Source organism: Budorcas taxicolor, chromosome 4, assembly GCF_023091745.1.
Source record: "Budorcas taxicolor isolate Tak-1 chromosome 4, Takin1.1, whole genome shotgun sequence".
NCBI classification, from domain to species: Eukaryota; Metazoa; Chordata; class Mammalia; order Artiodactyla; family Bovidae; genus Budorcas; species Budorcas taxicolor.
In genome coordinates, this window is record NC_068913.1 from 36,157,931 (window position 1) to 36,230,019 (window position 72,089).

Below are 72,089 nucleotides of genomic sequence, written 5' to 3' on the forward strand. Positions count from 1 at the left end.
CAGGTTCCCACTAGTTAAGTGGGAATTTAATAATCTCTTTCAATATTACAACATATTGTCAACTTTTTAAAGTCTCTCACTTGCCTAAAAAAAAGATAGATAGATAGACAAGTAGAAATGGATATGTCTGCCTGTGACTGGATCTGAAGCCTAAGCCAGTGCCCATGCATCAGATTCCATCTCTTCTCTCCTCCTTAAAAATGCAGTTCCAGTAATTGTGCTCTCTGTCCTAAATCCAAGTTTAACCTCCTAAACCCTCTACTGGATCATTCCAGTGAGAATTTAAAGTGGCAAAATTTTTCCAACCTAAAAAAAATTCTCTTAATCCTTAATTCTTATCCAGCTAACATTCAATTTCTCTGCAAAATTCCTGAAATTTCCTCAGTATACTTATTTGTCTCCAATCTCCCTCTTCAAAGTTTCACTTAAACTGGTTCAAGCCAGCCTTTCCTTCAAAAGAGCACTTGTACATGTGCAATGAGGCTAAAACTAATACTTGTTTTTTTTTAAATTTAAATTTATTTTAATTTTATTTTAATTGGAGGCTAATTACTTTACAATATTGTATTGGTTTTGCCATACATCAACATGAATCCGCCACAGGTATACACATGTTCCCCATTCTGAACCCCCCTCCCACCTCCCTCCCTGTACCATCCCTCTGGGTCATCCCAGTGCACCAGCCTCAAGCCTCCTGTATCCTGCATCAAACCTGGACTGGTGATTCATTTCTTATGTGATATTATACATGTTTCAATGCCCTTCTCCCAAATCATTCCACCCCCTCCCTCTCCCACAGAGTTCAAAACACTGTTCTATACATCTGTGTCTCTTTTGCTGTCTCGCATACAGGGATTTTACATTTTTAGACCTTCTGTTTTGAAATTACTGTAGACTCGGGTAAAAGTTACAAAAATAGCAGAGGGAGTTCTCCTGTACTTTTTAACCGGATTCCTTCATCATAGTATCTATCTAAACAGTACAATGATCAAAGTCTGGAATTCCCATTAGTACAAAGCCATTAACTTCACCATAGATCTTACTTGCGTTTTGTCAGTTTTTATATGCACTCATTTTGGGGGGGGGGGGTTGCATAATGCCGTTAAGATTGTATCACAGGTACAGATCCATATAACCATTACAATAAAGAAACAGTGCTGCTCCATCACCCCCAGGAAGCTACATCACATTACCTCTTTTTGGTCTGAACTGATTCATAGATTTGCCTCTTTGACTTGGACTTAGCATCTCTTAACGGTTCAATAGATGATTTGAATAAATACATTCAAAACTGTAAAAAGCCTCATCTTTCTCCTCAAACTTACTGTACCTCTTCATTCCAAATTATAAGCAAAAACAACCTTATCCTTCAAGTTGCTAAAGTGAAAAACTTTGAAATCGACTTTGATTCTCCTCATTCTCACTTACCCCATGTCCACCACCCCCACCCCAGATAATCCTGTCAACTCCATCTTTAAGGTACATCCATAATTGGACCTTTCTTGCTATTTCCAGTATCAATGTTAGGTCCAAAACATCATCACTTTGGTTCAATTATTTATCTAATCTAATTAGTTACCCAATTATCTTCTGATATTGTTCTTCTCTTTGGTCTACCCACAACTTAGTAACTAGTATGAATCCTTTAAAACAGAAGTCAAATAATATCATCCCTTTGTTCAAACTTTTCATGTCTTTCTAGGCAGCTCTAAAGTCAAAAAAAGTCCTCCAATTGCTTAGATGACTTTGCATGATCTAACTCCCTATGACTTCTTTATCTTCACCTCTACTAACTTTCCCTTACTCAGTCCTATCCAGGTATACTACATTTGGGCTAACTAGTACCTGTTGTTCAAGCTGTCCAGCATACTTTTGACCCAATCCTCACTTATTCTATTATCTTTTAAATTTATTTTAACTGTACTTACAGTAAAGTTTATAGTAAAGATTTACATAAAAATTTTTGAATAAAATTCATGCTTGTAGTAAAACAAAAATTCAATGGATTTCCTTATTTATGTCTTTGATTAAATATCACCTAATCAATAAGTCAAGCCTTCCTGACCACCTTTTATGAAACAAACCCATCTATAATGAATACATACTACTTGTCCTTTTAAAATCAGTATTACTATTTTTGTGGCATTTAAAACCATTGACAGGTCATGAGTTTATAATTTATTCCTTTTAAAACTCTTTTTTTTTTAGAATGTAAGCTCCGTATAGGCAGGTTCTTTTTTTTTTTTTTTTGCTCCTCTTCCTGTTTTCCCCCAGGAACTAGAACAATGTTTTTCGTATTATAAATTAACAGTAACTAGATAAATAACATATGTACTAAATCTTAAAGCTATTTTTCCCAGCCCTCACTTACATACTTTCCAAACTAATTCTTGTTCCTATGTCTATCTTAAAGATAAATGATGTCGAAGATGTTATGAAAATTTTATTTTCCAGGTATATTTAAAAATAATTGACATCATATATCACTCATAAGTTTGAGGCTTACAGCATGATGACATGTATAGTGAAAAGATTACCACAATAGGTTCAGCTGATAAACCATCCTCTTATATATATTCAATTAAAAAAAGAGAAGAAGAAAAGTTGGGGTGGGGTGGGGGGATCTCCTTGTGAGGAGACTTTAGATAGCAGTGTTATATGATAGATATCTATCATATATACATATATCATATATAGATACCTATTATATAACATATGACATCATATCTCTCTACCATATAGCAGTGTTAGCTATACTCATCATGTTGCATGGTATATTGCTAGTACTTATTTATCTTATACCTGGGAGTTTGTAGACCATCTTTCTCTAATTCCCCTTCCCACTACCCTTTGTCTTTGATACCCACAAGTCTGACCTTTTTTCTATGAATCTTTTTTTCCCCCTCCAGGTTCTACATATAAGTGAGTTCATACAGTATTTGTCTTTCTCTTTCTCTGACTTATTTTAATTGGCGCGGTACCATCAAGGTCCACCCATCTTGCTGCAAATGATAGGATATGTTTATTTTTTTATAACTAATTATATTCCTTGGATGTGTGTGTGTGTATCACAAGTTCTTTATCCATTCACCCATCAACAAATATTCAGGTTGTTTTCATGTCTTGGCTACTATAAATAATGCTGTTATGAACATGGGGGTGCATATATCTTTTTGAATTAGTGTTTTCATTTCATTTGGATATTCCCAGAAGTTAAATTGCTAGATCATATGACAGTTTTAATTTTAATTGTTTGAGGAATCTTCTCACTATTTTCCATAGTGGTTGCACCAATTTATAAGTGTACAAGAGTTCCCTTTTTTCCACATCCACATTTGTTGTTACCTTTTGTCTTTGATGATGGCCACTCTACAAGCATGAGATGGTATCTCATTATGGTTTTCATTTGCAATCCCCTATTGACTAGTGATGTTGACCATCTCTTCATGTATCTGTTAGCCTTTCCTATATCTTCTTTGGAAAAATGTCTATTGAAGTCCTTTACTCATTTTTTTATTGGGTTCTTTTTTTCTTAATTTATTTATTTTTAATTGAAGGGTAATTATGATATTGTGTGGGTTTCTGCCATATACCAACATGGCTCAGCTGTAAGTATACATATGACCCCTCCCTCTTGAGCTTCCCTCCCAATATATGAATTCTTTCTATATTATAATTATTAACTGTTTATCAGATATTTGGTTTGCAAATATTTTGCTCCCATTCTGTAGGTTTTCTTTTCGCTTTGTTGATGGTTTTTTTAACTGTGGAGAATTGACTACCATAAATCTAGTAGCCATCCATCACCTTATAAAGTTATTGCAATATTGTTGATTATATTATCAATGTTGTACTTATTTATTATTACATAACATGTATTTTACAACTGGAAGTATGCACAACTTAATCCCAGTTGCAACCCCTTATACAAATTTTGTCAGTAGGATTTACATATGAATAGAAAGAAGAGTACATTTTCCAACAGAGCATCTTACTTATATTCACTGTCCTTTACTTATCTCCTTGTACAGTATTCTCTGATTTCTGCTAAGCATTTGCCAGCCGGAGCATTTGGTCTCTGCCACATCGATTAGTCCATATGGAGATTGATATGTTGGTATCATTTTCATTTTTAATGACAAGGCAAAGTAATTTCCTTTTTAGTCTTAAATAAATCCTTGGTTTTCATAATCATTGCCTTTGATCATCACTGTCATTGCCAGTAGCTGTTTGATTTGAATACTCAATTTTGAATAAGAATGCCAATTGGGATAATCTTATTTTGCTTGGGGCTAAAAATCAGTTGAGATTTTATTTTTTTTTCCCTTTAGCCAAGAAGAAATGTTTTCAAAGACACCACATTCTTAAAAATATTGCAAATGAGTTAACAAGCCATAGAGAAAGAAAACCTTTTGATTGTGGTGCTGGTTTTTCTTTCAGAGTTCTGAGAAAGCAGAGGACTGTGCTATGGTCCTAGCTACAACATATAAATTTAGAAGTTTTATTTATTAAATAGGGATTAAAGGTAAGCTGTCAGTTTTTAAAGTCTTTATCTGCTCTTTGATTGGGCTGAGAATATAATTTCATGGCTATTAGGTAGCTTGCAAACAGCACTTTCTTACAGTGATGGATGTTTCCTTTCACACAATGTTTCAGCGTGCAATGAATAAATCATATTTGCCCTAGAAATCCATGCTATTCCTGCATAACTGATATTATATTTGATGTTCCCATTTTAGATGCTGACCAAGTGTCATGCTCTATTCATTTGATTCCTTGAACTTTTTCAACCTCTTGCTATATTTTCCCCTATACAAATCTATTTATCTTGAAGGCTTGAGTTTTAGCATAGCCTTACTTGGTGAAGATGTATGACTGTTAAGATGAAATTTGTGTCAATAAAATACTATGAAACTGAGCCAAATACCTCCAAGTCACTTTTACAGGCATATAGTGAATAGAGGCAGACAGAGGTTAAATTTCCTAGGATTGAATATGTTGCCAGCGCTCAAGCAAAAGACATCAGCATATTTCTTTATTTCATTTTTTTAGTATTTATAGTATTGGAAAATAGGTAATACTAGAACTGAAGCTTTTTGTGAGTTAAAAGAAGCAAAACACTAAAGGCCTAAGGATCTAGGTACCTTCTTATAAAACTATTGTATATCAAAGATCTCTTATATAATTACAACATTTGAATGATAGGTTTTTTTTTTTTAATTCTTAACTTATTCATAGCTGCAAAATCCCTTCTGCCATATAAGGTATATATTCACATATTCTGGGGATTGAGACTAGGAATACTTTGGAAGCCACTGTTCAGGCTACTGCAATCTACTTCTGGTGCTCAAAGATTCATATCCATCTCTTACACAAAATACGTTCACCCAATTGCAACATCTCTAAAAGTCTCAATGTATTACAACATCAATGGATTCCAAAATTTCATCTAAATAGAATGACAGGTATTTTTCACAATGATTAAACTAATTTAACTACTCATATGTGAGCCATTATTCTACTTTTCATTCTTATAGCACATTTTGCAATATTTATTGATATATATAAACTTATATGCTAATTCTGCACTCAAGAGACATTTTCCTTTTAGATACTTTCCCTGAAATCAAACACTACCACTAAATATGTGGTAGATAGATGCCCAGATTCTGTATCTCTCAAACTTAATGTGAGATATTGTATGAATCATTCTATTTCTTTGTCCCTAGGGAGGAAGGAAAACTGTGGGCCTTCCCATATTTCCTGCAATAATTTTACCTATGGAATATTTTATATTACTAATTTATTACAGTTGTAAACATATAGGGTTTTTCATTAAGAAATCCAAAAATTTTTATTAATGCAGGTTGAAAATCAGTCAGCTTTTTAAAATTACTAACAGATAGCAGACATACAGATAAGTGAAACAATCACCAGCAATACAATCAAGTTTTACAAAGTGAACATTCCATTTATGAGCTTCCAGATTCAGAAACAGAACATTGACAATATCCCCAAAAGTGCCAAAACGTCTCCCAAAAAGTAACCATGATGGTAACTTCTATTTATGCTTGTTTTTCAACTCTAAGCATAATCACTGTCCTTCGTTTTCTAAACATTATGTTTGTAAAATGTACTCATCCTATTGCACGTAGTACCTTTATTATATCATTATGGAATGCCTTTGTATAAACATATCAAAATAGAATTATTCATTTTATAATTAATGAACATTTGGCTTATCTCCATTTTCTCTATATTAGTGCAGCAATAAACATCTTATACATTGATTTTAGTGAGTAAACGTACACACTGAGTTGGGTCAAGGACAAAGAATGGAATTGCCAGCAGTTCTGCAAGTTTCTTCACTTCTGCCCAGGCCTTCTATCTAGAATCTCAGATACTCTCATGAAGTATGGAAAATAAATCCATTTTATCTTTTTAAAAAAATAATTTCAGATCTCCTACAATACTTGTTACAAACATCCATTTCTTCCAATAATTTCAAATTGAACACTGTCATATGGTAAACTTTTATTTGCTATTTGTTGGCCTTCAAGTTTTATTATTCATTCCATTTTTCTTTGTGCCTTTTAACTTGCCAGCATCAAACAATTTAATGATAAACTTATAGTTTGTTTTAATATCTGTATGCTAGAATATCATCAGCTACTCATTTCTGCCCAACACACACATACTTCTTTGTCAGAGATTATGGAGTATTTTGATTTTTGTTCTTGCAAATAAATCTTAGAATCAATTTGACTAGCTCTGGAAAAGTATTTGTACTGGGATTGCATTACATTTTAAGAACTAATATATAACATCTTTAGGATGTTTAGACTTCCTATTTAAGGCCATGATATGATTTTTATTTTTTTCCAAATCTATTTCTAAATCTTTCAGGACTCTAGAGTTTTCCTCATTTAAGAGTTGGATGTTTCCTGTTAATTTCATGAGTGTGAAGTTTCATCTTTTATTGCTGAGATAAATATATGTTCTCATCCATTATGTATTTTTTACCTGATGTTTGTTTGTTCTTAGGAAAGTTTTAGATTTCTTGTTTTATTTTCTGCCATTTTACTAAGTTCTCTTAACATTTGTATTACTTTTCCCATTGATACTCTTCTGTTTTCCTGATATAAAATTATTTAAGCTGAATTTTAATCATGTTAATGTAATATTCAACAACCCCTCAAGTTTAGGGTGTAATCGTGAATAGTTATTTTCTTTCAAATGCCATTTATTCTCAATGGAGATGTTCATATGATCAATTTGTTTGAATAAACCTGTATGCAGGATTTTAATAATTGATTCCCTAATATCAAACTGGGCTTCCCAGGTGGTTCAGTGGTAAAGAATCCACCTGCCAATACAGTAGATCCCTGGGTCTGGTTCGATTCCTGGGTCAGGAAGATCCCCTGAATAAGGAAATGGCAACCCACTCCAGTGTTCTTGACTGGGAAATCCCATGGACAGAGGAGCCTGGTAGGCTATACTGCATCAAGTTGCAAACAGTTGGACACACCTTAGGACTAAATAACAGCAACGGTATTAAACTACCTTGATCTCTTGGAAATAATTAACTTGGTCATGATAGGATATTCTTTCAATATATTCCAATTTTTTTTATGACTACTCATAAGTAAGTGGTGTGGTTTGCAGTTTTGGGTGCAATTTTTGGGGTTAGGTTTTGGTATCTATGCTGCACTGATGTCAAATAAATTTCAAAACCTTTTTTTATGCTCTATCATAATTCATATAGTTTGGGATGATCTGTTTCTTAAAGAATTGGCTTAGTTCCCTGTGAAACCCTATGGTGTCTTCTGTGGAATTCTCTCTATCTTTTTCTCTTGTTTTTTCTTTAGCATTGTTTTGTTGGAAATTTCTGCCTCTATTGGGATGGATTTTGATGAGGACTATTTCGGGGGGGGGGGGGGCAGGGGGAAATACTATACATGTGTTAACTTACTGAGAAAAAAATTTAAAATTAGTGATTATGTATTTCATCTAGGTTTTCGAATTTATTTGCATAAAATTCTGCAAATTATACCTTAGACTAGACTGACCTTTTTCACAAAATTCTGCACAACTGAAAGAGCCAGATTTGGTAGATGTTCTGTCAGATACTGAGTTAGGCAGAACAGGCTGTGTGGCCAGAAATAACAGTTCTCCTCACCTATCAACCTTTGAGTGAATCCTGTTAAAGACCACCATCTAATCATAGTCCTACACCAGCGACCTAGGGAGGAGAGTAACCTTTTCCATATGACAAGATGGGTAGCAATCTTAAGTGCAGGACAGCTATGCCGACTCATGTGTTGGCAGAAGATGAGATACATGTTCCAGATCAATTATCAATAAATTGCTATTTGTTTGAAGATGAACCACAAAAGAGTCACGAGGAGAGAACTAGGATGAAACTCAACTAAATCTTAATTGTGTTTTATTTCCTTGAGTAAAGAATAGGATGACAGTAAATGATACTGCTGTAGCCTGAATCGTTCCAATACCACAAAGTTTCTGAAAAGGTCAATCGGTAATATTCCACATCTTCAACAGAGAAAATATACTGATGCAATGCTTGTAAGAGCACAGAGGATCATAAAAATCCAGAATTAAATGATTTTTTCAAGGCTAGCAAAATATTTATACTTTGTCAGAAATCTGTGATTAGGTGAGTTGCGTGTATGAGGTGGCAAAAATATTAAAATTGGTGTCAAAGAGTTTAGTAGGAAAAAAAAAAGCATCTAATTCTTCTAGTTTGACTATTTACTTAGGCAGAAATGGAATACAACCTTACAACACTATAGATATAAAAGACATTGGCCATCTCTTGGATTAGTAGTTCTTAAAGCCTTTCTAGAAACTTTGAAAGTGAAAGTCACTCAGTCGAGTCCAGCTCTTTGTGACCCCATGAACTGTAGCCTGCCAGGCTCTTCTGTCCATGGAATTCTCCAGGCCAGAATACTGGAGTGGGTAACCATTACTTTATCCAGGGCATCTTCCCAATCCAGAGATTGAACCCAGGTCTCCTGCATTGCAGGCAGATTCTTTACCATCTGAACCACCAGGGAAGCCCAAGAATACTTCAGTGGGTATCCTATCCCTTCTCCAGAGGATCTTCCTGACCAAGGAATCGAATGGGGGTCTCCTGCATTACAGGCGAATTTTTACCAGCTGAAGTATCAGGGGCGCTCATTCTAAAAACTCTCCATTATATTAAAGTCCAAATAGAAAACAGCTGAAAGCAAAGCTGTCCTATTAAAATAGGGATCCCACCGCTCTCATCTTTCTCCCACTGTGCCCCTCACCCTGAATCACATCATTAGAGGTATTTCCACTAATGCCCAAAGAATCTCTGTGGGTTTGAAAATGTATGCTCTGGTGCAAGGGTTCATCTTAGACACAGGAATGCATCTCAAGGCTGCTTTGTGGAGCAGGCATGAACATGGCGTTGTAACTTCTGCTTCAGTTCTTAGCCACCCCAGTGGACTCCAAAGCTTCCTATCCCCTGCTGCTCCATAGCTTTCATTCAATACAAGAACTTCCACTCTATCAAGGTAAAAGATCTCATAAGAAAATCCAATGAAGAACTTTTACTTTGCAAAAATGAGAGTAAAGAGAGAAGGGAGAAACTTTATCCATTATTTCTGTGCACAGTCTAAGTATAATTTGGTTTATAATGGAGATGCTGCCTGGGTATACCCAGCACCTCAGGTTATCAAGTCATGGTTTTGTTGTTTTCAGTGCATAAATATATGAAACTGTTATTGACATAGCCTACATAACAATTTTTCTTTCTCTGAATTTCCTAGAATGAGGAAATAATTTCAGTCTTCAAACTACTATGTATGCTAATCAGCATTCCTTTAGTATTAAAAACAGTTATTTTCTCTGAAATAGAGTTTACTTTTTGATCTTGTCATTTAACATTGAGAGTTATTTATGATTAAAACAAAACAAAACAAAACTGTGTAGTGAGAAAAACAGGAATGTATCCTCAAACTCTAATATCTACTTTGGGTAGGTCAAAATTGCTAAAAGCCTAAGTTTTTTGTGTATGTATTGACACATGTAAATGTCCAGGAACACTCCATCCACACATATCTAGGCAAAGTGTTTTGGCCCTTCAAAATCAATAGAACTGTTGAAGTGTTTTAAAAGACTGCTGTTAGCAATGCATCTGTACAGAACAGTAAACAAAGCAAACTCATTAGAGACAAACAGATAATTTCTTTGGCTACAGATTAGTAGTCAAAGAAAACTACAGATTTATACTGCTTGTCAGAATTTAGATAAATGCCATTAATGTGTCCTAATGGTTTTTCCAAGTGTAGGAAGGGCTAAATGAATAAATACTTCCATCTATAATATGCCACAAATAGGCTGTAAAATAATTTTATGCTATATTTAAGACAGTGTATCTTGTATACAAAGGTAGGTGATTCAGTGGTAAAAGAATTCGCCTGCCAACGCAGGAGATGCAGGAGACCCGGGTTTGATCCCCGGGTTGGGAAGATCCTCTGGAGGAGGAAATGGCAATCCACTCTATTATTCTGAAATATCCCATGGGCAGAAGAGCCTGGCATGATGCAGTCCATGGGCTTACAAAGAGCACACACGCATACACACAATACTAGCCTCATAGAATGTATTGAGTACCAAGCATGAAGGGAAGCTGGAAATGTAAGCTTTGGTGAGGGCATATATCAATCAAAAATGACCTCTAACTAATGGAGACATAAGTTATCAGAGAGGACATTAAGCTAATTATTATAACTTAAGAATATGTACTCAAAAACACTGTACCCGACCTTCTAGGAATCCTGAGGTTTTCTAGTATTGTTGACGAGAAGTGACACTATTCCCAGCTCTGTATAAACATCAACCACTATTCCTTCTATTCCTTCAGGTGTTTTTAGCATTCTTCTGACCTTGATCAGTTTCCCCAGACACAAATTGGTAAGTATGCAGCTGAATATTCTAGGGAAACTTCTACCTGTCCAGAATGGTCTCTCCGTGGAACTCTTTCCTCTGTGCTGTGAACTCGCACTGCTTTCATCCTGGAGAGTCTTCACTTGTGTTACTAGTGTAGGGATGTGCAGGACTGTACCTGGGTTTGTCCTCCTTATGCCCCAGCCTGAAAACTATATTAGTGCAAGAAGCTTGGGTCGTCTTAGGGCACATTTTTTTTTTTTATTCCTAAGGGATGCTTTCCCTTTGTTTTGCAATGTTCACTGTCCTAAAATCTTTTTTTAAAAATAGTTTCAATTGGGAGCTTAAATCTTGTTCCTCTTAATCCATCTCAGCCAGAGCAGGATTTCTTCATTTATGATTTTATTTTGTTTCTTATTGATACCTCTTGTATTTTTTTTTCATCAAAGTCATTATTCATTTTGTTGATGTCAGATTTCAAGTAATATTTTCCCTTAGTACTGAAAAAAGCTTTCATTTTGCTCTTGTGCTTAATGTGTTCCTAAGCTAAATACAGACAACAAGATTGATAACTTTTTTACTCTAAGAAAATCAAAGATTTATTTACATAGACTCTTGAGCTTTGATTTATTGCTCTACTGCATTTAAGTTTTGTTCCTTTGGGTTTTCATCATTATATTTCTTGATGTTTTATCTGCTTATGTCTTATGATTCTTCAGTTGTGCATTTGGGTCTTTATTTTGGTTCTTGAAGTCAATAAAGTTCCAGTTCACTCTTTTTTGCTGTTATCTTTTCCATACTCTGTCTATTCTCCCATCTGAAAAATATCATTATAGATGTGTTGTAATTCTTTGTGTGTCTTTCTCCTTCCTATTTTCTGTATGTTTATCTTTTTATGACTTATTAATGCATATATGCTTATGTTTAACTATTCTCCATGTTTCTTCAGTTGTTTTTAATCTTCTCGTGATATTTATTTAAAATCACTGTCTATACTTTTTATTTCTAGATATCCATTTTGTTCTTTAAATAAAGTTTTAAAGCTTTTTTTTTTTTTCTCTTACAGAATTTCTTCTCATTTTAGGTCAAAGACTCAGGTTCAAAGTTTTCACAGATCTTTTTATTTTCCTCATCCACAGTATAAAGAAAAACTTCACTGTATAGTTTTTCTCCTTCCTTTTCAAAGACTACACATCATGTCAAGCACCCTGGCTTTATCAGCAGCCTTATATATACTTTCCAGCTTGCCTGTACTCAAGGCCTGATCACTTTTCTGTTTATTCCAGACAAAAACCAACCTCTCAGTTTGATTAGTATCTTTGTCTGTTGCTTAACAAAGGTCACCAGCATCAATTCGAGCTCTCTAATCTGAGATCTTTTTTTTTTTTTTTTTTTTTTTAATATGAGGCAGAGCTATCCTTGGCCATTTAAAAAAGTTAGATATATAATGGATTTTTGGTCATATTTTATACAGAGTTCTTATGAATTTCTGCCATGGAGAGTGATCTATATTAGAACCATGTGTTAAGTTGGTCAGAAAACTTCATGTAACCTTTTATATATCATATTTAATATATTCCTACAATGATTCAATAAATATAAGTTAATAGAGAAAACAACTGAGGTATAGCCATTTTCAATGACATGACCAGAACCAAATACTTAGTAAACATTTTAACTAGGATTCAAATCCAAGTCAATGGCCTCTCTTGATTTTGCATTTAGCCATTAATCTATATAGTAATAGCTTCAAGAAACAGGATATTTGGACAGCTTACAGATTTTTTTTTTCCAAAAAGAGAAAGGACTGCAATTATATGACCTATACCTTACAGCTGAGTCTGAGTATATCCTGTGTTCCAAGGAATTTAAGTATCTTACAAAACCTGATCAAGTTATTGGGTTTGGAGACAAAGTAAAAAGAAAGAAGAAAAATGCTATCATGTTAGATATTGGCAGGTGGATCAAACATATCTTTTTGTTTGCTTAAAAGTTACAGCATTTTAAACTCCAGAGATGGCTATGGAGAAATTTCTATCATGAAAATTCTTTAAATTTAACTTAATTTGTGGTGTGCTAAAATAAGACTATTTGAAGTTATCCATGGTTAGTCCTTGATTCTGATTGTGATTTACCTATTAATCCTGAGTTATATAACCTTTGACATTTATTTTCTTCTTAACTCAGTCTGCTGTCTCAGTACCACTTCTGTCTCTTGCATTTAAAATAATGAATCTTACATTGACATGAATCCACCACAGGTGTACATGCATTCCCAAATGTATGGCAAAACCAATACAGTATTGTAAAGTAAAGTAAAGTAAAAATAAAATTTAAAAAAAAATAAAAAATGAATCTTAAAGCCCTCATGAGCTTATTCTTTTAACAGCAAAGGGTCTATTCCTCAATGCATAAGGTTAAGTAGTACATGTTAATGTTCATTGTTATTACTTTTTATAACATCCTTATACAAAAATACAAATTTCAAATTAACTTTGTTCAGTATGATACTGCCTCTGTAGTATTTCTCTGTAGTATTCTTTGTAGTATTCTCTGTAGTATTTCTCTGAAAATTCTGTAGAATTTTCCAAAGAGCTTCTCAAAATCACACACATTTCAGAGACACGAACTGAAGCTACATTGCCTAAACATGCATGGCTCTGATTTACTCACTGATTGCTATTCATCTGAAGTTCTAAGCCAGATAAATAGTCTGATTCTAGCACACAACAAATTAAGTTAAATTTAAAGAATCATCTTGACAGAAAGTTTTCCATTAGCCATCTCTGGAATTTAAAAAGCTGTAATTTTTATGCAAACAAAAGTAACAGTACTATTCTTACTTTCTCATCTCTTCCCAATTAATTTAGAAGATAGCACTCGTCATTTTATTAAAAAAAAAATCCCTTAATAAAGACAGAAATCTCTATCCTAAAAAGCTTATTCTAAGTATTTTCCAGTTTTCTTACAACTGCTAGCGTTGCATGGTGCATTGCCTGCCTGATTACCAAGAAGGATGACTAAAACATTGACAGAAAGATGCTGAAGCACACAGGAATGAAGGGTTTTATTTGTGATAGAAGTTATGGAAAGTTACTTAGACCAGTATATAAAACACGAATTTTTCTAGAAATCAACTTCTAGTTCCCCAAAATATCTCACTTCAGGTATATGAGGTGTTACTTGTATGTGAAAGATAAGTGATTACACTTATACATGAAGAAAACTTGGCCAAATGTTAGACACTTGCCTTTAATATTCCTCAGTAATTCCTGACTCCGTCTTAACTACTCTAGAGACCTGGATTATATGTCTGTCTGTTTTACTAGGTGCTGTGTATAAGCCAAACAAAAACAATACTGAAATATTCCCTTTGAGACAAAACAAGTGAAAGGCAATTATCTAAAAGTACTGCTCAGTGGGTCCCAGCTCTAGACCTTTCTTAGGTTCATTTTTGTACTGTCGTTGGAAATGTCAAAACAATAACTAATCAATTCCAATCATAGGCCTGAGTGTCATACTAACTGCCAACATGATATTGACTACTTTTCAAATCTAACAATACATTAAAAGGACCATACACCATGATCAAGTGGAATTTATTTCAGGGACACAAATGATTCAGCATTTGCATATAAATCAATGCAATACATTATATTCATATTAACAAAGTGAAAGATAAAAATCATATAATCATCTCAGTACAAGAAGAAAAAACATTGGAGAAAATTCATCATTCCTAGAGCAACTAGAGAAAGGAGAATAAACAAAATCCAAAGTTAGTAGAAGAAATAATAAATACTAGAACAGAAATAAATAAAAATGAAGACCAAAAATCATAGAAAAGATCAATGAAATTATAAGCTGACTCTTTGAAAAAATAAGACTGATTAAGCTTTAGCCATATTCATCAAGAAAAAAAAGGGAGAGGGTCCAAACCAATAAAATTAAAAATGAAATAGGAGAAGTTACAACTGACACCACAGAAATACAAAGGATCACAAGAAACTACTGCAAGCAATAATATGCCAATAAAATGGACAACCCAGAAGAAATGTTCAAGCACTTTAAAAGGCTCAATCTTCCCGGTCTGAACCAGTAATAAATAGAAAATATGAACAGACCAGTTACAAGTACTGAAGTTGCATCTGTGACTTAAAAACTGCAAATAAGCAAAAGTCCAGGACTGGATGACTTCACAGGCAAGTTTTACCAAATGTTTAGAGAAGAGTTAATACTTATCCCTCTAAAGCTAGAGGAGGGAACACTACTGAACTCATTCTATAAGGCCACCATCACCCTGATACCCAAAACAGACAAATAAACCACAAGAAGAGAAAACTACAGTCCAATAATAGTAATGAATATAGATACAAAAGTCCTAACAAAATACTAGTGAGCCAAATCCAACAATGCATTAAAAGGATCATATACTTTCCCTGGTAGCTCAGCTAGTAAAGAATCCACCTGCAATGCAGGAGATTCCTGGGTCTGGAAGAGCCCCTAGAGAAGGGATGAATACCCACTGCAGTATTCATGGGCTTCGCTGGTGGCTCAAATGGTAAAGAAACCATCTGCAATGTAGGAGACCTAGGTTTGATCACTGGATTGGAAAGATCCTCTGGAGGAGGGCATGGCAACCCATTCCAGTATTCTTGCCTAGAGAATTCCCATGGACAGAGGAAATTAGTGGGCTACAGTCCATGGGGTCGCAAAGTGTCAGATGTGACTGAACGACGAAGTACATATCATGGTCAAGTGGGATTTATCTCAGGGATGCAAGGATTTTTCTATATCCACATATCAATTAGTCTGATACACCATATTAACAAACTGAAGAATAAAGGACATGTCATTATATCAATAGATGCAGGAAATGCTTTTGCTATAATTCAATATCCATTTATAATCATTTAAAAAATTCTCCAGAAAGTGAGCCTAGAGGGAAACTACCACACATAATAAAGGCCATTGATGATTAACCCATGACTAATATCATACTCAACAATAAAAAGCTGAAAGAATTTCCTCTAAGATCAGGAATAAGAAAAGGATGCCCTTTCTTACAAGTTTTATTCAAAAAAGTTTTGGAAGTCCTAGCTACGGAGAAGGCAATGGCACCCCACTCCAGTACTCTTGCCTGGAAAATCCCATGGACGGAGGAGCCTAGTAGGCTGCAGTCCATGGGGTTGCTAAGAGTCGGACACGACTGAGCGACTTCACTTTCACTTTTCACTTTCATGCATTGGAGAAGGAAATGGCAACCGACTCCAGTGTTCTTGACTGGAGAATCCCAGGGACTGTGGAGCCTGATTGGCTGCCGTCTATAGGGTCGGACAGAGTTGGACACGACTGAAGTGACTTAGCAGCAGCAGTAGCAGCAGCAGCCACAGCAAATCAGAGAGGTAAAAGAAATAAAAGAATACTGAATTAAGTCAGACAGAGAAAGAGAAATACTGTATGAGATCACTTATGTGCAAAATATTTTTTAAAAAGAGGTACAAATGAATTTACTTACAAAACAGACACAGACTCACTGACTTAGGAATGAACTTATGGTTATAAGCGGGGAAGGGTTGGGGGAAGGATATTAGGGAGTTTGGGACTGACATGACACACTGCCGTGTTTACAATGGATAACCAACAAGGACCTACTGTATAGCACAGGAAACTTTGCTCAATATTATGTAATGACCTAAATGGGAAAATAATTTGGAAAAGGAAAGATACATGTATACACATAACTGAATCACTTTGCTGTACAACTGAAACTAACATATCATTAACCAACTATATTACAATATAAATACATGTTTTTAATAAAAAGAAAGAAATAAAAGAAATTCAAATTAGAGGAGAAGCAAAACTATTATGTTTGGAGGTGACACACAATACATAGAAAATCTTAAAGATGCTACCAGAACACTACTAGAGCTCAACAACGGTAAAGTTGCAGGATACAAAATTAATACACACAAATCTGCTGCATTTCTATACGTTAACAACAAAAGACCCAAAAGAGAAATTAAGGAAACAGTCCCATTTACTATGACATCAAAAAGAATAAAATACCCAGGAATAAAACTACCTAAAGAGGCAAAAGACCTGTACTCTAAAAACTGTAAGACATTGATGAAAGAAATTCAAGATGACACAAAAAGATGGAGAGTTACACCAGGTTCTTGAATTAGAAAAATCAATAGTGTTAAAATAACTATATTACTAAAGGCAATCTAAGGATTCAATGAAATCACTGTTAAATTACCAATAACCTTTTTCACAAAACTAGGACAATTTTAAATTTATATGGAAACACAGAAGACCTTGAATAACCAAAGTGATCTCGAGAAAGAAGAACAGAGCTGGCAGAATCATACTCTCTGACTTCAGACTATTCTAGGAAGCTGTCATTAAGACAGCATGGTACAAGCACAAAGAGAAACATGTATCAGTGGAAGATAATAAAGATCTCAGGAATAAATCCATTCATTTATGATCAATTAATCTATGACAAAGAGGAAGAATACACAATGGAGAAAAAACAATCTTTTGAATAAGTTGTGCTGGGAAAACAAGATAGTTGCATTTCAAAAAATAAAATTACAATATTCTCTAACATCACATGTAAAAATAAACTCAAAATGGATTAAAAACCCAAATGTAAGATTGGATATTATAAAACTCCTAGAGGAAAACACAGGCAGAACACTCTTTAACCTAAACCTCAGCAGTATCTTTTTTGGATTTGCCTTCTAGGATAATGGAAATAAAAATAAAAATTAAAAAAATTAGACCTAATTAAACTTAAAAGCTTTTACACAGCAAAGGAAACAAAATGAGACAGCCCACAGAATGGGACAAAATATTTGCAAACCAACAAGAGACTGAGTTCCAAAATGTACAAGCAGCTTTGACAGTTCTGTATTGAAAAAACAAACAACCCAGTCAAAAAAATGGGCATGAAATCTGACTAACATATATAATTATTAGAGAAATGTAAATCAAAACTGCAATAAGGTATCATGTCACACTGGTCAGAATGGCCATCATAAAAAGTCTACAAATAATAAATGTTGGAGACATTTTAGAGAAAAAGGAACCCTTCTATGCTACTGGTGAGGAGGTACATTGGTGAATCCACTGTGGAGAACAATATGGGGGGTTTATTAAAAACATAAAAATAGTTACCTTATGGTTCTGCACTCCCACTGCTGGGCATATATCCACAGAAAACTATAATTTGAAAAAATACATACAACCCCAATATTCACTGAAGCACTGTTTACAATAGCCAAGACAAGGAAGCAACCTAAATGTCCATCAACAGATCAATGGGTAAAGATGTGGTATGTGTATCTACCATGGAATATTACTCAGCCATAAATAAATAATGAAATGTCATCTGCAGCAACATGGATGGGCCTTGAGATTATCATACTAAGTGAAACAAATCGGACAAAAACAAATACACAATATTGCTTATATGTGGAACCTTAAAAAAATACATATGAATTTTTTTACAAACAGAAACAGACTCAAACAGAAAACAAATTTATGGTTTCCCAAGGTAAATATAGGGGGATAAATTTGGAGTTTGGGATTAACGTATACACACTACAATATATAAGATAGGTAACCAACAAGGACCTACTATATAGTACAAGGACCTATACTCAGTATTTTGTAATAACCTATAAAGGAAAAGAAAAAAGGTAACATTCAGTTATGATAAAATCTCTAAAAGAAGTGGGTGTACACAGAATATACCTCAACATAATAAAGGCCATAAAGAACAAACTCTAATAATAACTGAGAAATTAAGAAATCAATCCTACTTACAATAGCATCAAAAAGAATAAAAGACCTAGAAATAAATGTAACTAAGGATGTGAAAGAAAAGAATTCCACATTCATTGACTGAAGGAATAAATACTGTTATAATGTTAATACTACCCAAAGCAATCTAAAGATTGAATGAAATCTCCAAACTTCCAATGGCATAATTCATAGAATTAGAACAAATAATTCCACAGTTTAAATGAAACCACAAAAGACCCTGAATAGCCAAAGAAATCTTGACAAAGAACAGATGGCAGAAGCATGATCCCTGACTGCAGACTGTACTACAAAGCTAAGTCATTGAGACAGAATGGTACTAGCACAAAAACAGAAACATAGATCAATGGACACAACAGAGACCCCAGAAATGAACCCACCACACTTATGGTCAATTAATCTATGACAAAGGAGGTAAGAATATACAAGGGAGAAAAGAGTCTCTTCAATAAGTGGTGCTGGGAAAAGTGGAATGCTACATTTCAAAGAATGAAATTTAGAACATTCTCTAATACCCTATACAAAAATAAACTCAGACTGGATTAAAGACCTAAATGTAAGACTGGGAACTATAAAATTCCTAGAAGTAAACATAGATATAAAAACTCATTGACATCAGTCTTAGTGAAATTTTTGTAGATCTGACTCCAGAGGCAAGGGAAAGGAAAGCAAAAATTGAGAATTGGGACTACATCAAATTAAAAAGCTTCTGCATAGTGAAGGAAATCATCATCAAAAAGCAGCCTACTGGATGGGAGAAGATATTTATAATATATATGATAAACTGTTAAAATATTCAAAATATGTAAAGAATATATACAACTTTTTAAAAATGGGCAGAGGATCTGAATAGATCATTAATCCAAAGATGACATGCAGATAATCAACAGGAACATGCAAAGATATTCAACACCACTGATTATCAGGGAAATGCAATTTAAAACCACAAAAAGATACCACCTCATATTTGTTAGAATGGCCATTAATGAAAAGGCAAGAAATAACAAATATTGGAGAGCATGTAAAGAAAAGGGAACCTTCATACACTGTTGGTAGGAATATAAATTGGTGCACTGTGGAAAACAGTATGGAAATTCCATTTGAAATTATTGCAGATTTCTCAAAAAAAAATAAGAATAGAACTATCATATTATTTAGCTATTCTACTTTTAGGTATTTACCTCAAGAATACAAAAATACTAATTTGAAAAGATATATGCACCCATATATTCACTGCAGCATTGTTTACAACAGTCAAGCAATGGAAGCAACCTAAGTATCTATCATAGGATGAATGGATAAAGAAGATAGACACACACACACATACACAGTGGAATACTTCTCAGACCCTACCGTTTGTGATAATATGGCTGGACCTTGAAGGTACTGTGCTAAGTGAAATAAGTCTGAGAAGGACAAATATCATATGATTTCACTCATAGGTGGATATAAAAACAAATGAACAAACAAATACAACAAAAACACACTCCTAGATACAGAGAATAGATTAGTGATTGTAAGTGGTTACCTAAAAGGAATGGGGTTGGTGGGTGGGCAAAATGGATGAAGGGAATCAACTGTATGGTGATAGATGATAACTATACTTGTGGTGATGATCACTTTTTAGAGTGTATAGATATCAAATTATGATAGTATATCTGAAACAATAAAAATATATATATTGACCACATTTTCAGAGATTTAAATAAATCTTAATTAGTCTAACCAATCACTGAAACAGCATAATTATTTCTAATAGTTTACTTGCAGACAAAAGCCAATAGTCCAAGAATGAGAATTAAATCTGAGGCTGCTGCGGCTAAGTCACGTCAGTCGTGTCCGACTCTGTGAGACCCCATAGACGGCGGCCCATCAGACTCCTGTCCCTGGGATTCTCCAGGCAAGAACACTGGAGTGGGTTGGCATGTCCTTCTCCAGTGCATGAAAGTGAAAAGTGAAAGTGAAGTCGCTCAGTCACGTCCGACTCTTCGCGACCCCATGGACTGTAGCCTACTAGGCTCCTCCGTCCATGGGATTTCCTAGGCAAGAGTACTGGAGTGGGTTGCCATTGCTTTCTCTGAATTAAATCTGAATTCTTAATAAAATTATTGAGCCTACTGTAATATATTTAACTTGAAATATTAAGTCATTCTATTAATTCAGGAACTTTGCAGTGAATCATCCATTACTTGCACCTAAGTATAACTTAATCTATTTCCCCAATATTTACCTTCAGTTATCCTATTCTTGAATATGCTTTTGCTGGTATTTTTAATGTTATTCTTGTAATTTCCTAATTTCTGGAAGTAAGCATATGTCATTTGTGGTTAGGTGATTTTCATGTTTAAAAGCTTTTGGTATTTACTAAACAAATGCCCTTCAGAAAGTTTCTATTAATATATCCAACAGTGTTCTATAATCACTAACACTGGGGTGATAATGATGTTAATGATGATCATTACCACTATTACTTTTTAATCTTGGTCATGGGTAACACTCCATGTCCCCTATAAAAAGTTTTTGCCTCTGAATTTCAACAATAAAGGTCTATAGTAGATTTTTTTATGAACACACTGGATCTAGAAATATAACTTAACAAAATTATTTTAAAAATTAAAATTTAAATCAAGTAGAAGCCTTAAAAAATTAACTAAAAATATTGCAGGATGTCAACATAAAAAATTGAGAACGGAAATTAAAGGATTTTACTGAGAATCCAACATAGTATATATAAAAAGAATCACATAGAAGTATTAGAATAAATCAAAGAATGTAAAAACAGAATGTAAAAAAAGACAAAAAACACAAACAAAAAAATGTACAAATTGTTTGTATGTATATAAACAGTACTCTCAACGAATAATATCAATTACTTTAGAACTCTGTTAAAAATTATTTACATATATTTCCATATGCTGTCAAACTCATTAACCATTTAGGTAGCAGAATAAAAATACTTTCAAACAAACAAAAAACGATTCTGGAAATGTATCTGTTTTTTAGCTTTTTCTTAGGATGTTGCTCGAAGCTGTGCTCTAGCAAATTAAAAAGAAGTAATAAGGCATGACATCTAAAAGACACAGGTTTTAGGAAATGGTCGACCTAACCTAAAAAACAAGAAGAGAAATTCCAATTATTAAGTCATAAATTAGTAGTGCAGGATACACATAGATGTATGGCTGAGTTCCTTTGCTGTCCACCTGAAGCCATCACAACACTGTTAACTGGCTATACTACAACAGCAAATAAAAGTTAAAAAAAAAAAAAATCTTAGGTAGCTGCCTGCCTCCTCAAAAGGAGCAAGAGATACCAAGGGATTTAAGTCATATCACGTGAAGTAGCAAGTTCCATTAAGTTGAAGATTTTAAAAACTGTTTACTTAATTTTGTAACTATATTTAGTTGAATCAAAAAGTAATTTGGAATTGAAAAAAAAAAAAAAAACCTGACGTGCACACCAATATGCCCTAAAGCTAGACTGTCTGATAAGGAAAGGTAAAAAGGCAGTTCCTAAAAGGACACGTATAGGAGAAGGGGAGGTTTAATGTTGCTTTTCTGTTGTTGCTGTTGTTCTTTTGTTAGGAAAAATACTGAATAAAATTAACATTTCCTCAATATTTTAATAAAAATACACATTTTATTTATAAAAAAGAGATTAGTAGAGTAAGCATGTTATTTTGAGACATGATGGTGACTGCCAAGGGGGAAAAGAAAAAAAATGAACCATGTGATCTAATCAAAAAGAGTTACAGGGCTTCCCTAGTGGCTCAGTGGTAAAGAATGTGCCTGCCAATGCAGGAGACATGGGTTCGACTCCTGATCTGGGAAGATCCCACATGCCGTGGAACGACTAAATCTGTGTGTCATAACTATTGAATCTGTGCTCTAGAGCCCAGGAGCCACAACTACTGAAATCCATGCCCCCTAGAGCCTGTGCTCTACAAGAGAAGGCACGGCAATAAGAAGCCACACACCACAGATAGAGAGTAGCCCCTGCTCACTGCAACAAGAGAAAAGCATGCACAGCAACGAAGGCCCAGCACAACCGGAAAAAAAAAGTTAGTTATAAGTTGACTTTGTAGCTAGTGTCTGAGGACCAGGAGGGGCAGAGTGAGAGGTGGCTCTTTTTTCATTAATCTTCCAGCACAAAATTTTTGTTTAACTAGATGCACACATTACTTCTATGTGACTAAAATAAATTTCAGATATAAAACCTATTTTATTACAAATTATATTTATTAATACAATGTGTTCAGTAATGGAATACTGCACATCATTAAAAATGTCTGCATCCTAAATCATGGGCATATATATATATATACATATATATTTACAGAAGACTTACTGTCTTATTCATCGATAAATATAATAGAACCTCAAACAGTTGGCATGATTGAATAAATCCCCTCTTTCACTGATAACATTGTGAGTTTTTGCCATAATGAATTTCAATATTTCTGAACCATTCTGGGTCGGAGAACAACTTCTTAGTCAAAAATCCGTGAGAACATCATGATCTGAGGAAAGCAGTACGCAGTGTCATCACAGATCCTTACTATGGCCCTGGAAACTATACTTTAGAGTTTCAGATAAGAGTCTGTCTTAATAAGGCTCAGATGGCGACTCTTCATCTTCCCAAACTCTCTTCTGCTCTTATTGACTTGTCTTTTCATTAGCCTTTTGAATAGCAGACCAAAAATTCAGAAATTCCCTCATCATGAGACAAAGATGGTGGATGTATCCATACAGTAACTTAAATTATGGCAGAAGGTCCTGTCTGCTTCTAAATATCTGCTCCAATCAGTCCTATCCAAGTTAATATTATAGGAGAAGAATATTATTAAAGTGAATATCCCTTTTTAGAAAGGCACCTTAGTCACTCCACTTTATCTCAAATGCAAACACTTATTTCCTCGTTTAGAGTAATCAGAGAGTAGTCTTATTTGAACTGAAATACATACACACACATATATATATATATATATATATATGGAGTGATCACGGTAGTTTTTCTCCTGCCCACAAAGGATGTTGACAAGAGCATCCAGTCAAGGCTGGTAGTGGTGGGACAGAGAAGTGCAGAAATCTTCACATTTATCTATCTTAAAAAAATAATTTTGTAAGAACAGAGAAGAAAGGGACATAAACACAATTAATGTGTAATTTCAATTTCTCCAGGGCTCTAGCACTTATCCAGGGACCTGAAGTGGAAAATTAAAAAGAAAATATGAAAGGAACAGCAATAACTAAATTCCCTAGAAACCTTTGGAGAAAAGTAGTCCAGGGATTGACTTTTGGAAAGGATTCATTGATTTGAATTAAAATCAGAAACCCTCAGGTCTTGTTTTACTGGTATAGTGTTTCTTCAAAAGGGACATAAATATAAGTAAATAAAAGCTCTTCCCACATGTAACTACATGGCTTAAATATTCACCTTGCTTTGATGAAACAACTCTGTGGGAGATCAGACTGTAAGGGCATTAGGTGCCAAAAGGAGCTATCTGGGGAGTTCTTTATCATTTAACTAGAAAATTAAACTAGATGGAAATGTTACATTTCTTAGTAGGGGAAAAACACTCAACATTATTTTGCCAGTTAAAATAATACGTGCTAAGTCGCTTCAGTTGTGTCCCACTCTTTGCGACCCTATGGAGTGTAATCCTTCAGGCTCCTCTGTCCATGGGATTTTCCAGGCAAGAATATTGGGGTGGGTTGCCCTACCTTCCTCCAGGGGATCTTTCCAACCCGGGGAATCAAAGCCACGTCTCTTACACCTCATGCATTGGCAGCCAGGTTCCTTACCACTAGTGCCACATGGGAAGCCCACATTTCTCAATAAAACAAACATTTTCTACTAAAAGAAAATTAGTATTTAAATCAGAAAATAAGCTGCCAAAGCATTTTGCAAAGACATGCATGGTATCTTCTCCTAACTGCTTGTTTCTTCTGAGCTTGTGTTAACCATTTTCACTTTTGCCAGAGGTATTATTCTTCTCTTCCTATTTAGTCACAGTGGAGTATGATTCCAAAGAATCAGAAACAAGGAAAATTCATTTTGTTCTCCACATAATCATTCTGTTTAGTGATACTGCATTGTGTATTTTTACAAAGGAAACCTCACAGATCAATCTGTTTCAAGTAATCTGATAAACTACCTGTCTTCGAGTTTTTGTTTTCGTTTTTTTTTTTTTTTTTTACAGACCAGTTTAGCAATCTTCCAACAGATGTGCACTTGGTACCAATAAAAATGCTTGTTTTTTGCCTTTCTGAGTTTGGCAGTCCTGCACACTCATACTTCCACTGGGATATTTCATCATTTGTAATGAATTAACATCAAACAGCATGAGGGGTGATATAGAGAAAATTGGCTGGAGTAAACAAGTCAATAAACATTTATTATTAGAACCATGTTAAAAATATGACATGAGAGAGTCTATCCCATAAAAGCTATAAAGGAGATGTTTACAGGCCTGGGAGACATTTGAAGTTTGCTGTTATTTCTTTTTTTATACTTTCCTATATACCAAAGAAGAATGAGAGTCATATGAAATTATTTGGGATTATTGGCAAACAAATACAGAGAAGGGGAATGCAATATTTCTCTATAGATTTTCAATATGTATCTGAGAATTTATTTTCTAAAGATAGTTCATTTTAGGGAGATGTAAAAAATAATCTACAGTATTTTGACCAATTTGGACATTTAAAAAATTCCAAACAATGAAATTAGTAGCTTTCAGGGAGAAACTGCACTGTAAAATTTTCTAAGAATCTAAGAAATAGCAACTATCCTTATATATAGCAGTCATCAATAGAAAATCATAAAATTTTTGAAATAGAAAGTAATTCAGAGATCATAAAATTCAACATTCTACTCTATTCCATGCTGTTTTACTCACTCAGCAGGGACATCTGATAATCCACTAAAGGCAAAACCCCAGAGACATATCTTTTTTTTTCATGATAACCTCTCCGTTCTTATAGCATCTAATGGCTATGTGATGATGTAAAGCCCGGTAAAACCCCAGAGACATATCTTTTTTTTCATGATAACCTCTCCGTTCTTATAGCATCTAATGGCTATGTGATGATGTGAAGCCCATTACTTATTAACCAGTATTTGTAGACTACAAAAAAAAATTTAATACTACTATATTAAATATTGTCTTTTTTGCTGAAAAATAATACACTTCTATTCATATAATTATATGCCAAGTATTTCAGTGCTACAAAGGCTTTCATTTAAGCTTTATTCATATTTAGCCTAAATATACATTTGAATCACTTTTGGCCATTGGTAATTTATTATGGCATCACCATGAATGGTTGATATAGATGGTCCATATGAGTGATCAATAAAATTTTAATCACCTTTTGTAGTAAAATTAAAATATTGAGGCATATTGAAAAAAGTCCCAAGGTTTCATTTTTCTTTCTTATTTGACTACAATTGCAATTTTTTCTCCATCTTGATCTGCTTTCCCTTGAGTAAATTTATATGTCATTTTATCACTGCACCTTAAAAGCACCTTAAAAGCCAGAAGCAAATTTTGTCTATTAATTCACTCATCAAAAATCCATTTAGTACCTACTGTGTGTCAGGTACTTTCCTTGCCCTGGGCATTTAGTGGAGACAGGCTCATTTCTCTTGAGATTTACATCTTGTCAATCTGCATATTCAGTTTTCTTTAGCTCAAAGAAATTATCTTTTGTCTAATGATTGATTGTGCATATCCAGTTCTTTTCTCTTTTGGAAAATCCTAACATGAGGGTCAGACACGACTGAGCGACCTCACTTTCACTTTTCACTTTCATGCACTGGAGAAGGAAATGGCAACCCACTCCAGTGTTCTTGGCTGGAGAATCCCAGGGACGGGGGAGCCTGGTGGGCTGCCGTCTCTGGGGCTGCACAGAGTCAGACACGACTGAAGCGACTGAGCAGCAGCAGCAGCATGATCATACCATATTAGATACTCTGAATCTTCTAAGTCTTATATTTTTCTTCATGCTTTTTATATTATTTCATTTTTGCTTGCAATATTATCTTTACTTGATTTTTTGGCACAAAAACCATTGACTTCCTATTTATGAATTTGTACTTGTTAGTCTGGAAAACAACATTTTCAGTTCCAGAATATATGTTAGTGTGACGTCATGTGCATCATTTTCCACAAGAAAGACAAAGACTTTGCCCCTGAGGGCTGGCCGGGCAGTGGAGGTGGTCGGAGGAAGGTCTCCACTCAACCAGTTCCTAGGGCTCCCCCAGGCCCAGCAATAGAAGCAGGACTCACGCTGAGCAACTGGCTCTACCTCATCTTCCAGAGAACCACAGGGAAGAACCAAACGTGTACAGAGCTCCAGGTCTTCCCTGCTATCTGAGCTGCTTGACTCAGGAGAGGAGATGGAGGGATATGTGGGCAGTTGGATATGTACATATATGCTCAATGCCACATCCATCATCCCAGAACCTCTTTGGTGGAAACCAGAAGACTATTTGTTAGAGGGAAAATTGACTATATAACCTCCCTTCTTAAAATAAATCAAAAGAATCTCAATGCTCTTAACACTATTAAAAATGGTTTTTGTCCTCATACCCTTGAATAGTGATTATTTCTAAACCATGTTTTCTGCTATTTTTCTTTCAGCCAATCCCAATGGATGGACAGTCTGATTTCAGATCTTTTTATTATACTCCTTCTCACCTCAGAGCCTACTTATCTGCTTCTTTCTCTGCCCGGAGTTCTTCTTCTCTCTTTCCTTAAGTATAGTTGCTGTTTATTCATCATTTCCTCCCTTCTTTTTTTACGTTAAACTTGTTCTTACTGAGTTCCGATTATGTGCTAAAGGCTAGTTATACACTGATGATCAAAACTGATATCATCAATGTCTTTGCAGAGATTTTAGTTTACCAGCAGTAGCAGACCAAAAAAAATGTACATAAAAATATAAAATCCAAGCCGCCATGAATTCAGTGACAAAAGAGAGAAAATACACTGGTTCAAGGACAAAAGACGAAATGAGTAAAGGATCTGACATATGAACTCATTTCTGCCTCTTTTTTAAAACTCTGGCCTCAATCACAATGTTGTTCTCTGTTTAATAAAATCATATTAGTTTACTTCTTGGACCATTATTGAATTCTTAATGCCAGTTAGTTTAGGATATATTCTGAAATGTTCACTGCTATCAATCAGAAAAACATAGCAAATAGCAAAAGTGGAGTAGAAAGATGGTAGGCTGAAAGAGAGAGAAAGTATTTTTCACAGTTTTTCACACCTCCCTATTTTTGTCTGCCACGTGACTTTTCAGACCTTGACTAGTACTAGTGTACTTTATTTCTCCACCTCATCAATGTTGGTGACATACATTAGGACGCAGCTTGTTAGGCAGCTCTGTCTGTGATAATCGTTGACAAATATGGTACACATTCCCAAGTCCCTTCCAAATTTCTATAAAACTATTGATGCATTTTAATCTTTAAATATAGTCTCTAATGTACCCCTAGAAGTTCATTTAAATATATTTATTGAGGAGCTATTATCTCAAAACATTTTTTGTGTGGTATATTAAAAGGAAAAGTATAAATTACTTACTTAAAATAATTGATTCATAATTTCAACAGCAATTTCCTCCATTGAAACACTTCTACCTATATCCAAAAAGTGGCAGTGGAAGCAAAATTATTAATTAAAAGAAAGATATAATCCTGTCTTGTTTTAATTTTGGTGTTTATTTTGGGGATGTAGGGAAATGAAGTTTATATTTCTGTTCTTTTCCTATTTAGAAAGACATTTGTATTTACATTAAGATTCCACCACACTCCAATGGAAGTCGGTTTGGAACCCAGGATTTCATTGATGGTTTGGTACTATGGGTAGAAAGATCACAGAATTAAGACCCCTGATCCAAGAAGACTATAATAGGTTTGGAAGTTAGAAAGGCTAGTATATGATTAAGGTACAATGTAAAGGTCAAAACAGGTCAAAGATGTCTTCAGATGATTTTGATAAGGTGTCGTTCCCATAGAATACAACCCATCTGTGATATTTTCTATCTAGAAACATACACGCAAACACACTGGCTCTGTTTCTCCCTAGTTATTGCTCTTTTTCTGCTCCATGTAACAGGAAATCTCAGGGTAATGGTGTATGCTTATTATCTGCAGTGCTTCTTGAGTTATCTCATTGAAGATATTCCAATGAGACTTTCATGCCATAACTACTCTTATCAAAATCATTTCCAGTCTCTACATTGCTAAATCTAATGAGAATTCTTACTTTTTATCATCTTTACTTACCACCAATATCTTACATATTAATCACTCCCACTTTATTTTTTATTGAGGTATAATTGACATATAGTATATTAGTCTCAGGTGTAGCCACTTACTAAAACTTCTTCTATTGCATTCCAGGACACTTCACTCTCATGATGGTTCCCCTTTTATATCAATGACTATTCCTTTTAGCTTCCCAGTATCTCAATATTGTAGAACTTCTGGACATAACTTCTGGATTTTTCCCTTATTTAAATCCACTCCTTGATATTTATGGCATTAAATATTATCTAAATATCAATAGATATTTTTCAGCCTGGACTTATCTTAAATTTCCAAATTCCAGACTATCTCCTACTTAGTATCTCTTATCTAAGTATTCAAAATGCATCTCAAACTTAACATTTCCAAAACAGATTTATCACCTTCCTCAAAGTCTGCTTCTCTTGAAATCTCCACCATCTTGATCACAACACCACCACTCTTCAGATGTTTAGGCTAAAACTCTTCATGATTTTTCTTTTATGATCGACATTAAATTTGGCAGCAAATCCTGGAAACTCTACTTTAAAAATATATCTAAAATTCAACTAATAGGTTACTACATCCACAGAGTGACATGATCCAAGCCAACATTATTTCTAGTCTGGATAGTTGCAATGGCCTCTTAATTTTTTTCCCTTGACCCAATGTATATTCCTCATTGAGCTTCTGAAGGGAAATTAGCCATATCTGTATCTATATTGACATAAATATATAAATAGACATTATCTTTTTATTTTTTATTTTTTTTCCAGTTTCAGTTTTTATTTATTTATTTATTTATTTTTTAAATTTAACTTTATTTATTTTAATTGGAGGCTAATTACTTAACAATATTATATTGGTTTTGCCATACATCAACATGAATCTGCCATGGGTGTACACATTATTTTTTTAAAAATCAATTTATTTTTTAATTGAAGGATAACTGCTTTACAAAATGGCTTTGGTTTCTGCCAAACATTAATGTCAATAAGCCATAGGTATACATATGTGCAGGTTCTAGAGGGAGAGGACATATATCTTTTAAAATATCAATCGTACAATGCCACTTCTATGCTTCGAAACCTGGCTTCCCATATCACTCAGAGAGAAAACAAAAATTACTGCAGCATCCTACAATGGCTTACAAAATATCTGTGCTTTTCTCCTCCAACCCAATTATCTCTCTGACCTCATGTCCCATTATTATCATTCCCCTTACTCGTTCTGTTTTAGGGCCACTGGATCTTTCTCTTCAAACACACTGGGCAATGTACACCTAAGAGCTTTTATATCTATAGGTGTTTAGCTTTCATGTGTTTTGCCTAGAAAGCTCTTCCATCAATAATGCCTGCACTCCCTTTCTTAGTCTTCATTCTCCAGACGCTTCCTCTGATCAGACATTTCCTAATCATCTGATTTAAAGTTGAGCCTCATCATTCTCTTGGTAATTTCTTTCCTTATTTCTTGCTTTGTTTTCATCTCTGACACTTATTGATATCTAACAACGTATCTTCTCACTTAATCATTTTTGCTTTGTGTCTTTCTCCAGTCAGTAGAATGTAAAATTTATGAGGGTTGAAATTTTCGCTTTTTACTTCTGTTACATCTTCAGAACACAGGATGAAATAAATATTCAATGAATGAATAAATAAATGAATGAATTTCCTAAGTCCTGCTTTGCTGAAATCATTGATGAATCAACTGGCCAATTAGCTAAAACTGTCAAAGCAGATTCCAGTATAAGATGGGTGTAAGGAATAGAGATTTCCTAATCCTTAGGCATCCTTACACCTTAATGTTTCATGACTTTGTGGAGATAGGGCATATATTAAGTAAGAGGAAGAAATAGACACGCTTACTTTTTTTTCTCCTCTATGTGATGATAGCACAGGAAGTATAGTTGATGTTGCAGAAAAATAGGTCTGCCTCGCCACAGTGGAGTATAATGGACCAAGGGAAACCTGGCGCACTAAAGCCTTAGGTAGGTCTTCCTAAAGGCAAAGTGATAACCATCCTAGACAAGCCATGTTGTGTAACCTGGGGCTGCCTTTTAAAATAAAAATGATAAAAAAATAAAATAAAAATGATAGCCAATGGATGACTACACTGATTAATTTCATGTGCTAAATGTAAAGTTTGATGACAGGATACTTTGGCCTCACATGTAGCATTTGTGAGGAGATTACCTAATATCACTGAGTGCTGAAATTCTATTCCTACCCAAAGCTGTGCCCATGTATTTTCCACTGAACACTTTAGGGATAAGTGATGCCATCAGTCTCAGTGCAGAGACAAAGATTTGAAACAGCAGGAATATGTAGCCAATCGACGCTGAATAAAAGCAGTAAAGAGAAACTGTGTGTGTGTGTATTATACAGGGAAGAAACTGGAGAGAAGTAGGAAAACATACTTGATTTTTCAATCATTTTCATTCAAAAATGTATGGTTTATGGAAATTGATTTGCTTATCTATGTAGAGATTTTACATTTCGGGATTCTCAAATAACCTTGATATTTTAAAATATCATTATTATACTTAATTTTTTTTAAAGATGGAAGAAAAAGACACCTGATTGTCTATCAAATCATGAAAGCTAAGTGAGTGGCTAAAAGTGTAGAAGTAAATTTGACAAAAATGGGAATTCACACACATAAAGGCTTTCCTGGTGGCTCATACGGTAAAGCATCTGCCTGCAATGTGGGAGACCTGGGTTCGATACCTGGGTCGGGAAGATCCCCTGGTGAAGGAAATGGCAGCCCACTCCACTGCTCTTGCCTGGAAAATCCCATGGACAGAGGAGCCTGGTAGGCTACAGTCCATGGGGTCGCAAAGAGTCGGACATGACTGAGGGACTTCACTCACACACATAAACAATGAATGTCTTTCACTTGCATGCACTTGCCAAATAACACGTGTTAAATGTTAGGGAGGGGAAGACAGCTAGTACACAGAGAGTGAGCAATGCTGTATTATGTGGCAAATCTTATTCCTGCCTTGATACCATACGTAACTCCAAATCCTTTATAAAAAACATCAGTAAAGAAAGAACAATTCAATATCCAAGAAAAGAAGATGATCTAGAATTTCATCAAACATGAATTAGGAAAATGCATGATAATGCTGTGCCTTGACGTCACAAGTCGGAGGACAGAAGCTGAATTTGGGACCTTGGTATGACTGGCAGATAACAGAGTAGGATGTCCAGATGGTGAAGCACTTGGCACAAAATAAAAAAAATAACCGAGGCCAGGAGACTGTACTCCCAAATAAACTCAAGGGAATAAGGCATCAAGGGGTTGTATACATATGATAATTTACAGGACAGCAAGAAAACAGCACAACCAAAAGATGATTAAAAATGAACACGCCCAGCAGGACAAACACCATGCTGCTGCTGCTGCTAAGTTGCTTCAGTCGTGTCCGACTCTGTGCAACCCCACAGACGGCAGCCCACCAGGCTCCCTCATCCCTGGGATTCTCCAGGCAAGAACACTGGAGTGGGTTGCCATTTCCTTCTCCAAGGACAAACACCATAGTGGCTCAGAAAATAGAAAAAGTGAAAAAGTGGTTTTAAAGATCAGTATGTTTTACATAAGGTACTAATTCTACCCCCAACTGAACTTATGCCAAAGGGATGATAGTCTTTATTACTATTATTATTGTTGATTTATAATATTGCCTTAGTTTCTTGTGTACAGCAGTGATTCAATTATATATACATACATATTTTTCATAATTTTCCATTATAGATTATTAATAGACATAGAATAAAACAGAATTTTTCCAACTCTCAGAACTCTCAATATATTGAGGAATAAAGAAAAGTGAATATATAATTACATAAGTGAAGTAAAGTCGCTCAGTCGTTTCTGACTCTTTGCAACCCCGTGGACGGTAGCCTACCATGCTCCTCTGAAAAATATAGACTTCAGAGATGCAATGTATCCACAAAATGGCAATATCTCTTCTCTTTCTATTTCAGCTCTGACTATTCTACAGGAAAAAAAGAACAAACAATAAATTCTATGAAACTCCAAACTTGATTAATTTCAAATCTTTAAATTCTCTGCTAGTCTCTGGGCTATCTGATATGTCATGATCTTTAATCAAGAGACTCTCCATGAGGTTTTCCAGGAAAGAGTACTGGAGTGGGTTGCCATTTCTTTCTCCAGAGGATCTTCCTGACCCAGGGATTGAACCCAGGTCTCCCGCATTGAAAGCAAGACACTTTACCGTCTGAGCCACCAGGGAAGTTAATTACATAACACAGTTTTAAATGCTCTGAATGTAGAAAAACAGAGGACACTTCAGAGGACAGAAGAATGGGAACTATGTGAACTTGAGATGGGTGAATGTGGACAGGCAGGAAGACTTCCAGAAAGTTGTTTCACTGATGGTGACGTAAAGACTGAATGGAAAGTCTCTTGATTAAAGATCATGACATATCAGATAGCCCAGAGACTAGCAGAGAATTTAAAGATTTGAAATTAATCAAGTTTGGAGTTTCATAGAATTTATTGTTTGTTCTTTTTTTCCTGTAGAATAGTCAGAGCTGAAATAGAAAGAGAAGAGATATTGCCATTTTGTGGATACATTGCATCTCTGAAGTCTATATTTTTCAGAGATCTATCACTACTAACTTTAACCCTGCAAAGACAGGTGGTGCGGTGAAGACCACACTCTTTCACTGTTGTCGAAACTGAGGCTTATATGATCTCACAAGGTTTCAAGGAAGTTGATGCCAAATCGGAATTCAAATATGTAAATCTTGACTTAGTCAAGTTAGTATTCCATGTTGGCTTCTCTCACTTGTCTTGTAGAGAAAGATAAACTGATTCTGATGTATTTAGATTCTCTCTTTGCCAATGAAGTACTGAAAAAATTGAATACAATTTAGCAGAAATTAAAAAAAAGAGGAAATAATAATAAAGTCTCTTTGAAGAATTGTTTTATATTCTACTCTATATAGGGATTGTGTGTTAAGTGATGGTATTTTATTCTATTGTTGGAGAATATGCAAAGCAAGCTCATGGTTACTCCTTGAATTGGGAAAATCTTTAGTTTCGGAGCATAATCTATAATTTGCATGTGATTCCATAATTCTAGGATGAGCTGATTATAGGATGCTGCATACAATTAAGGCTGAGAAATAATTTTATTTTACGTACAGACAATGAACAGATAGAAAAAAGGATGTCAATTAAAGCCACACTGAGAAAATCAGTGACAAGTTGGCATGAAAAAAAGGGATTTTTACATCTGAGGTACAAAGAAATTGCAGTTTGAAGGTGATGCCAGATTTTGGATATAAAAGGGAGGAAAATAGAGAGTAATAAAAATTTTATACATAGTATCAAATTGGATTAGAAAGCTTAGTTTCTTATTTTGGCTCCATTAATCTACATGAACACACCATGTAAACTCATCATACAATGCTCTTTTCTTTTATAAAATGGGGGTAAGATGGGTGGGGTAGGAAGTGACATTCTCACTCAGTGCCCAAGGAACCTGTGGAACTCATAAAGGGATCTCTTAGAGAATTTCTAAATAGAAAGTATATACAAATAATAAATTTGAAAGGTATTAGGAGAACTCAAATGAAGGACAGGGCAGAGAAAAATTGCCCGTTCTAGACTAAAAGAAAAGAGATGGAAAAAATGTTTTTCTATAAAATCTTAAAAATTAACTTTTAAGGAAAATGGGTTGTAAAACTTTTGGAAACCAACATTTCATTTTAGTGTCTCAGAGTAAAGAAAAATTATTAGAATAATGGATCTGCCAGACAATCTTTGGTGTCCATCCTCTATTTCATGACTTTGAAGGTACTCTGTATTGCCATTTTATCAGTATTTAAATTCTTAAGGGTTGCAAAAGTCACCATGTGACTCAGTTTTGAATTTACTTGTATTTGTTGAATTTCCTTGTATTTATTACAGATGTTCATGGTTTAGTTAAAAAGCAATAAATAAAACTGTTCAACAAATACTAGCCTATGAAATAAAGTGTACATTTTGGGCCTATGAAATAAAGTGTACATTTAAGAAAAATAGACAGCTGCCTCCATTGAGTGCATTAGCCCTTCATTTACAAAAGCACATTGATGAACATGACAGCACTAATCACAATATACATAACCATTCCTAAACAAACTTTAGTATATGACATTTTTCCATGGCTTATTTGAGACAGCTGCTTATCACAAGATTTACGAACAATTCTGTTACACAAAAACTGAAACCTTCAGGGTCTTGTTAACCCTCCAATATTCTCACCAGTTCAACTCCTATTTATTTTGTGCACACCTCTCCAAGCCACTATCAATTTCATGCCACTATGAATTTCTTCCTGTACTTCTGCTTCCTTCATCTTATTTACCATAGGAAACTATCTCCCTACTGCTTGATGGACTGCTTGTACCACTATACCATTAAACTGCTCATCTTCCTCCTTCCATCTGCATAGATGTTACTGGACTTTTCCAATGAGCATCAAGATAACAGTATACTATTAAAATATATTTTCTAGCATTTTTAAATATTCCTGTAAACAATAATTCAACTTTGTTGCTTTAACTGAAATGTTACTTTCAGCTTTCTTCACTGGAGAATGTGGTGTTTTCTAATTTCCCCAGACATTAAAGATACTTGGTAGACTCCCATGCTAACTGCAGATCACACTTCTGCCACCACCAACCAGCAATCACTTTTTGAAAATCTTCAGTAAACCTTAATTTTAGCTTCACAAGTGGTGTCTGTGACAGGACACTCAAAATTCAACTCCTCTCCTTGATACCTTCATCAGCAAGCTGAAAGTTCCCATAGCCACTTCACTAAAATTTTTTTACAACTTCAATATCAGCAGCAATGACCCTTCTGGTACCTGAGACCAGACTTGCTCAATCACTTCTACATATTTCAAGGTCACTTTTATATCATTTAATTTACCTTCTACTAGAGCTTGACTATGCTTTTCATCATATTTGGAAATGATTCACCTCAATGAGTTCACGTTTGGCACCCAACAAAATCATGTATTTATTGAATCTAGTCTTTACCTTTCCCATATTATGTCTCTTTCCATTCCTCAGTTAATTAGCTTGCCCATCACATTGACTTATGTGTGTTTTATTCAGTTAATTATTATTAATTGTTGCTAATCAATACTGTACTCGATTGTTAGGATTTGAGGAATTTAAGACAGAAATAAAGATTGATAAACATGGTACCCTCCCCTAGGGAATTTAATTCAATTAAGTTGTAGGAAATACAGTTTCTTGGGTTGAATATCCAACATGTAGCAAAACAAAAGGGCAGCAATGCCAGCGGAGCTTCACAGTGAGCCTAGGGTCTCTGTCCTGAACTCCTGTAAAAATGTGTGTGGAACACAGAAAGATCCAGCAATTTCACTACGGAAATGGAGAGCTTAAAAGAACTGTACACGGGCTGACACAGATCAAAAGAAGGATTTGATGACTAGGGAGACACAGTTGTATCATGGCATCTAGACTATTGCCCTCCAAAGACCAGCTGGGATGTGACATCTCAGTGGTTACCTAAGCCAGCTACACCACAGCATAGACGGAAGGGGAACTGAAAAACCCAGGAAGAATCAAGGCCTTCCTTCTTACTCCTGTCACTATGAGAACACTGAAGAAATGGACATGTCATGAGGTTGTTAATTGGTATGTCACGAATTTCAGAACAGAATGACAGCATTTGAGAAGCCGAACATTAATATAAAAGTGACTATATCTTTAATACAGGCTTTTATGTTTGTAGAGACTGTGGCATCACATAAAGCTATATTTTATTTCTCTGTTTCAAGTCCATCAAGGTATAAAGCTGTAAGTAAATTTGGATCTTTACTGAAAACCAAAATGCTAAATTTCTTATGTATGTATAAGGAGCAGTATGAGTAAATTTGTATTTCTTTTATAACTATACATTTTTCTTCAATTCATATCTTTGTCCTATGGTATCAGTAAAATGAGTACAAATAAATATTTTCTAAGATATATTGAAACTTATCAAATATATATTGTCTGTCTAAGTCATCAGCTACCTGACACCTGTTCTCAAGTGCTGACATCTCTTCAGAGTAGCAGCTCATTTGGAATTAGCTATAAATTCATTTCATAAGTGCCATAGGAATGTAGTTATATTCCTCTGCGGCCATACCTTGAATTTCTCATAATGTCATCTCTTTCAGCATAACTATCTGTCTACTGTTGACATTTCTGCAGCCATGCATATTTTTAGCTTGAAGGGAGAATTAGTGATATCCTATCTGTCAACTAACACTCAGAAAAAACCAAAAAGCTCTGTTTAAAAAACTGGGGTTTGCAATGATGATAAAGTTTATCAGAACCATCAGGAGCAGCAACCACAACACTGCCCTGCCACTATTTACAGACTGAAACTATGCCAGGAATAGTACAAGGCCATTTACATATAACTTCACAACATATACAAAACATAGAAAAGCTTAATACTGTTAACCTTGTAGCTCACTCAGTAAAGAATCTGCCTGCAGTGCAGGAGACCTGGGTTCGATCCCTGGGTTGGGAAGATCCCCTGGAGAAGGAAATGGCAACCCATTCCAGTATCCTTGCCTGGAAAATCTCATGGACAGAAGAGCCTGGTGGGCTGCAGTCCATGGGGTCACAAAGAGTAGGGCACGACTGAGTGACTAACACTTACTTCCTTCCTTCTGTATGTTAACCGTACAAAGAAACCAGAAATGGACAGAATAAGTACTTGCTCAAGATATTTTAAGTTATGAGTGGACTTTGAAGCTAATTCAGACTGACTTCAGTCTATAATTTTGAGAATTCAGTTTATAAATTTGGTCTCGGAATAACAGCAGATGCCTGAGTTTGATTAACATACTCTACGATGATGCTAGAAAGTCTGTGAGGCTAATGCAAATGAGATATCACTGTTTTTTGTTGCATTATTTCTTGAAAAAATTTTAGGCAAACAACTGCCTTCTTTTTCAAGGAAAATATGAAAGTTCCAGAAGGAAATTCTATGGCTCTGTACCTTGAGGCCTGTTAGTGCCTTCTAGCTTGGAGTTGGAATGATGAAAGAAAGAAAATGTTATATAATGGCTTCTTTAAAAACCAAATCAAAACATTACAACAGCTGGCATTTATATATCAAACAACCAGGCAGGAAAAGAAGACTTTTATCTAGCAAAACAATGTCATTTGGGTTTTAAAAAGAATAAAGGAAGATGCAGTCCAAGAGTCATTCCATATGTTTTACTTATTGTTAATATAATTATGCATATTTGCCACTGTTTTTGACACTGTAGTTAGGAGTATCAACAAAGTTGTTATGGAATGAGAAAATTGAAATTGGTTATATTGATGATCACTTTATGAGAAAAACTGGTTTGAAAATTATCCAAAAAAATCTTAAGTGCTTAAAAAAAGCAGTAGGACTTTTAATAACAAGCAAATTTCCTGTTCCATGACAGCTTTAATTCTATATTTAAAAACTGAATACTTATATTATTAATTTTGGTTCATTGATTTTCTCTACTATGGTAGATTTATTTCTCAAAACATTCTCAATTTTCTCATTCACCTTCCAATTTCAATTATGTCTTATATAGTTAAATCAGGACACAATGCTAACCTTGATATCACTATGTAAATTGTTTTCTCTGCTAACTCAGAAAGTATTCTATAATTACTATTTCCAGTAAAGCTTCCCCTTCCTGTTAATTGTGTATGGAACACCTGGTTGAAAATAGCCTCTCAGAATTTCCATTGTTACCTACTACCTACTATTGATTATGACATCAATGCTTTCATTCAAGTTTTACTCCTTTGCAAGGTAACTATTTTCCCAACCTCTTATACCCCCTCACTCCAATTCCTCTTGACAATGAAAAAAAAATCTAAATTTTTAAATTTCAATTTCATAGTTGTTTAACACAAAATGAAGATTTACATTTCAATTAGTTTTCCTGGGCTTTGGGATGCTCCATCTAAATGAAGACACATTTCTTCATTTTGCCCTTTCTAGAGCCCCTATTCCCTGGAGAAGGAAATGGCAACCCACTCCTATTAAAAATATTTTGGATACCTTACACTAATTTTCTGTTTCCTTTATCATCTTTTACCTTATATTTTCCATCTGTTACTCATTTCTACTTTCTGGATATATTGTCCATTTGATCTTTCTGCTAACTAATTTTTAGCAACCATATTGTTGTAGGTCAGTCGCTAAGTCATGTCCAACCTTTTGTGACCTCACTGTAGCACAAAAGTCTCCTCTGTCCTCTACTATCTCCCAGAGTTTGCTCAAATTCATATCCATTGAGTGAGTGTTGGTATCTAACCATTTCATCCTCTGTCAGTCCCTTTTCCTTTTGCCTTTAATCTTTTCTAGCAACAAGGTCTTTTCCAGTAAGTCTGTTCTTTCTGTCAGGTGGCCAAAGTATTGGAATTTCAGCCTTAGCAACAAACCTTCTAGAGAATTCACAGATTGACTGGTTTGATCTCCTTGCTATCCAAGGGACTCTCAACAATCTTCTCCAGCACCACAGTTTGAAACATCAGTTATTCAGTGCTCAGCCTTCTTTATATTCCAACTCTCACATTTCACAACTAACATCATCCCACAACTCTCACATCCAAGACTACTGGAAAAACCACAGCTTTGACTATATGGATCTTTCTCTGCAAAGCGATGTCTGCTTTTCAATATGCTGTCTAGGTTAGTCATAATTTTCCTTCCAAAAAGTAAGGCACCAACTTCATGACTGCAGTCACTGTCCACAGTGATTTTAGAACCCAAGTAAAGAAACTGTATCACTGCTTCCACTTTTTCCCCTTCTATTTGCCATCAGGTGATGGGACCAGATGCCACAATCTTTGTTTTTTGAATGTTGAGTTTTAAGCCAGCTTTCTTCACTTCCCTCTTTCACTCTTCATCAAGAGGTTCTTTAGTTCCTCTTTGCTTTCTGCCATTAAGGTGTTATCTGCATATCTGAGGTTGTTGATATTTCACCTGGCAGTCTTGATTCTACCTTGTGATTCATCCAGCCCAGCTTTTCACATGATGTACTCTGCATATAAGTTAAATAAGCAGAGTGACAATATACAGCCTTGATGAACTCCTTTCCCAATTTTGACCAGTCCATTGTTCCATGTCTGGTTCTAAGTGTTGCTTCTTGACCTGCATACAGATTTCTCAGGAGGCAGGTAAGGTGGTCTTCTATTCCCATCTCTTTAAGAATTTTCCATAGTTTGTTGTGATCCACACAGTCAAAGGATTTAGCATAGTCAATGAAGCAGAAGATGATGTTTTTCTGGAATTTCTTTGCCTTTTCTGTGATTCAGTGGATGTTGGTAATTTGATATCTGGTCCCTCAGCCTCCTTGAAACCCAGCTTGCACATCTGATAGCTTCAGTTCACATGCAGCTGAAGTCTAGCTTAAAGGATTTAGAGCATACTCTTGCTAGACAGTGAAATCAGTTCAAATGTACATAGTTTGAACATTCTTTGGCATTGCCGTTCTTTGAGATTGGAATGAAAACTGACCTTTTCCAGTCCTGTGGCCACTGCTGAGTTTTCCAAATTTGCTGACATACCGAGTATAGCACTTTCACAGCATCATCTTTTAGGATTTTAATTAGCTCAGCTTGAATTCTGTCACATCCATTAGCTTTGTTCTTAGTAATGGTTTCTAAGCCCATTTGACTTCATACTTCAGGACGTCTGGCTCTAGGTGAGTGACCACACCATCATGGTTATCTGGGTCATTAAGACTTTTTTGTACAGTTCTTCTGTGTATTCTTGCCACCTCTTCTTAATCTATTCTGCCTCTGTTAGGTCATTAATGCTAAGTCCTTAATGTTTCTGTCTTTTATCATACCCATCCTTGCATGAAATATTCCCTTGGTATCTCCGATATTTTTGAAGAGATCTCTAGTCTTTCTCATTGTATTGTTTTTCTGTATTTCTTTGCATTGATCACTGAGGAAGGCTTTCTTATCTCTCCTTGCTATTTCTCTGGAACCCTGCATTGTTTGGGTATATCTTTCCTTTTCTACATTTCCTTTCACTTCTCTTCTTTCCTCAGCTGTTTGTAAAGCCTCCACATACAACCACTCTGCCTTCCTGCACTTCTTTTTCTTTAGCATAGTTTTGGTCACTGCCTCCTCCTATACAATTGAACATCCATCCATAGTTCTTCAGGCACACTGTCTACCACATCTAATCTTATGAATCTAGTCATCATCTCCATTGTATAATCATAAGGGATTTGATTCAGGTCATACCTGAATGACCTAGTAGTTTTCTCCCCTGTCTTCAGTTTAAGCCTGAATTTTGCAATAAGGAGCTCATGATCCGAGCCACAACAGTCAGTTCCAGGTCTTGTTTTTACTGACTGTATAGTGATTCTCCATCTTTGGCTGCAAAGATCATCATCAGTCTGATTCTGATGTTGACATCTGGTGATGTCCACATGTAGAGTCACCTCTCAGATTTCTGGAAAGGGTGTTTGCTATGACCAGCGTGTTCTCTTGACAAAACTTTGTTAGCCTTTGCCCTGCTTTATTTTGTACTGCACTGCAAAATTGTCCTGTTTTTGTACTGCACTGCAAAATTGTCCTGTTATTCTGGATATCTCTTGACTTCCTACATTTGTATTTCAATCCCCTATGATGCAAAGAAAATTTTTTTTTGGTGTTAGTTCTAGAAGGTATAGCAGGTCTTCATAGAACTGCTCAACTTCAGCTTCTCTGGCATCAGTCTTTGGGGCACAGACTGTATTACTGTGATGGTGAATGGTTTGCCTTGAAAACAAACCAAGATCATTCTGTCATTTTTGAGACTGCATTCAAGTACTATATTTTGGACTCTTCTTTTCAGCAACCATACTTTCACTTAATTTTACTTTTCAGTACTTCTGTTTCTGTATCTCATTTCTTTTCTTTTGAATAGCATTACCATATCTTTTTATATTACATCTTTCAGATTTCTCAAAAGATATTCACTGAGGAAGATTTGTTCATATTATATATATTTTCTCTCTCTGCCACGTTTTAGGATTTCTTCAAATTATTCAATTTGAATGTGAATTCAATTTGAATTCAATGCAAATTCTCAAATGTATGAGACATTCAACAATTAGACAATGAAAGAATGACCCAGGAAATCTGTGCAGTTTGTTGTGGTGTGTTGATGGGGATTCAATACTCCAGTATGTGATTGGAGGATGGGGCTGGTTTTTACACAAAAGAACTGATTATTTAAAAGTGTCACTGGAATCTTAGAGCATATGAAAGGAAAGGTTTTGTTATTAAAAGTCAGATTTAATAAAAAGTATTAGGAAGCAAGTCATTCAGTAAATTATTAATGCCCAGGAAAGGGAAAGTGATACTACTGGAGAGGATCTAATAATACAAGCATGTAAAATTATAGAAAGCAAAATGCTATGACAAATTGCAGTGTACAATTTTTCAAAGATTACATTCTCAAACAGCAGGAAAAGTCAACATGATGCTGAAAAGGTTTTGTATAATAACTGAAAAACAGTAGTTTTTTCTATTCAGGTGATGAATAGATTTTAGCAAAAGTATCATGCTGTAGTATTTTCAAGTTTTGTAAATGATGATGAAATTAAAGAAAACTTGTTTTGTGGCAAAGTACTTCTGAGACAACCAAAGGTATAGATGTCTCTAGCATTTTTGTCTTTATACCAAGAGGAAAGGTCTGTCTTATAGAGAAAATATACTGATATCAGCATTTATGATGCCCCATCAATAGTTTCTTTCAGATGTTTCAACTGTTTTAAAAAATAAGGAAAATCCAAACATTAAAATATAGTATTGCATTCTTCACAGAGACACGCTAGTGTCAACAATTATTTTTTATCTCTTCTTTCCTGTGATAAAAACTCTGAAGATCTACTCTCTTAGCAACTTACAAATATGCTATATGTGTGCCTGCTAAGTCACTTTCAGTTCAGCTCAGTCGCTCAGTCGTGTCCGACTCTTTGCGACCCCATGAATCGCAGTACGCTAGGCCTCCCTGTCCATCACCAGCTCCCAGAGTTTAATCAAACTCATGTCCATCGAGTCAGTGATGCCATCCAGCCATCTCATCCTCTGTCGTCCCCTTCTCCTCCTGCCCTCAATCCTTCCCAGCATCAGAGTCTTTTCCAATGAGTCAACTCTTCACATGAGGTGGCCAAAGTATTGGAGTTTCAGCTTCAGTATCAGTATTTCTAATGAACACCCAGGACTAGTCTCCTTTAGAATGGACTGGTTGGATCTCTGTGCAGTCCAAGGGACTCTCAGTGTCTTCTCCAACACCACAGTTCAAAAGCATCAATTCTTCAGCACTCAGCTTTCTTCACAGTCCATCTCTCACATCCATACATGACCACTGGAAAAACCATAGCCTTGACTAGATGGACCTTTGTTGGCAAGGTAATGTCTCTGCTTTTCAATATGCTATCTAGGTTGGTCATAACTTTCCTTCCAAGAAGTACGTATCTTTTAATTTCATGGCTGCAGTCACCATCTGCAGTGATTTTGGAGCCCAAAAAAATAAACTCTGACACTGTTTCCACTGTTTCCCCATCTATTTCCCATGAAGTGATGGGACCAGATGCCATGATCTTTGTTTTCTGAATGTTGAGCTTTAAGCCAACTTTTTCACTCTCCTCTTTCACTTTCATCAAGAGGCTTTTTAGTTCCTCTTCACTTTCTGCCATAAGGGTGGTGTCATCTGCATATCTGAGATTATTGATATTTCTCCTGGTAATCTTGATTCCAGCTTGTGCTTCTTCGTGCCCAACTCTTTCTTTGTGACCCCATGGACTGCAGCCCACAAGGCTCCTCTGTCCATGGATATTCAGACAAGAATACAGGAGTGGATTTCCATTCTCTCCTCCATGGGATCTTCCCAACCCAAGGATCGCAACCATATCTCTTATGTCTCCTGGATTTGCAGGCAGATTCTTAACCAGTAGTGCCATTTTGGAAGCCCCAAATATGCCATATGGTATTATTAATTATAGTCACATACTATGCATTACATCCCTATTACTTATTTATTTTATTAGTAGAAATTTGTACTTTTTGACCTGCTTCACCTATTTTCTCCTAGCCTGTAGCACCTACTAAACTGTTTTCTGTATCGCTGAGCTTTTTTATTCAAACATTCCACATATAAGTGAGATCAAATGGTGTTTGTCTTTCTTTTGCCTGACATTTCATTTATGATAATTGTCTGAAAGTCCACTTACGTTGTTTAAAATGGCAAGATTCTTTCTCTTTTATGACCAAATAATATTCCATTGTACATGTATACGTCGCATTTTCTTTATCCTTTCATTCATAGGTGAACACTTAGGATGGTCCATATCTTTGCTATTGTAAATAATGCCACAATGAGCATGGGGGTGCATATATATCCATTTAAGTACTATTTTCATTTTCTTCAGATTAATACCCAGGAGTGGAAATGCTGGATCAGCAATTCTTAATGGTAAAATGATAAAAGTTTTGGATAACACTACAAAATAGATAACTTTACTTATCAAAGACCAGTTCATTTAACATATTTAAAAATTATATGCAAATGTCGACAAAGAGAACATAATCCTCTGCTAAGTAAAGAAATATGATGGTTTAACAGAGGAAGGTTTTGTGACAGGACGGTTTAGCTGAAAGATGAATAAATTATTTTAAGAACTTTTTTTGTAAATTTTTTTTGAGATTTTGCTTGGTGTTTTGAAAATATAGAATGAATTTTAAAAACTAGTCTGGTTAAGAGAGAGTTTTCAACAATAAACCAGTTGAATGAGCCTCTGCAAGGCCTTGGAGAAAATGTTCTGACTTCAGGTGACAAGATACTTGAATTTAAAGGGAAACTAAATCTTTGGAAAATCATGTTGCAAAAAAAAAAAAAAAAGAAAAAAACACAAAAAACCAAAACAGACAAAACTCCCTGTAAAAAATCTTGAAACATTTCCATTCTTCCTTAGGCATTAGAATGTGGAAGGAAACTAACAACACTCAACTTCTACCCAAAGGTGGGAAGAGCTACAGCACAATTAAACAGCATTTTCCTTCCCTCTTCCTAGACTGAATGGGTGTGACCCTTTTTCTGAACCTTCTGCTCAGTCAGAGAACAGAATACTGAGAGAAGATAAAGACGTCAGAGAGTTGTACTGTTAATACACTCAAGTTGAGATTTACTGCTGTCTTAAGCACACAATAAATCTCTTCACAATTTCTGTGTGAAAGAATATCCTGCCATTCATAAGAAAACATAAGAATATTCTGCTACTGTTTTTAGCTTCCTATGAGTGTGAGCAAGCTACTTTTAACAAGTATCTTGAACAATATTAAATTCATTTAATTTCAATTGAAAATAAACCCCTTTGTATTTATCTCAATTTTGACTGAAAATTGAGTATTTTGTGCAACAAAGCCTAAGCACAAATTTCACAAAGATGTTTTATTCTTTATTTTTATTATCTAAAGAAATAATTTTATTCATAGGTGTATAAAAAGTTAAAAAAAGCAATGTCTTTATATGATAATTTTGTAATTACATGCATACTTATGAGCCCCATGACATTGCTCAAGGAAAGAATGTTTTGTCAAAGTCTTAAATAAATCTGTATTTTAAACTAATTTGTATCCATGTTACTTTTGATTAAGGCTGAGTAAATTTGCTATTGCCAATAACATTAATCAGAATCAAATTTCAACTTTTACTTAAATTAAATGTATTTAGCTTATCTCAAAAAAATGAAAAGCTATTTTACCTTAAGTCACAGTTTGACAAAGACATACTGTCTGCCTTTTAAGTTTTTTAAATTTGTACAAAGAAATAACGTTAAAGTCAAGAAAGGTAAGCTATGCCTCTTCTTTTTTTTTTTTTTTCTCTAAGAAGAGTTTTAAGTATTAAAAAGGAGGAAACATAAAATCACCCTTAACAATCGTGTATTATATATCTACTTCATTAGGAACTTGCTTAGTAGAAAGTTGTGATAAGAATATAGACTTACTTGGCTACAAAATAATTTTTTAATGAAAAAAACTAAAATTTCCTTTATCTACCTCACTGACTTAAAGTGGCTATAATTTACAGGAATGAGGCAACACATAAAAAGAGCAGAATAAAGAATTGCCCAAAATAAAGATAATCATAGGAAAATATTTCTCAACTTAAAATAGTACTGAAAATTATTATTGTAATATTATATCCACAACAAACATATTATTCAATTACTGAGAGTCATGGAATATTTTGTGTGTAGGAAACCTAAGAATTATTTTAAGGATTTTCTCAGAGTAAGCAGATTAATGAATATTGTTCTCTCTTACAGACTACATGGAAAGATGGATGCAAGGAAGGAATGGGGCGGGGAAGGAGGGAGGGAGAGAGAGAGAGAGAGGGAGGGAAGGAGGGAGGGAAAGAAGAAAATAGATTGGAAGAGTCATTTTCTATTTTGATGCCCTATCACTCTTAAAGAGACTCCAGTGTGTATCTTATAAAAACAATCCTCTCTGACATTACCACCATACAACTCATCCATTTAGGAAGTCGTCCCATATACAACGCTACTTTCCAACCCATAGGCTCCATTTTAATTTTGCCAATGATCACATCAATGTATCCTTTTCACTTCTAGTCCAGATACTTGTCTAGGAAGCAGCATTGTTTCTAATTTTCATGTCTCATAAATATTCAGTCTGAAACAGTTGTTTAATCTATTCCTTCCTCTTATGTCCTTAATAGTCTTTCAAATTCACAGGCTTTTCATGCTTTATGATTCCTTTCTGAGTTTGGAGGATGTTTCCTCAAAACCAAAGCTGGGTCTCTTTAGGGTGAAGTCATCACTGCGTTCAGATCTCAGTATTCCATCAGCATACTGTTTCTTAGTAAAACCTCTGCCACCATTACAATCTTCCAAATTATGACTATCATTTCCTCTTTATCTTTAGTTATTTAATTGAAGAAGAGTTCTTTTCCTCCTTCATTTATTTATATGAGTATGAATTCATGGGTTCCTGTTTTAGTATACTGGGTGTCATCTGATATTGTCATTGATTTTAATACTCAAATTGTCTTAGACTTGCTCAGTGAGAGATCCATCAAGTTAGGTTCTCATATACTTTTGACTCATCTTATCATTCTTTGAGCATGCCTTCACTTTCTGATATAAGGTGTTCCTGGACAAAAATTCTTATGCTTTAGTGAAGATGCTTTTAGAAACCAAGAACATTGCTAAATGGTATCAGTGAGTCTATGCCCATCTCTGAATATAATTCACATGCACTCCCATACAAAGTTTATTCTCACTATTCATGGTAGTTACATTTTAGCAAGTCCCTGAAAATTCCAAATTAAGGAATACTGAACCACCACCCCTGAGAATGTGGGTTAGGTTCCTGTGAGCCCCTGGTCACACTTTCACCAATTGGTAATTACATAACATTGTTGTGTAATGTATGTTTCTGTTTAAAACCATCAAACTCAAAATATATCACTGATTCATTGGCACTGAACTCATGATTAACAGCACACGATTTATGCCTGAAGGGAACATATCTAACACATTTGCTCTGTAAGAAACACCACAGCCTTCTTGCCTTTAGGAATACTAGACAAACTTCAGCACTAAGTTTGGAAACAGCAAAAGCACCGAGAAAAAGCACAGAAATGTTAAAACCATGGTTCTCTAGTGGTTCAGATGGCAAAAAGTCTACCTGAAATGCAGGAGACTGGGGTTCAATCCCTGCATCAGGAAGATCCCTTGGAGAAGGGAATGGGAACCCACTCCAGTATTCTTGCCTGCGAAATCCCATGGACAGAGCCTGGCAGGCCCCTAGTCCATGGGGTCACAAAGAGTTGGACAGGACTGAGCTACTAACATCACTCAAACAGACTCAAATAAGGAAAAGAAAAGGGTTTTTTTTTCAGTATGAAACCTGAAGGCAGAGTGTTGCCTTGGTGGATCTCTGCAGGGAACACATATGTCAGGCAACTCAAACTGTTTACTGTTCTGGCCACATCTGTGAATGACCATAGAGGTGCTATATTTATTTGGGGTTACAGATAAATTTTAGCAAGTCTGTGAATTCTAAAATACTGAATTCATGAATAATTATGACTAGATTATGTATTTTTTAAAAAAGGGTTCACACCCATATTTCCAATTCTAATACAAAACCTCAATGCTCTAACTTTTCCCTCCTCATTTGTAAATCATTTCTCAGTAGGTAAGATAATAATAGCAAATTCAATTATTCCTCATGTACTGATTTATTTGCCAAATGAACACACTTATTTGCTCGAAGTAACCAAACTTCCAACCATCCCATCACCTCTGATGTGTGATCTTTTACCATAACTCTCCCCAGGCTGCCAAAGGCGGTCACCATCTCCTTTCAGCTCTTCCACCCCAGTACTGCCTTACTGTCGCTGGAGCATGGAACACTCCCCCTCAGAGTCCAGCCTTCTTGGGTGCCTGAGTTTAGTGCCCTCACTTAGACTTCCATGAAGTATTCCCTCCCTCTTACCATCTGCCTCCAGGAACACAGATGATTCACGTTGACTCAATAACTAGGAATAAAATTACTGGATAGTAGAGTAACTATATACACTGCATCTTATTTTTAAAAACCTGCCAACTATTTTTCAATAACATTTTATCATTTTCTTTTCTATATTGCCATCAACATCAACTGACATTCTTTTTCATTTTTTAGCCATTCTGGTATTAGTAAGCTATTTCACCGTGATTTTAATTTTTCTCTTTCTGATGAGTAATGACGATGAGCACGTTTTATGGTTTTTCTCCAAACTTTTTGCACATTCATTTTAACTTTTTTACTAAAGTATAATTTATTTACAGTGAAAGGTTCAGATCTGAAAACTACTAACAGTTGGACTCTGAGAATCCATATGCTCATGTAGCCCAGACCACTATCGGGGCATTGATAATTCCCATAACTGCAGAACATCTCCCTATTTCTTATCCGTCAGCCACTCCTCCACTGGCTAAACACTCAGAGGGCAACACTGGTATTATTTACATCACTGCAGTTTAGTTTCAGCCGTTCTAGAGAAATTCTCATACACATATCTGTGTGTGTGTAAAACTTCTTCAACTGAGTATAATGGTTTTGAGATTCATCCATGTTGTTGGTGTTGCAACAGTAGCTCATTCTTTCTTATGAATAAGTGGAATTAAATTTTATGATTATACTCCAGTTTGTTTATCCATTTTCCAATTGATGAACATCTGTGTTATTACCACTTCTGGTCTACTATGAATAAACATGTTGTATAAACATTTTATTCCAAGACTTTTAATGTACTTATATTTTCAGTTCTCTGATATACATAACTGGGAGTGGAGTGACAAGGCCAGAGAGTAGATATCTGCTTAACTTTTAAAGTAACTGGCTAAATTTTTTTCAGACATTTTCTACCTTTTCTTCACTTTAACTCAATTGCTTGCTATTTTATTAATTGTGCTCTAAGATTTTTGATTGTTTTTAATCAGAAAAGTCTTACCAAAACAACTGCTCCTTGTTGTTCAAATAAAAGAGTTCAGCAAAAAAGAAAGGCAATGAAAGAAAAGCAATATAGTGATATGAGGAGAATACTGTCATCCTATAGCTTTACATGCAGCAAAACTAACAAAACAAAATAAAAAACCAACCATTTTTTCTTAAAAGGAGGCAAAAAAAGACAAAAGGAACAACTAACCCATGCTCTTCTAAAAAACAATGTTCAAAACTTAGTGTCTTGTTTTTGTAAGATCTATATGTTGTCATGCACTGATAAAATAACAAAATGTAAAAACTGTATTGATTACTACTTTCATCTCCCAATGCACAGACTATGAAGGAAGGCCATGACTTCACTACTACTGATGATTTATAACTCAGATGTCCTGGATTCTGTTGTAGGGAGGAGAGACTTTCCCTTTAGCCTCCTAAGGTTCCATAGCCAAGTCAATTAAATAAACTGAAATGGGCCGACTAACAGAAGAAAAAGTATCTAAATGTACTAATTTTTAATATTGTATGCATGGGATCATTACAGGGAAAAAGGTTAATCCCTCCAAAGATGGAGATATTTGACAGTTTGTGTGCTGTCTGGTGGCTCAGATGGTAAACAATCTGCCTGCAATGAAGGAGACCTGGGTATGATCCCTGGGTTGGGAAGATCTTCTGGAGGAAGGAATGGCAATCCATTCCAGTATCCCTACCTGGAGAATTCCAGGAACAGAGAAGCCCAGTGGGCTATAGTCTATAGGTTTGCAAAGAGTCAGACACGACTGAACAACACACCCGTGCACATGCACACACACACATACACAGTCACAATAAGGGAAGGGGTAGAGCAGAGAGAGATAAGCAGGCCTTCTTCAATCAATTCAGTTCAGTCGCTCAGTCGTGTTCGACTCTGCGACCCCATGAATCACAGCATGCCAGGCCTCCCTGTCCATCACCAACTCCCGGAGTTCACTCAGACTCAAGTCCATTGAGTCAGTGACGCCATCCAGCCATCTCATCCTCTGTCATCCCCTTCTCCTCCCACCCCCAATCCCTCCCAGCATCAGAGTCTTTTCCAATGAGTCAACTCCTCACATGAGGTGGCCAAAGTATTGGAGTTTCAGCTTTAGCCTCAGTCCTTCCAGTGAACACCCAGGACTGATTTCCTTTAGGATGGACTGGTTGGATCTCCTTGCAGGCCAAGGGACTCTCAAGAGTCTTCTCCAACACCACAGTTCAAAAGCATCAATTCTTTGGCGCTCAGCTTTCTTCACAGTCCAACTCACATCCATACATGACCACTGGAAAAACCATAGCCTTGACTAGATGGACCTTTGCTGGCAAAGTAATACCTCATTAAACAGCCTATAAAACTAGAAGAAAACAACAGAAGGGGAAAGACTAGAGATCTCTTCAAATAAATTGGAGATATAAAGAGAAACTTTTGCCCAAAGATAGGCACAATAAAGGACATAAACATTAAAGACCTAGTGGATGCTGAAAAGATCAAGTAGTGATGGAAAGAATACATGGAAGGCCTGTATAAAAAAGATCCAAATTAACCAGATGACTATGATGGTTTGGTCAGCCACCCAGAGCTAGATAATCTGGAGAGTGAAGTCAAGTGGGCATTAGAAAGCACTGCTGTTAATAAAGCTAGTGGATGTGACAGAATTCCAGTAGAGCTATTCAAAACCCCAAAGGAATGATGCCATCAAGATGCTTCATTCAATATGTCAACAAATCTGGAAGACCCAGCAGTGGCCACAGGACTAGAAAGAGTCAATCCTCATCCCAATTCCCAAGAAGAGTAGTACTAAAGAATGTTCAAATCATTGGACAGTTTCACTCACCTCCCATGCTAGTAAGGTCATGCTTAATATCTTGAATGCTAGGCTTCAGCCTTATGCGAACCAAAAACTTCCAGATGTCCAAGCTGGGTTTAGAAAAGGAAGAGGAACCAGAGATCAAATTACCAACATTTGTTGGATCACAGAGAAAGCTAGGGAAGTCCAGAAAATCATCTACATGTTTCATTGACTACGCAAAAGCCTGTGACTCTGTGGACCATAGTAAAATGTGGGAAGCTTTTAAAGAGATGGGGATACCAGGCCATCTTATCTGTCTCCTGAGAAACCTGTATGCTGGTCAAGAAGCAATAGCTAGAACCCTGTATGGAACAATTGACTGGTTCAAGATTCAGAAAGGAGTGCAACACGGCTGTCTGCTGTCACCCTGTTTATTCAATCTGTATGCTAGCACATCATGAGAAACACTGGGCTGGATGAGTAACAAGCTGGAAACAAGATAGGTGGGAGAAACCTCAACAACCTCAGATATGTGGATGAAACCACTCTAATAGCAGAAAGCGAAGAAGACTTAAAGAGCCTCTTGACAGGGATGAAGGAGGAGAGTGAAGGAGCCAGGTTACAACTAAATAATAAAATACTAAGAACATGGCATCCAGCCCCATTGCTTCATGGCAAATAGAGGGGGAAAAGGTAGAAGTAGTGACAGATTTCCTCTTCTTGGGTTCTAAAATCACTGTGTATGGTGACTGCAGCCATGAAATCAGAAGACATTTGTTTCTTGGCAGGAAAGCAATGACAAACCTAGACAGTGTGTTGAAAAGCAGAGACATCACTTAGTGCTGGATAAGAGACAGATATATTTGTCTCCATATATATATATATATATATATATATATATTCACTTGAATCAAGTGAATGTGAATAAGAGTGAATAAAGTTATTTATATTTTCTTAAGGCAAATGTAAGTTTAAAATGTGTGTCCTAATTTTTTAAAGTTGTGTATTTTTTAAATTAAAAATTAAATTAAAAACAAGTATATAGCAGGAAATTTCAAGAAGGCCAAAATCTTTAAAAAAATATATATATTTGATAACCTCTGGGCAATTTGTTCAAGAAAAATAGCAGGAGGAGAGGAAAGCCACAAATTATAACCATAATGTGAACAGGGAAAAAAATGACAGATTTAAAGAGGAGAAAATATGAAATAATTACCAACATATTTGCTAATAAACTTGATAACCAGGTTGAACTGGGAAAAGTCCTCAAAAATAATCCTAAATCTGACCAGAAAAAAACAACATAAAATCTCAATATCCTTATAGTTCTAAACTGTATGCCCAAGGCATATTAAGATGACACAGTGAACTCAGAGTGGTGTCAGATTATACTTTAAATATATTTCATATATATGAAATACAATCTTCGGAGAAAAATACTAGAAAAGACCAAGATTGATTTAAGTACCTGATGCAAAGTGTTAACCATTAAAGGATTTCATTAAAAAAAAATAACTTTTGTTTATAAGGTTAACTATTAAGAGAGAGAAAAGTCAATAGATAGAATAGAATAATATATTCCCAACAGTATTTCTGAAAAAATACAAATAAACAGAATGTACAAAGAACACACAGAAATACAGAATAGAAAATCTGATAAATTTTTTTGATTGTTTGGTAAATGAAACTTAAAACACCATGATATGCCACCAAAATCTACCAGAATGGTGAAGACAAATAATAACAATGATAAAAATGTTAAGTTTTGGAGAATAGTAAATAACTCTTACTTTCCTGGAGGAAGTGTAAATTGGTACAACTCCTTTGAAAACCTGTTTTGCAATCTCCACTAAAACTGTACATTCACGCAGTTCCCATGCTCTGGGATTTCTACACCTAGATTATACCTAAAAGAAATATCCACATAAGTCACTCAAAAATATGTACTAGAATGTTCATGGCAGTAGCACTATCTGAAATAGTCAAAATCCTAGAAAGTAACAGTACCTATCAATGGTAGAATGAATAAACGGTGTTATAGTCACACTACACAGCAGTGAGAAGAAATATCTAAACCATGCAACTCTATGGCCAGATTTCGTACATTTAATGTGAAATGAAAAATAATGAAGCTAAAAAATACATTATGTATTATTCTATTCACACACAGTGCAAAAAATAACAAATGTCTTAGAAGTTACAACTGTGGTTTTCCTGTGACTGGTTTTCCAGGGTAGTGACTGGAAGGGAACATGACAGGTGTGTACAACATCCCATTTCTTGATTTCACTGCTATTTTACAGAAGTATATTCAGTTTATAAAAATGTATCCTGTGTATCTGCCTGCCCCCTTAATCTTCGCTATTGCTGTCAAAGGAAACCATCTATAATTCAAACCTAATCACATCAATGCCATGCTTAGGCATTGACGTGACTTACCAATAGTATTTCTTTTCTCTGGATGAACTCATCCACACCTGATTCCAGCTCTTACTCCTTCCTAAAGCTTAGTTCAAATGTCAGCACTTCCACAAGTACCCACCATTCACAGACAACCCTGTGCTCTATCACATATGCTGTGTCACATCAAATCCAAAATCCCCAGCCCCAGTAAGAAAAAGAATTGACTCCCTATTACCCAGTATGTGTGTGCGTGTTAGTCGCTCAGTCGTGCCCAACTCTTTGCGACCCCATGGACTGCAATCCACCAGGTTCCTCTGTCCATGAGATTTTCCAGGCAAGGATACTGGAGTGGGTTGCCATTTCCTTCTCCAGGGGATCTTCCCAACCCAGGGATCAAACCCGGGTCTCCTGCACTGCAGGCAGATTCTTTACCGACTGAGCTACAAAGTAACACACATATCTTAAAAAGGCAAAACATTCTATTAGCATTTCTCATTTATTGGAGATTTGTATTTGAATCTGGTATCAATAGTCTTAAGTGTTTAGAAATTGTATGAATATTATTTTCTCTATTCTTCGACCAAAAATGATAACTCAGTATTCTGCAGTCTTGATTCCTTGTGCTGGTCATCTGCTTTTGTGAAACTCAACTTGTTTGCAGAGTTTATCTGTTATAACTGGACTTTTTCTGTGTTCTTGGGTGGTTCATTAATAACATGTGCTAGTGAAGTAATTTCTAATTTATATTAAATCTTAGTTTTGTGCTATGTACTGTTTCTTTGAGTTGTTATATGACAACAATTTGCACCAACATATAGAACCTATAAATAGGCCTACCTCATACTCCCCAAGAAGAAAGAAGCATCACCATACCTATACCTAAACTGGAGAAGAGTGTTTTGAGTCCAAATTTAGGAGACAATATATTTGCAATGTGAAGGGTTGTTTTCTACTTACATGTTGAACCCTGCTTATGACTTACTTGTTTGCACCTTTGTTAAATAAAACAACAAATGCCTATTTGTTGGCCACTGTGATAGACACAATGATAACCTCTGGGAATACAATTATGAACAAGAACATTATGTCTTTGCCTTCACAAAGATTATCTTAATAATTTAATAACAAAAGAAAGAACTCAAATATGATGCATGATTTTTTAAAAAGGTAAAACAAATGATGCTCTGAGGCCATTTAATAGGATTTTTACCTCATTAGATTGATGCTGACTGGAAGGTAGCCAACTTGCCCTCACCAATCTGTGCTCATGATTTTCTCCAAACCCTGGCTAAAGAAATGATTTCTCTAAGAAATCTTACTTGATTAATCCTATTTCACTTTGTTGTTGTTTCCTGTTGTTTAGTCACTAAGTTGTATCCAACTCTTTGTGACCCATAGACTATAGCCCGCCAGGCCCCTCTGTCCATGGTTTTTTTCAGGCAGCAAAACTGGCAAAGGGTGCCATTTCCTTTTCCAGGGGATCTTCCTGATTCAGGGATCAAACCCAAATCTCTGGCTTTGCAGGCAGATTCTTTACCACTGACCCACCAGGGAAGCCCCATTCCACTTTGTATATCCCTTTAACTTGGGTATGCTTAGGCACTTGAGCTGTATTAGGACAGAAGGACTTACATATAACTTTTTAATAATGGGTTAGCACATGTATCTTATCACATCTATTCGATAACCGATTTCCTGGAATATTGTGTTCATTTTATGTCTAATTACATCTTGTGATCTTCCATCTACCCAGACTTTCCTAACAGCTCATGAATAGTGTTTAATAAATATGCATTGAGTTTGGGAGGTTAAAGCTGAATAATAGAGGAATCCTTTACATGTGAAATATCCTCAATTTCAGAAATATAGCGGTAAATCATCAGGGAGCATAATCTCTTAGAATCATCACATGGGGACAAATACCTATTGCACATGTCCATTCAAAATTCACTCAGTGAGTTCCCAACGGCCACAGACATTTCAGACTAGGTAGAATCTTCAGAACCAGGGTAAGGAGTTTTAACCATCTCAGTTATTCAGATTTTATGCTTATAATGAGCCCAATCTGCAGGTGTCAAATTAGCCAATAGGGAGCCCATTTGCTGGCCCATAAATGTCAGAGAAGTAGACTGAAACAGATAAAAGAAAAGTCAAAAGAATTTATGTAGGTGATATAAAGCTTAAACTTCATATCACAGATGATAATTGCCTCAATATACAGAAGAAATGTTTTAAAGGTGTTTTATTTTCTGCAAGCTTTCCAAAGGATAAAGAAAATAAATAAAATAAGGTTGTTTCCTTTTTATGCTGCTCCACATAATTCTCACTATAAATTAAATTGTGATGTGTGCATTTAACTACATTTTTTAAAGGCCATAAGTTAGCATCCACAGACCTTAGTATCTACATCTCTTATAAAATCATCTGCTGAGTGAACATAAGTGGGGGATTCTTGTTCATAGACTTGATGTCACTTGATGCCACAGTCCTACAGCATTAAATTTTATCTGCAGTTTCTTATTAGCTGATCTTTCCAACAATTTGTTTTAAAGGTTACTTCCATTAGGAAATCCCATCTTTAGATGCAGAATCTTAAACCTTTGTTTTTTCAGAATATAACCGCAGTGATATGTTTTAAAATATCTAATCTGGGAAACATAAGAAAAAGAAGATAATTTACTTTGGAATAAAAATACTTTTCATAATGAAAGGTATGTTCAGAAATCATTCTTACAGTGTTTGAGCTTCAAGAGCAGGTAAAGTTTGGAAAGACAATGATAATAATTATCTGATATGGAAAGTGGCAAACTTGTTTTTGGCATATTATAAAGTGCAAAAAAATAAATTAAATGACCATTACTTTTCAAGCTTGAAATTGTCTAATGATTCTATACAATGATTAAATAAGTATATATATGAAACTAGAAATATTTGGGGTACAATAACTTGTAACCACTATAGGGACATGTCTGTTGTACAAACGGTACCATTGTTTTATCAAGTATATGGGCTATTAATACAAATGATCATATACACTCAAAGAATGAAACACTATGTTTATGATAATGTCAATTTGACTGTGATTAAACAGCTTATTGCAAGTTTGAAAATGCAGTACTTGTAGGAGACAAGGAAAATAAGACAATGGCAAAATGAATAAAGCATAAGAGAAAAACGGATCCTCTTTTATTTACCCTTCAATTAGTATGAACACACAAAACATCAAGGTTTCTTTTTTTGTCAAATTATTTTCAATTATTATACTAACAGGTATAATACTATAATCAGGATGAGTGTATGGAGAGAAAATGAGAAATATCTTTAGCCTCTTTCAATGTGTTATCAAGTTCTAGTTTAAAAATAAAATTATAGTTAGATTTCATATTGTTCATATTTTATTACCTTTCTACTGGTGTTGGATAAATACTGCTTTAAATGGATGATCTAACAGGAATGAAAGGGTGGAAATAGTAGCATAGTAAAGATTCTTTAAATCTAAATCTGTAGCCTGCCAAGAATGCTGACCAAACTTTCTTTAGTACAGAACAGCTTGTGACACTCAAATGCCTAAAGAAAACATAAATAATAAAAGCAAAGCCAGCTTTTAAAAACCAAACAAAAATAGTTTTCAATGAAATGCAAGATTTTTATGATCTTAGAAACTCTGCCAGAATTTGTTTGCTTTGTGCTGCCAGGATTCACAAGAACTGAATACAAATTTGTATGTTTTGCTTGCTTTGGATGCACCTAAATCAAGCAAGTGACTGTTAAACTTCACCTTCTAGTGAAGATCTTCTCTCCTGTCATTAAATTTTAATTAGCTCAGGTTTTAAAGTTTTAAAAGTCACTTTTCCTGTTTTTGAATGAAGTTGCTAACTTGGCATTAGTTCTTAAAAACAGCTGAAAAGCCCTGAAGCTCATCTAATAAATCCAAAGCAGACGAAAGTGAAATCAACTGTTTGCCATACAATAAGTATGATGTTAGCTGCGGGCTTGTCATAGATGGCCTTCATTATGGTGAGTTAGACTCCCTCTATGCCTATTTTCTGGAGAGTTTTATCACAAATGGTTGTTGAATTTTAGTAGAATTTTGTCAATTACTTTTTTCTCCATATATTGAGATGATCATATAGTCTTTATTCTTTGATTTGTCAATATGGTGTATCATCTTGATTAAACTGTTAAAACTGAAGAATCTTTGCATTCCTAGAACAAATCCCACTTGATCATGGAGTATAATCCTTTTAATCCATTGTTGGATTTGGTTTGTTAACATTTTGTTGAAGAAAACTGCATCTATGTTCATCAGTGATCCTGGCTTGCAATTTTATTTTTGTGTGATATCACTGTCTATTTTTGGTCTTAGTATAATGGTGACTTCATAGATGAGACTGGAAATATTCCTTCCTCTCCAATTTTTTTGGAGTAGCTTGAGAAGGAGAGGTATAAACTCTTCTCTAAATGTTTTGTGGATTTCACCTATCCAGTACTTTCATTTGTGGGGAGTTTTTAAATTACTGATTCAATTTCGTGACTGATACTTGGTTTGTTCAAAATTAACATACAGAAATCTGCTGCATTTCTATACATTAAAAATGAACTATCAGGAAAAGAAATTAAGGGAATAATCCCATTTACCATCACATTAAAAGAATCAAACACCTAGGAATACACCTAACTAAGGAGGTAAAAGACCTGTACTCAGAAAACTATAAGACTCTGATTAAAAAAAAACAAAACAAACAAAAAAAAAACTGAAGATGAAACAAACAGATGGAAAAATATACTGTGATCTTGGAGTGGATTGAATTAATATAGTTAAAATGACCATACTACTCAAGGCAATCTACAGATATGATGCAATCACTGCTGCTGCTGTGGCTGTCACTTCAGTCGTGTCTGACTCTGTGTGACCTCCACCAGGCTCCCCCATCCCTGGGATTCTCCAGGCAAGAACACTGAAGTGGGTTGCCATTTCCTTCTCCAATGCATGAAAGTGAAAAGCCAAAGTGAAGTTGCTCAGTCGTGTCTGACTCTTCACAACCCCATGGACTGCAGCCCACCAGGCTCCTCCATCCATGGGATTTTCCAGGCAAGAGTACTGGAGTGGGGTGCCATCACCTTCACTATCAAAATATAAATGGCCTTTCCCACAAAACTAGAATAAAAATTTTAATATTTGTATGGAAAACCCAAACTATTTTATGAATAAACAAAAGTTTGAGAAAGAAGAGAGCTGAAGGGATCATGCTATGATTTTAGTCTGTACTACAAAGCTAGCATGGTACTGACAGAAAAACAGACACAGATCAATAAAACAGAATAGAGAGCCCAGAAATAAACCCATACACTTAAGGTTAATTAAGTTATGACAGAGAAGGCAAGAATATACGATAAAGAAGAGACAGTTTTTTCAATAAGTGCTAAAGGAAAAACTGGACAGTGACATATAAAAGAATAAAATTTAAAAATTCTCTAACACCATATGCAAAAATAAACTAAAAATGGATTAAAGGCTTAAATGGAAGACAGAAATTGTAAAACTAGAAGGAGACATAGGTGAACACTCTGACATAAACCACAAGAGTATTTTTTTTGGATTTGCCTCATAAAGCAAAGGAAATAAAAGAAAAAAAATAAACAAATGTGATCTAATTAATTTAAAAGCTACATACATCAAAGGAAGCCTTTGACAAAATAAAAAGAAATGTTACTGAATTGGAGAAAATATATGCAAATAATATGGCCAATAGTGGGTTATTATTCAATATGTTTAAATAGCTTACACAATTCAACATTTTAAAAAACTGATTAAAAAATTGGCACAAGAACTAAATAAACGTTGTTTCAAGGAAGAAATGCAGATGGCCAACAGGCACATGAAAAGATGCTCAAGATTATTAATCACTGCTGCTGCTGCTAAGTCACTTCAGTCGTGACCGACTCTGTGAGACCCCACAGACGACAGCCCACCAGGCTCCCCTGTCCCTGGGATTCTCCAGGCAAGAACACTGGAGTGGGTTGCCATTTCCTTCTCCAATGTATGAAAGTGAAAAGTGAAAGTGAAGTCACTCAGTCATGTCTGACTCTTCACGATCCCATGGACTGTAGCCTACCAGGCTCCTCCATCCATGGGATTTTCCAGGCAAGAGTACTGGAGTGGGTTGCTATTTAGAAATGCAAGTCAAAACAACAATGAGACATCACCTCCCACCTGTCAGAATGGCTATCATCAAAATGAACACAAAGATCAAAGTTTGTGAGGATGTGAAGAAAACAGAACCCCCATACACTCTTGGTAGGGATGTAAACAGGTATAGTCACTGAGAAAAACAGTATGGAGGTTTCTCAAAATAAAAATTAAAACAACAACAACAACAACAACAAAACCATATGCAAAAAAAAAATAAATAAAACTTCCTACACAAAACAACAACAACAACAACAACCAGAACCACCATATGACCCAGTAATTCTACTTCTTGGTATATATCTGAAAAATACAGAAACACTAATTTGAAAAAAATACATGTCCCCCAATGTCCATAGCAGCATTATTTACAATTGCTAAGATGTGGAAGTAACCTGTGTGTCCATCAACAGATGAACTAATAAAGAAGATGTGCATATATGTACAATGGAATATTATAAAAACAAAAAATAAAGTTTGCCATTAGCAGGAACATAGGTGGGCTTGAAGGACATGATGCTAAGTGAAATAGGTCACACAGAGAAAGACAAATAATAGTATCACAAGTATAGTATGACTTATATGTGTAATCTAAAAAATACAAAAACTAGGGAGCATAACAAAAAAGCAGACTGACAGTTATAGAGAACAAACTAGTGGTTACCAGGGAAGAGAGGCAAGAAGGAGGGGTAAGATAGAAGTAGGAGATTAAGTACAAACTGTTAATATTATGTACTAATAAACTACAAGGATATATTTTATAAAACAGGGAATATAGTCAGTTTCATAACAACTATAAATTTGAATGTAACCTTTAAAAATTTGCAAACAATATTGCACATATGTAACATATAATATTGTACTTCAACTACACGTCAATGAAAAATGCAAGAAAAACAAACAAAAAGACTTAATAGTACCAATTAGTCAACAGTTTCATTTTTTCATATGTGTCCAGAGATGGGGACAGATTAGACAGATAAGAATATATACTTAACAAGGATTATAAAGTACTTCTTGGCAACATATTTTAATTCATATCTTCAAAACTCTTTTGCAAAACAACAGGGAATGTGAATGTCCATGAAATGACAAATGCTATTAGCCAGCCTAAGCTAAAAATACCATATTTGGTGCCGATGATCAGTTTTGTAGTTCACTCTTTTAGGTATTCAAGTTATTAAAATATAACATTGGTAAGTCTCATTTTAGAGTTGTACAAATAGTGCTAAAGATGAACTTGGGTTTAGTTAAGACCTAGATACACAAATTTAAATGTACCAAAATTAATATATCACATATATTTTGGAAGGGTTATGTGGAAATACCATCAAATTACCCTAGTAGAACATAGAGCCTCTCCTCTTTTCCTTCTCTGTCCTCTCTCCCTTCTCATTGTTCCTTCTTTCTCTTTAACCCATTATGTGCTGGATATAATAAAAACAAAGAGAACACAGAATTTTATAAGCTTAGTGATATATCACAAAGTAAACATGTGATTAACCAAGGGAATTAAGAAAAGAAAGAAACAGGATGTATCTAGCACATCATGTATGTCTGCGTGCTAAGTCGCTTCAGCTGCATCCGACTCTTTAGGATCCTATGGACTGTGGCCCTCCAGGCTCCTCTGTCCATGGGATTCTTCAGGCAAGAATATTGGAGTGGATTGCTATGCCCTGCTCTTCCCAACTCAAGATCAAATCGGTGTCTTTTATGTCATGTCCTGCATGGGCAAGTAGGGTTTTTACCCCAAGGGTGACCTAGGAAGCGCCTAGCATACCACGGTCTGTTTCAAACTTACAATCATGCAGTTTGGAACACATCACATTTATGAAAAGTTTGGAACACATGTCTTACACACACATAGTTTATCAGTTTTTACCACTATGTTTAGCACTTAATTTTAATTTTTAAATATATTCTATTTAATAAATCTTTGCCAACTTCAAGACCATAATCTCCTAATTTCAGAACTTTAATAATTTTGCACTTTACATACTGATCTACAATACACTGTGATTTAACATTGTATATGATTTAAGGTAGACATCAGTTTCATTTTCTTCTGTAAGGTAATCTGTTTGATTGAGCACAGTTTACAGAAAAGGAGAATTCTTTTCCAATGCTATGTAATGCCAAGTATTCCTAAATCAGGTGCTGGGCCTGTTTCTGCACTCTCTTTTGAGTTTCCCCAGTCTATTTCCCTTTTTCTGGACCTAAAACTCATGTTAATAATGGCTTGATTTTAATCAAAATTTTAATATCTAGTAAAGCAAATCCCTCATCATCTTCTCTTTCCCAAATGTCTATTCTTAGCCTTTAAGTTTTTATATAAACTTAAAACCATTTGTCAAGTTCTACATAAAACATACAATAAAGTTTGGAACACTGATTACGTTGACTATACAGAATAATTTGGGGAGTATTTACATCTTTAGTGTTGAATGATACTTAAGCATCAAGTTCATGCTGGCTTCATTTCAATTTTATTCTAATAGTCTACATAACTTTGGTGCTATTTCTTCATTGTTTATTCAATACAGCTATCTTAGTGCAGAATTTCCTTTGGAAGAGGATTTGGAATTTTAGATTATATTTCTCCAATAGTCATCGTGATATTACATTTCAAATTTTCTTGGTTTGGTTTTGATAAGATTTATTTTTAAAGAAATTTTTAAATGGCATACTTTTTTACAGTTATTACCATAAAGTTATTCGTAATATTTTCTTACATTATTAAATATATGCAGATGTTTGGTACTAATTACACCTTTTAAATCTTGATATTTTTGCCTATTTCATGACTTTTATTTTTCTCATCTTTTTTTTTAGCAATTTTGAAAAATTGACAATTAATTGACTTGTCCATTCTTTAAGTTTTTGTTTTCAATGCCATTAATTGCCATCACATCTTTAAATTTTTTAATTTTACTTTTGGGTTTAGGTGTTTTTTTCTCCCTAAGAAACAAATATATTTGATTAATTTATTTCCAGTATTTCCTTTTCTTATGAATTTAAAGTTATAGATCACTTTTCAAGTTTGGCTGCATTTCACAGTTTTCATACTTATCGTCTTTGAGTTGAAAATTTAGAAAATAAAAACATATTAATAAACCATAAAAGTGCAATCAAGGGCGCTATTTTAAAAAGTAAGAATTAAATGGTCTAACCTTTGGCAAAGTGATAATAAAATAAACCCAAATAAATAATATAAATTGAGAATATATTTTTAAAATTAATTTTCATAAATAAACATATTTTATACTAGTAACTTTGGAAGTAGACATAAAATACACAAGTTTCAATATATAAACTGCCAAAATTGATTCAAGAAAAACAAAGTTTATTATTTCAATATTGTATAATAAAGATGAAATAAAGACAAAACCAAATAGATAAGCAAGTAATAAGCAAACAAAAAATTTTTGCTATAATTGTTTGAGGATTGTTTTATACAGATATATAGCACAAGCTGTCGGAAAACTCAATGAGACAAAATATAGAATGTTATTCACTTTTTAGGACAGGTTCAGTTCAGTTCAGTCGCTCAGTCGTGTCCAACTCTTTGCAACCCCATGAATTGCAGCACGCCAGGCCTCCCTGTCCATCACCAACTCCTGGAGTTCACTCAGACTCACGTCCATCGAGTCCGTGATGCCATCCAGCCATCTCATCCTCTGTCGTCCCCTTCTCCTCCTGCCCGCAATCCCTCCCAGCATCAGAGTCTTTTCCAATGAGTCAACTCTTCACATGAGGTGGCCAAAGTACTGGAGCTTCAGCTTTAGCATCATTCCTTCCAAAGAATACCCAGCACTGATTGCCTTCAGAATGGACTGGTTGGATCTCCTTGCAGTCCAAGGGACTCTCAAGAGTCTTCTCCAACACCACAGTTCAAAAGCATCAATTCTTTGGTGCTCAGCTTTCTTAGTCTTTGCCTTAGTCAGCAAAGTAATGTCTCTACTTTTAGGCTTCACCATAAGAGAATTCCTATGAATATATATGGTGGTTTAAATAATTAGATTAAATTTGTATTAACACTCGCCTTTATAGTGTGCTCCAGAATTGTGATTTCACATGCTTGAAACTGGAACTAGTTCAGTTATCAAGCCATATTTATTTGACAATTTTTGTGAGAAATCTTCCTGGAAGCCCACACACAGGGAGAAGCATATTGATTTCCCAGGGTTTAACAGGCAGTGGAAGACGTGACAGTGATTTATTTATGAAACTCCTGGAGGGATGCAGGCTAGCATAGACAGGATTCAATGCTGTCAACCAAAGTAGACAGATTATCACAATGTATATAGCAAATGATCATGCAAACTAAAGGCAAACATGCCCTGAAGGCAAGGGCCAGTAGTGTGAGCCTAACTTGAGAAGAATTTTCTGTAGACGGTGAATAGCTTAGCTTGAATTTTTATGAACATCAAGAACACTGACAACGTTTAAGTGAGTTTTAAAAGTTCATTTCTCCTCAAGGATAGTAATCAAAATAAAATTGGCTTTGAACAACATAATTATTGGGTTGGGGGAAATCAGTTATTTTTTAATGTACTTTTTTAAGAAAAATAATATCCTAAGGAAAATATTATATATCTGTTATATATCTATGAAAGAATATTAATTCCTCTCTACCGGATATTAAAATCAAGTTTCTTTCTGTTGTGCAGTTTTAATGACTGAGTCACTAAGACAGAAAGAAGACCTGTTGAGCTAAAGTAATTGGGTATTCAGGAATACAGGCACAGAAAGAAGTTCCAATTTTTCTAAAAAGACATAATGCAAATTCCCACCAATGATGCCCATGATACTTGACTCTCTTCTACAAGTAATAAGTCACATTCTTAGATGGTCACTAGGTTCCAGTACTCATGGACACTGCATTTTGTCACATCAAATAAAACAGAGACAAATTGTATTTTCTATGTAGAAATTTGCTGTAAATGAAATGCTCTTCAGTTAATCTGAATAATTTAAAATGCAGTTACACACCCTATTTTTCAAACAGTTATTCTCTAGAATACGGAATCATGAAACCATCATGAACTAACGTACTTTTCCAAGATTTTACTGAGGTAAGTTTACATGAAAAAATACACTTCCTATACTTAACAGGAAACAGAGGGAAGTGTCTGTTCCAAATAACTCCCTCCTCAATTAATGACATTTAAGAGACAACAGGAGAGAGGAGGAAAGAAATCAAGGTATGGACAGCTTCAAGCCACAAATAAATTAGACCAGTGACCTTAAGATTTTTGTTGTTGCTGTTGTTGATGATGATGATGTTCTTTCTTTAGCTGGAAAGCTATCACTTCAATGAAATCTATGAGAGGGATCTGTAGATAACAGAAAGAAGCACTATGCCTCTGGATAAAGCAGATCTGACATACTTAGGGGTCTGCTTCATGAAGCTCAGGCCACATGCAATACTCTCAGGAAGGAGTCCTTTTCTGAGTCAGAGACCCATAGACATGTTCCCAAGGACTCTTTCTGATTCAAAACAAGTTTCCTACTAATCTTTATTACTTATACAAATAATGATAGTGCCTTTGGTTATGACTATACACTTGTTGAAACATAAATGTCCTTGATAAGGTAATTAATTCAGTCTGTTAATGTTTAATGCCACAGAACAAATTATTGCTCACATCTCTTTGTTAGGTAGTTAGAATAGGAAAAAGGAGTCCAGAATGGCATGGCTAAAAGACAAAGAAGGGAAAAGCCCACGAAAACAGAACAAAGTAAGGTCCGAGGACCAGAGTGAGGACCTCCGGTAAAACAAACAGCCTTTCTGGCTAGTCCATAGGGTGGGCTCAGGGAGAGGAGAAAAAAAAAATGTATAAAAAAAGGAGCCAAAATTGAGCCAGGGACTTTTTTTCTCTTCATGTCTTCTGGGTTGACCTGCCCTCATGCTTCAAGGATGTGTTTTCCTTTGCTTGCCAAATAAAACTGAACTGCAACAGAGCTGTAACACGGGTCCGTCCATCACATCAAATTTTTGCTGCAACTGAGGAAATTACATGGGGTTGTAACACAGGTCTGTCTGTAGCTTCAAATGCTTGCTGCAGCAAGACAGAACCAAGGAAATTACACACTCCCCCAACACCTTCCTAAAGGCAAGAAACAGGTATTTTCAAGAATTATTACATGAGAGGTTTAGGATATTAAAACCAAATTTCAGCTACTTCAAATTTTTCTTAAATGTAGCTCATGCTGTATTTTAACACAATTTGAATTAAATTTTAACATAAGAACAACACATATGGAATACTGGATTTGTAAGAGCCATAGAATTAGGGAGGCTAACTCAGGAATCAAGACATCCTAGCAAAGTAAGATGTGAGTCAGGACTGCAACTTTTAATGGTAGCGTGAGATCTTGGCACCAATGCTGAAGAGTGAGTGATTATGAAGCTGTTGGAAGACAATTCTCCAAAGGTCTTCTGTGATTTGACATCTTATAAAAAGCAGTGCAGGCTTTTGTTCTGAACTACCTTTTTTTCAAGGGATTTTGTAAAACAAAGGGCCTTGGAAGAAAAACATAGTATCTCCTTCCAGGGGAGAAGGCAAAGAAATTCCCTTGCCAGGTTATTAAACATAATGTCTCCTTCTGGGGGACAGGAAAGGCAGGTTTGCCAGCAGCCCCCTTACAAAATCAATAGTTTTCTAAGCCATCCTAACCACATCCTGTGGCCTGCTCTGCCACGGGTAATAAAGTCCTTTACTTCTGGCCTAGGAGTCCTGTCTCTTCTGCCAGCATCTATAAAATTGTGGCAGGTGAAACTGTTACCTTGAAAGAAGGGTAAAATCTCAAAACTTTCTACAGTCCTTACAGTGGCATATCATATAAAAAAGGTCAGGAAGTGCAAGTAGCACAACCAATAAGCAGTACAATGGGGCCTCTGCTGGACAACAAATGACATGAAGATTCTACTAGAGCCGAGTTGAACAGAAGGAAAAAAATTAGCTCACAGAAGTAACTGGGAAGTTGAGAGAATCAAAAGAGAAGCAAGTGTTCCCCCAGAGTGATCCTCATGCTTTGAAAATGATTACCAGTCTCTAGACCAACCCACTGGGTCTAATTTTAGTATGCTCCTTACCCCCTGTTCCTCTAGGTCATTACAAAGAAACCCATATTCCCGGATCATTCCTCATGTCTCTGTACTAAGACCTGCACAGGTCCTCTCTCGTCTCCCCCATCCCTCCCTTGCACACTATTTAGTCTCCTTCTCTGCTTTAAATTTTTCAAGGAACACTCAAGAGCATCTGACAGATTATGCACATATTGCATTGCTTGTTTGGATTCTTCCACTACAATGTAGACCCCCAACTGGTAGCCATTTTTGTCTGCTCTCTTCACTTATAAATCTTCACTGCTGAAATAGAATCTAGCATTGCATATGTAATAAACTATAGTCAAGATGAATTAATTAGTAGTTGAATGAATGAACAAGAATGGAGGGTTGTGGTTAAGCTGAAGACTTAAGTTAAAGCTGTTTTTTAAGCCTTCCAATCACAATAAACTGTGGAAAATTCTGAAACAGATGGGAATACCAGACCACCTGACCTGCCTCTTGAGAAACCTATATGCAGGTCAGGAAGCAACAGTTAGAACTGGACATGGAACAACAGACTGGTTCCAAATAGGAAAAGGAGTACGTCAAGGCTGTATATTGTCACCCTGCTTATTTGACTTCTATGCAGAGTCTATCATGAGAAATGCTGGGCTGGAAGAGGCACAAGCTGGAATCAAGATTGCTGGGAGAAATATCAATAACCTCAGATATGCAGATGACACCAGCCTTATGGCAGAAAGTGAAGAGGAACTAAAAAGCCTCTTGATGAAAGTGAAAGAGGAGAGTGAAAAAGTTGGCTTAAAACTCAACATTCAGAAAACGAAGATCATGGCTTCTGGTCCCATCACTTCATGGGAAATAGATGGGGAAACAGTGGAAACAGTGTCAGACTTTATTATTGGGGGCTCCAAAATCACTGCAGATGGTGACTGCAGCCATGAAATTAAAAGACGCTTACTCCTTGGAAGGAAAGTTACGACCAACCTAGATAGCATATTCAAAAGCAGAGACGTTACTTTGCCAACTAAGGTCTGTCTAGTCAAGGCTATGGTTTTTCCAGTGGTCACGTATGGATGTGAGAGTTGGACTGTGAAGAAAGCTGAGCGCCGAAGAATTGATGCCTTTGAACTATGGTGTTGGAGAAGACTCTTGAGAGTCCCTTGGACTGCAAGGAGATCCAACCAGTCCATTCTAAAGGAGATCAGCCCTGGATGTTCTTTGGAAGGAATGATGCTAAAGCTGAAACTCCAGTACTTTGGCTGCCTCATGTGAATTGCTGACTCATTGGAAAAGACTCTGATGCTAGGAGGGATTGGGGTCAGGAGGAGAAGGGGACGACAGAGGATGAGATGGCTGGATGGCATCACCAACTCAACGGACATGAGTTTGAGTGAACTCCGGGAGTTAGTGATGGACAGGGAGGCCTGGTGTGCTGCAATTCATGGGGTCGCAAAGAGTCGGACACGACTTCGTGACTGAACAGAACTTACATAAATATAAATATATAACATAAATATAAATTTTAAAGTATCCAAGAAACCTTGCTGAACTTAATCTAGAAGTATACTGGGTGAATTTAGACGAGCCAAAATTCCATATTTTTTTCTTTTCCATTTTTTTTAATTTGTGAGAAGGAATATTTTTGTGGTTTATTATGTGTAAGCAATATGTTTAGTTTTTATAGATCTCTAAAATATCCTGAAATCTGTTATCCTGAGAATACCTTAATTTCACTTTTTCATAAAATAATATTCAAATTTTGATATGTAATTCAGTTTCGACTGCCCGACTGTTCACCAAGGTAGATTTTTAAACCTTATTCATAGGTATTGGTACACTACACTCAAATGTTAGTTTAATATTTTCAAATAGATGCACAAATAGATAATCATAAGATATTACTTATGATTATTAATGATTAACATTACATAGAAAAGAGAATTAAGTTATTTCAGAGGCTCAGAAAGAAATTATGAGAATATTATCATAGTTTACCTTCATTTTGTAAGAAACAGTAAAAGCAAAAAACATGTATCAGTGATGACCCACTCCAATTCATCCACCTTAAGCAGAACCTTTGGCTGAAAGCCAGAAACGAACACCTGCATTTAGTAGTAAAGCTTTCTTAGCCCAGGTGATAAAAAAATAAAGGAACTGAAAAGAAGGCTTGTATTCCATTCAGAAGGAAATGCTGTAGCTGCACTATTTTTATATTTTTGTAGCCAACAATTAATGATGGAAATAATAGAGTGAGTGCAGATGGTGGTTTGGACTCTGCATCAGGAGTTGAACAGTTTTGCTGAGAGGAGGTTAAAATTAGCAGTTGAAATTAGTGACAGAGGAAGTATTTTGTTCAATAAACTGACCTTAAGTTCTTTAAATATCATGCCACGGTTTTAGAATTATTCAAAAATAATGTGAGCATCATGCTGTATCAAACTCCCCATCACATGTCTCCCACCTGCTCTCCCTTTCATGCCAATGCTCATATTAAGGTGAAAAAGACTCGAAGTATCACATTCAAGTATTTAAAGTACAGAGAATTATTTTTATTCTAAAAGAGGAATGTGTTACAAGAAAACCTTATCAGGGAATTTTGGAGTTCCAGAATTTCTAGAATTCTGAACTTCTAAATTCTAATTCAGGGACATTTCTGTGATTTTACTAATGTTTTTAGAGCCTTAGATCTTTCAAACATTTGACAAAAGATGTAAAGTTTCCCCAGAGAAAAAATATAGGTGCATGTTTGTACCTTCCATATCAAAGTCACTCACATACACACACACACATTCTCTTTGCCCTTCTCATACTTACATATCTGCATATATCCTGACTTAAATATATTTACAAAAAATCGTGTACATTTATTTCTTAAAGACGTTTCATATAAAACCATGTATAGTCCTGGGTTCTGTCTGTGGGATAAAATCAGAAGAATATGTGATCCAAACAGGGGCAGCAAACTGTGATCCATGGGCAAAATTCAGCCCACTGCCTGTTTTTAAAAGCAAAGTTTTATTTGAACACAGCCTTAGTCAGTCATACATGATTTATGGGTTCTTTCATGTTATAATGCCAGAGATGAGTTGTTGTAACAGGGACTGTAGGACCAACAAAGCCTAAAATAACCGCAATCCTGACATTTAAAGGAAAAGTTACCTAATCTAGAACAAAAGTCTTCTTTACATCCTGGGAAATAGACTTAGAAAGTTGAAATAATTTGTAGCTACCCTCGAGAACAATCTAAGAGCAAGGTGAATAAAATTAATAAGACTATTTTTTACTACAAGACCCTAAAATGCTAGATAAAATACAAAAAAAATTATAAAACTCTGCCTCTGCCTATGGCAGGGAACCACAAGTGAGACTCCTGCACAGATTCTCATGAGCCTGCCTCTAAGTGACAGGAGACAAAAACTTCCTCCCAGTGATGAAGGAGTCACAAGGAAGGATCCTCTCTCAGGGACAAGGCTCTCAAGGAGGGGGTATAGAAGAACAACTAAAACAAATGATCACCTGTGGAATAAATCAATCTCTAAACCTATGCTACCAAAACTCAGAGTCTGAACTTATACTCCAGACAGAGATATTAATATGATCACATCAACCTGCCATGTAGACAGGTGTATCCAAAATTCAGGCCTCACAGGATTCCTACAAATTAAGCAATCACCACTGAAGATTAGTTCACAATGAAACAAACAAGATCCCCTCAAACAACAAGAGAGAGTCAGAAGGCACATCCAGAAAGGAAGAACAGCACCCAGAAAATTAATAAAGAGAAAAACCTTAAGACTATAAGTAAGCTTATGAAACTATAAAAGGAAACATTAAAATTAAAAGTTACCCATCAGGGAAATAGGCAAGAAGACGGCTAATATTACCATTGCTGCTGTTGCTGCTGCTAAGTCGCTTCAGTCGTGTCCGACTCTGTGCGACCCCATAGAGGACAGCCTACCATTAGAATTTCTATAAATGAAAAATCAGCTATCATAGGTTAAAAATTCAGCAGAAAATTTAAACAAAAAGATAAAACTGAAGAAAACCTTCAATAGATAAATAAAGCTCTGAATAAACTGACCTGAACACAGCCCATAGAGATTTTTCCCTCCAGATTCACTGACATATAATTGACATGTAACACTGTAAGTTGAAGGTGTATAAGTATTGATTTGATATGCTTATACATTGCCTTTTGATTACCACTGTAGCATTAGCTAATACCTCTAACACACCAATTGCCATTTCTAAAATAAAATAGAGAATAGGAAAAAAGAGGTCAAGAGACATCAAAAACAGAATGAAAAGGTATAATATAAATGTAATAGAAATTAAATAATAATAAGTTTGAGAGAGACAGCATTAGCAGAGATTAATACCTGATATTTTTGTGGAATTTTGGGGGGAAAAAAGTAAACAATGGGAAGAGTTGGCTCCCTTCTAGTCACACTCTTTCTCTTGTATCTGGTCACTGTAGGTTACACAGAGAACGGACCTTGCACAAGTCAGTGGAGGAGCACAGAAATTGTGAGAAATTCACTGAAATTCCTGGAGGAATTAGGAATCATAAGGTAGAGAGTGGTTTCAGAGTTTAAAATCCCTTCTTATCTGATTGCTGAGGGATCTTCTGGCTAAATTCAGAATTTGATCTATTCATTCTAATCCTTGTGCAGGTGTGTGTACTGTCAAATCTGATCTTTGTGACCCCATGGACTGTGGTCCTCCAACTCCTTTGTTCACGGAGTCTTTCAGGCAAGAATACTGGAGTGGGTTGCCATTTCCTACTCCAGGGAATCTTCCTGACCCAGGGATCGAATCTTGTGTCTCCTCCATTGGCAGGTGGATTCTTTACCACTTTGCCACCTGGGAAGCCCATTCATTCTGCTGATATGCATCATATAAACAGCAGTAAAAATAGAGATTTATTTTTATACATGTAGACAGAGAAATTTCTAGATAGCTATTAGAATGAACAAGGAGAGAAT